At 36.1% G+C, this 72089-nt stretch overlaps 2 protein-coding genes across 2 annotated transcripts; both read left to right on the forward strand.

Moving 5' to 3' along the window:
- The first annotated feature begins 17077 nt into the window (after positions 1-17077).
- Positions 17078-17869, forward strand: LOC115632952. The gene is made up of 2 exons (XM_030530248.1): positions 17078-17346; positions 17406-17869. Exons 1-2 carry the CDS (start codon positions 17170-17172, stop codon positions 17754-17756), a joined length of 528 nt encoding a protein of 175 aa, XP_030386108.1. The 5' UTR covers positions 17078-17169; the 3' UTR covers positions 17757-17869.
- Positions 17870-21785: 3916 nt separating this feature from the next.
- On the forward strand, positions 21786-47617 carry LOC115632846 (probable E3 ubiquitin-protein ligase bre1). The gene is made up of 3 exons (XM_030530103.1): positions 21786-21792; positions 22123-22161; positions 47223-47617. The coding sequence occupies exons 1-3, from the start codon at positions 21786-21788 to the stop codon at positions 47615-47617; spliced, it is 441 nt and encodes a 146-aa protein (XP_030385963.1).
- Positions 47618-72089: the final 24472 nt, after the last annotated feature.

Below are 72089 nucleotides of genomic sequence, written 5' to 3' on the forward strand. Positions count from 1 at the left end.
TACCTCCCTCCAAAACTTTTATGGTCAGAAGCAGACTTCAGCCTGATATTTAGTAACCTTGGGAATATATTCATCATTGGAGGAGACTTCAATGCCAAAAGCAGACTCTGGGGAAATTTTAGAGCGGATAAGAGAGGCAAATGTTTGCAGAATGCAGTCCAAAACTCTTCTGCCCAAATTCTTGCAACTGGACAAGCAACACATTATCCTGCTATAGCAAGCCACACACCCAGCGCTATTGACTTTTTCGTCTTTAATGGATTGCGTCAAGACAGCCTCAAATTAAGAACAGAATTCCAGCTTTCTTCTGATCACCTGCCTTTAGTAGCCACCTATGACTGTATTCCGGTTTTAAAGGTACAGAAAGGACGCCTATTACCACGAGGGGCAGATATAGCTATATTTCGTCGAGAATTGGAACAAGCTCTTGACTTAAATCTGGAAATACTGGTGCCAGGAGACATCGAGGATGCGCATGCGATCTTTCTCAATAAGGTACATGTAGCTGCCCTATGCGCTGCTCCCAATACACTTTCGCATGGATTAAACTCTCAAAACAGACTCCCGCCAGCAATTGAAACTTTACTGCTCATTAAAAGAAGGCTCAGAAGACAATTCTGCCGCACTCGGGATCCAATAGTGGACAGGAATGACGAACTTCTTGCTAAAGCGACCACGGATGCAAGCTCAAAGCATTCACTGTGGACTTTGGTTAAACGGTACAAGCAGCAAGTGACTCCAAAGTTTCCAATAAAAAGGCCTGATGGATCCTGGGCTAGAACTCCAAAAGAAAGAGCAGAGGCTTGTATGATTTGTATGATCCATAAGACTGGCAAAAGCCCTTCTTCCATGGACTCATACAGACTAATCAGCTTACTGCCCACAATAGCCAAACTTTTCGAGCGGTGCCTGCTGAAACGACTTTTGTCCTTAAAAGAAGTGACAAATAAAATCCATCCCTTTCAATTTGGGTTCCGAAAATCCCACGGAACACCAGAACAATTGAATAGGGTAGCAAATTTCATCCTTGAGGCTAAGGAGTACGTGGTGGCGGCGTACTTGGGTATAAGGCAGGCCTTCGACAGAGTCTGGCACAATGGCCTACTAGCCAAAATTAAGCCAATGCTGCCTCCTCAACTGTTCTGGATACTACGGAGCTACCTCGCAGATAGGACCTTCACGGTGGTGCTGGGTGGATAGGAATCCAGTGTCAGGGGTATTAGAGCTGGAGTTCCGCAAGGCAGTGTCTTGGGGTCCACCCTCTATACCTTATTTACACATGATATGCCCACTGGCACTATGATTCCTATTGAAGACCCGAAGGACCTTCTAATAGCTACCTACGCAGATGACACGGCTATCCTGGCTAGAAACAAGAATATCTTTGAAGCCACAGATATTTTGCAGCAGTACCTAGAGAGCTTCGAAATGTGGGCAAATCGCTGGAATATTGGCATCAACGCAAGCAAGTGCGCCAATGTCACCTACGCACTGAGCAGGATGAGCTGTCCTGGCGCGTCCTTACAGAACCAGCTGTTGAATCACACCAAGAGCTACAGATATTTGGGCGTTTTGGACAGGCGCCTCACATTTCGAGAGCACATATGCTCTGTTGTAAAGACACTAAGTGTTAGAATAAACAATATGAGATGGCTCCTAACCAACAAAAAACTGTCACTAAAAAACAAAGTGACTGTTTATAAGTCCTGCATCGCTCCCTCTTGGCGATATGGCTTACAAGTTTATGGAATCGCTGCAAAGTCACACCTGCAGAAAATCCGGGTCCTGCAAGCGAAAACCCTTCGCCTCCTAACAGGTGCCCCCTGGTACATGAAAATATCACACATAGAAAGGGATCTAGGGGTGCAAAAAGTTGGAGACGTGCTAAATAAGCAGGCTGAGCAATACATGGAGCGTCTGCGAACCCATGTGAATGTATTTAATATAAGATTAAATAAATAATAATTAAATGATATAAATAATTAAATAAGACTGAACTCCTAGCTTAAGCTGTATTTGTATATTTCTATAAGTTTAATTTAAGTTGTTGTAAATAATAACAGTAAAATTAAAGTCATATATACATACAAAAAAAAAAAAAAAAAAAAAAATTGCTGTTATACTTGTAGTGATGTTTTTCTGTGACAATATCTGGCACATATATACGAGTACTTCCTATTGATATTAATATAGGAGTTGCATGTTCTATCAATATTGATTTTGGCAATAATAAAATGCCTTAAATAGTCAAACACATCAATGCCAACACTTTGTATTTTAATCCGTTACTTTTATATTTTACTTATACTTACTTTACTTATTACTTTTATAAGCAAAAGTTTACCAATTCATTTCTGAGGCTGAGAAGTTATTGTTAGAGTTCGTACTAGACACGCGCCTGGATACAAGACAGATTGATTTGTAAAAAATATTTAAATTGCGAAAGCGCAGTCTCCAAATCGTAAGTGGTACAAATGAATTAAGACAAAATTTAGTTTATGTTTTTTATTGAAAATATATATTTGGGACATCAGCACAAAATTTAGTCCTTTAGATGCAGCTTATCCGGCCATGCGTTAAAAATAGCAGATTCCACGAAGCCCACTCCTAGCAGAGCAACGGATACCAGAGCGAATAAGAAGTTCATTGTTGAATGTTTTCCTTTTGTTTAAAGACTAAAATGTGCTACCTAAAAAATAGCTATGGTAGAGCGAAAATAATCATAGGTTTTTAGTTGATTGCGGAAGTTTGGATTTATATAAGAAGTTCGTACCAGTCTCTGGCATGAACCTTTCGTTATGTATGGAAATTAGATTTATAATTTCATAGTGCTAGTTCCATGTATAATTACGGTAAAGGCGAACTATTTATGGCTTACTTAAAGAATGCGTAATATTCTTAAAAATTGTGTTATTATACCTTTGCTAGGGGCCTAGTAGTCATATTTTGAATATAAGATGGGCTTAAGGTCACCTTCTCTGTCATTTTGCTGACCCACTGCCAATTGATGTTTATGTTTATATAACAGCCAAAGTTTTCTTAGCAAATACAGTTAACAAAGCATACGTCCTTAGTCCGGCAGAGTCCGGTTCAATGCAGTTCAACATCCTCAGTTCGCTCTCACTTTTGATGCGTAACAAAATTTTATGAAATACTTGGGCAAATTTTATGTCAAATGCATAAAATTGAAGCACAAGGAAAAGTCCCTCGAGCCGAGCTGTTGGCGGTTTGTTGTTGAGACTCCCCACTAGTTACCAGGTTTTCATTTCGCTGACGTTCCCATTTTGCTTGTCTTTTGTATTATTAGCAGCATTTACACCTTTATGGCGCGTACTTAGAACGTTTATTTATGCTAATGGCCAGCTGGCGGAGGGGATGGGATGGGATGGGATGGGATAAAGCTTGATGTTATTGTTCTTGGCCTTGTTGGTCTTGGTATCTCGAAGTTAAGCAGCTAAAGTGGCGCCATGGCGTGCTTTACACTAATACCACCCCGAAGCGCTGTAAAAGCCAACAGTGGCAACAACAACAACAACAAATACAATAAAAACAACAATAGCAACAACAACAACTACTACACCTTAGTGTAGTGAAGATTTTTGCCCGCCAAGGTAAAACTTGTCTGGGATATTTCATCACAAGACAAAAGTTGAGGAGTATAGTAGAAGCTGAAGGAAAAGTCACCACCAGCTGTCCGTGTGTTCGCAGCTCTTGACCCCTATGGCATCCTTAGCTATATTACATACTCACTACGTCACTTCTACTTGTTCTTGTTGTTGTTGTTGTTGTTGTCTCGAATGTGTTTGTAATTTCCCTAGAGTGTGTTTGACTTTGACGACTTAAGTTGTAAAACTTTAACATTATCATTTTCACTACGACTCCGGCAGTGATGCTAAGGAAGAAGTTGCTGGCGCTACTTTTTGAGCAGCATGTGGGTCCATCTCTCAGACAACCATGTGTGTGTGTGTGTGTGTTGTATTTGTGTTTGGCCGCCAGACATTTTGATGATGTTGACCTTCGCTGCTACTTTTACTTTTCACAAAAGTTTCCTTCTTTAAATTTTTCTCGCCGAATCAGCGACTTTATTGACATATCGCATTACATTACATGTCGTGTGCTCCAAAAAAAAAAAAAAAAATCAGAAACATGTTGGCCACCACCTTTGGCAAAAGTTCTTCGGTTGTATGTTAAAGCAGTACTCTGTGTTTTTTTTTTCCAAACCGTTATAGACTCTTATTTCTCAAAAACATTTTTGGTTACATTTTTCAGCACATGTGTCAATTAGTTCAATCACAGGGGCGAGTGCGAAACATCAACCGTATATGCGACCACCAAAGGTAGCAACCTCACAACCACCACCACCACCCCAACCACAACTCAAGCCACCCTTGGCTGTCGTCAGCAGCGCATCGAATAACACTTTAAAGGCATTTCCCAGCGACTCGTGCATGCAGTTTTCCGACCAAAGATTTTCAATTTCAATGCAACCCCTATTGACTCTTTTTATTATTTCTTTTACAATTCCGTTTTGAAAAATTATATCAATTAATTAAAGAAAATTGTTACAATTGCCACATTGTAGAACTCCTTGTTGTTATTGTTGGCATTCTTTATTTTGTTATTATTTAACTATTGAGGGACAAATTTTAAGAAAAAAATATATTGTCCAGCATTTAGTATTGAAAAGAGTATTCAGATGCCAAGCAGAAAGTTAGAAAAACAATAGTGAATATAGTGAATTCTGTTATTGGGGTTTAAAATAATCTATAAGTGGAATACGGAACAATAATGTTCCTATTGGATTTATCTCAATCAATTCCTAAAAAGACTTCAACGGTCCAGGGTTGAAATTTTGTCGACTTATAGCAGAAATCGGTCTTGATGAGTTTTAAAACAAACACGTTAAAGTTTTGCAAGCACATTATTTAGCAAAGTCGGCTGAATTAGATTGACATTAATTGATTGGATAATTGACATTATTTGGAACTAATATTTTCTATACAAGTAGTTTCAAATAATGTCAATTAGGAAAATGAGTGGTCTGTGAACATAGGCAAAAATTTGTCAATGCTCATGACATAGGCATATGAAGCGATTAAAGGTTTAATAAAGTCGCATATAATCTTATGTAAATTTAAGAAATATTTGTAGAATAAAAATATGCTGGAAGGCTTTTTTAAGTTCTACCTAACAATGCGATATAGCAGCGGCTTCTCAGCATTTAAAAACCTCAATAGGTGGCCCCATGTCCCATATAAAATAACTCATTAAAATGCTCAAACGTTCTGTTTATGCACCGAAAATTACGATTGTCTTTGCCACCCAATACGAGACCTCCCCACACTCCCCAGTTGCCATTCATTTCATTGCTAAATGCAGAGCATTTATTCATTTCATGCCCACGTTTATTGTTTTCCAAGTCATTTTCAGCATCTTATCAATTTGACTCAAAGGCACAGGCGGCACAGAAGCTCGCTGGCAATAAAAGAGTAACCATTGTTTCCGCTCCCTGTCATTGATAATGAAGACACAAACAACATTGTCTTTGGGGACCAGACCAGGACCAAGTGCTCTGGCGTCGATGCCGAATACGCCCCCCCAAACACTTCAACCGTTTCCGTGGAACGTGACTCTCTTATCAATGCGACTTATATTCAAGACGAAGCAGCAACAACAACAACAAAACTTCTCGTCCTTCTACTCGACCTGCTATCGCAGCAGCAATTAAAATTTGTAGCTATTGGGAAAATCGGGCAGGCTGTTTGGCGTCTTGAAATGGAAGGCTGCCTCCAAACAAAACGAAACGAAACGAATCGAGTTCGAATTCGTTTGCGCATCGTTTGCAAATCATTTTGCAATTGCTTAGCACGCGGGAGGGTGGGGGCTCCAACTACTTCCATCCACCCACCCTCCCTCCTTCCATTTTGTTTTTTTCAACCACTCCAATTGCTTTGCCACCGCCTTTGCTCATTTTTCACAGTGACAGCGCAATGGGCGTTAATTGCATGGGTTCGGTTAAGATAAGCGCGCGTGATTTTTCTACGAAATTCGAGCCCCGCGGGCAAGACGCACAGTTGGCTGAGTAGTTGGGGAGTTGTTGTTGCCGAAGTTGCTTTTTTATTTCCAGCATATATATGTACGTACTATATGCCTGAGACACTCTTCAATTTTTTTTAACTTGCCCTCCAATTCAAATGGGTTTTCACGGGGCGTGCCGCTGGCCTATTTTGTGCAATTCTGTTGCAGGAGTGATAAGAAGGGCGCAAAGAAGTTTTTTGAATTGGCAAAACGTGCAGCAAATGGCATAATTACGTTTCAAATTGGGACTTTGATCTTGACTTTTGTGTGCCAGCTCGTGGGCAAAATGCATAAATAATTACCCCAACAGGCCAAGACATTCCAAATTGTACAAAGAAAAGTACTTGGGTAGCAACAAGAATTTGAATATGTGGTTAAAATATATGCTGAGATATACTTTTATTAATCCTCGCGCGGAAGTGCTCGAGGTGGGGTTATTTTATATTTGTAAAAATGTATTGTTAAGGAGCTAATCTGAATGCACGGCTTCAATGCTTTGATTGAACAGAAAAAAAAGAAGATATACTTTTCATAACTGGAACTGGAAACAATTAATAAACATTAGCATATATTTACATTAGTTTGCAACATTTGGTAACTAAGCCAGTCACTCGAATTGAAAAATGAAGTAAAAACGTGTGAGATTTGCATACTTGTACAAATTATATTTTTTACAGATTTATTTCGATTAAATGGACAGATTCAGGACTACTTGTAGGAGCTGCTATACCATACTATACTCAAGAAGAAAATGGACTTTTTCCTCTTTTAGTTATATTTCTTTAAAAGAATAATATGTAGTTAACATATTAAAGCAATAGCTCTGGCCCGAATGTTAGTCCTTTAAATGCAATTGCGCTGGAGCGTCAAAGGTTTTTTGTCCAGCCTCCACATAACCTACACCTAGTAGTGCAGCGAATAGTAAACCAAGTGCAACCTTCATTGTTACCAGTTCAATTGTCGTCTGACTGATAAAATACTTAAAACCAAGTATATTGCATTCGATGCCTCAGAAAATCAATTAGTCATGCAGCGAATTGCAAAACAATTGCGTAACATGTGATCCAAATACTATCGTACACAACTAAATTAAAGTGTCAAGACTCGAGTTTAAAAATAATCAAATTTTGTATATATCATTATTTACATACACTGTATGAGGTCTGTCACTCCTGCTTCTATGGGTAACATCTAGACTCGCACTGAACTGGTATGTCCTTTAACCCTTTGAGTATACGGGTATTCAGGATATATGTGGAATGCAGGAATTTGATTTTCATTTCTTTCCTTGTTGTTATACTCTGTACATGAAATGTACAGAAGTAGGCGTGGCAGACCCACAAAGTATATATATTCTGGATGAGCATGACGAGACGAGTCGATCTAGCCCTGTCTGTCTGTCTGTCCGTCTGTCTGTCCGCCTGTCTGTCCGTCTGTCCGTCCGTATGAACACCTGGATCTCAGAGACTATAAGAGCTAGAGACACCAAATTTTGCACAAACATTCCTTATGTGTGTACGCTATAGCGAGTTTGTTTTATTTTTTTGATTTTCCCCCCACTTCCCCCCTTTGGGGTTTTCCCGATTTTCCATTCGTATAATCGCCTATATCTCGGAGACTATAAGACCTAGGAACACCAAATTTTAGTCCAAGATGCCTTGTGTGAATACGCAGAAAATTTATATTTTGGAATTTCCCTCCCTCCCCCCTCTCCCATGCAAAATTTTTTTTTTTTAATTTTCTTATTTTTTGTTTCTATAATTTTTGTAAACATATGTACAGAGTATTTCAATGTGGAGACACCCGACTTTAGCCTTTTTACTTGTTATTTTTGCGTTAAAAAAGTTTACAAAATTGAATTAAATTTGTTTTACAGGTACACTCCAACAACCAACTCTATTTATATAATATTTATTTAAAGTTTAGAAATAGTAAAAAATTGATATTCCTACAATCTATAATATTTGTACATTTATTCTAAAATACAACAAATGATCGTATCGATGATGCATTCCCGAAGTACGAGAGCAACAAATCAGTAAATTGTTTTTTATTTGCCAATGTCTGCACATTCCTTCATGTGTATTTTTGTATGCTTGTACATAAGTGTACATGGACTCCCCGCTTCATTTAAATGTGCATATTTCACAGTAAACATGACTTGACAACATGCCTTTTTCGCTTGGTCTAAATATGTAAACAAATAGTTTTGGCAATTGCCAAGTGGGGCATGCCATGGGGTTGTGCCATGAGTGTTGCGAGTTAAGGGCTAGGCTGGGCCAGAGAAGGCCGGGCGACCCGCCAACCGACCTGCTGCATGTTGTGGCATGCGGTTGTGCAACGGCAACAACTTTTGCAACATGCAACCAACCAGACGATGACTGCCTGCCTGCCTGCCTGCCGACCTGCCTGGCAAAATAAACGAGGCTTTAAATCGAACTTTGTACACGGGTCGTAGTTGGGTGTCACCGGCGGACGGTCGGAGTCGAGGTTGTTGCTCGACGCTGCTGGGCATAGCATAAAAGCCAACACGGGCCAGGGTTATGTGTGTAGCTTTGACGGCAAGGCACGCTCAAATTATGTTAACCTCAAACGAGACGATGGCCAGCCGGCTGAAACAACGCACAGTGGTCGGCAGTTAAATAAAAAGTCAATGAAAATCTCGTTACTAATATGATTCCTCCCACACAATTTTGACAAATTACAGGCCATATTTCAATTAAGTTTACTGTAGAATCTTTTGTGCAGAATGATTTCATATCGAAGGAAGAGGGATTTGATTTCTAATAAATCTAAAAATCGAACTGCTAAGATTAATGTTTTGTAGAGTGTATAGTAAAGTTTCATTATTTAAAAAAAGTATAAATATTAATTTATATAAGCGTCATAACTTTCATGGTAGTAGCACGAACTAAAATAAAATTTAAAAAAATATATATTTATTCAGCATTAACTACAACAATTAAAAAGTAGTTTTATATGAATTCTTAATGAGAAAGATTTTTATCATAGATTAACACACAACGAAGTTTACGCATTTAAGAAAGTGCATAATTTTTTCAAACTGTATAGAAACGGAGAAATTTTCTTTTTGTATTGGCGTAGATTCTACCCATGGGAATGGTAAATATGTTCAAATGCAGCTTGGCTCTTTACAAAAAAGTGTTATTGAATAAGAGATTGGCATTTATTAATAGGAAATTGTAGTATTTCTCTAAAAAAAATTCTTTTATTAATAAAAAAAAAAACGACAATTCTAGAAAAATGCTATCACAAGTGATTAACAGAATTGTTTCTATTTTAGGCATTGAGCCAATATTCATTTCTGTTGAGGTAAATCTGATTGCATCTATAAATTAAATGTCAATCCTGCTTTAAGATCCACTTATGATTCATGAGATAACTGCCACGATCAAAACAAAAATGAAGCAACAAAAACTGTTTTTGTTTTGTTTTGTTCAGCTAAATCGCAGATCTGATCCCACTGTATGGCAGCGGCGAGAAGGATAAGCAAAGGGGCCGAGGCCAACTAACTGCCTGGCAGGAGTAACAACGACCATTTAACATGTTGCCAACATGCGTGGCAATTTTGCAAATTATAAATTTTCCACCTGCGCAATATGCTTCTCTGCCTGCTTTCCTTTCCAGTCTGCCATCCTCCCAGACTGCTTGCCTGGCTTTCATGCCAGCCGACACTACGCCCACATAACTGTAGTTTAAACTTTTAAGCGCACACGCTTCCTGCCTGCAACAACAACAGCAACAGCAACAACTGCAATCCGATAATTGATCGTTGTTTCCGGTTTTGTTTATGCGTAGCAGTTGTTGCCGCTTGCTTGGTTTCCCGTTGTTCCTTCTCTCTGAAATTAAGTCGACACTGGCACTATGTATGAGCAGATAGTGTCAGCGCCAGGCATATGCGTGTGCTCTTAATAGAGACCTACCACCTACCTTTCATATGCTATATTGTACAAATAGTTGACAACTCGTGGCTTGTACCACCCGGCGTATACTTGAGAAATTATTCTTTACGGCTTCGAGCCTGCTTGCTTGTTTGCTGCATTCATTGGCAGAAGTTGAAGGTGATGTTGGAGCCTTGTTTAATTTTGTTGTAGAAAGGTGTGTGATATTATTTGAATCATTTGTTCAATAATATCATAAATGTTCTCATTTCATATGTGCATATGTATTAGAGAATAAAGGAAACTAGTACACGCTTTCTTCGTATCTGGGTACAGGAAACATGCGGAATATTTAAATTTGTTTGCATCGATATTTGTAGTATCAAGAAATTTTAGTGTAATGAAATATAAATGAAGTATTTAATTGCATTAAGATTTGTGATAGCTTTAGATTTAATAAAATTTCTCTACACGCCAGAACTCATTTCGAAACATTTATTTTATTTCATTCTACGATCTACTAGTAATTTTTACTCGACTTGATATTAATTCCTTCTCATGTTAGGGATAAAAGCCACAATGAAAGAGCGAATATATATTGGATTTATATTTGTTAACATGCAGCATTTTATTTATTGCATTTTGTATGCACGAGAAACTGTTTATTGTTTCAAGCATTACGAGAAATACTCGTATAGAAGGTATATTTGATTTGATTTTAAAAGTGAAATCAATTGCGTTTGTACTTCTACAACACCTGATGTCAATCTATTACTTATCTCAAATATGAAGTATGTAGAGTCGACGGACCTATCTGCAGTTGCACTCAATGGTTCCATCAAATGTCTGCCACTCGACTCCATTTCAGTTGCATTGTTCAGCTAAATAAATAGAATTGATTTATGTGTATTGACTTAAATGCACAATTTTCAACAAATTTGCAAATATCAATAACAAAAAACACGTTCCAATAGTATGCCGCACAGCAGCTCCGATGGATGACCCCTCGATGGTGGAAGAAATTTGCATAGAACAAAATGAAAATGGCAACAATTTGCGTAAGAGCAAATTAAATATTGTAACTGTAAAATAAATTTGATATGCTATACATATCGAAGCAGTGCAAAGTGCAAAGGACAAGGCAGAAATGTCGACAATATTGCAGTACAAAAAACAAACAATATGCAAAACATGACGAAGGCAACCCAAGCACCATCACCAGCAAGCCATCCAGACTATCGACAGAGCCATAGCCCAGAACCGGAGAAAACATTGCTGCTGCAGCAGCAGCAGCTGTAACAAATATCAAGTATACGCACTGCAGGCAGCTGCCCAGGGCATCGTCTATACGGTGAAGGCGATGCCAGAGGCTTAAGGTCTGTAACGAGGTCAACTGACAAGGCAGAACATTTGCAAGCATGTTGCCATCAATTTAACATAAAATGCCCATAAATTTTGTTTTGCAGCATTTTATATTTTGAATAATGCAGTGATTTTCAAATAAAACTCGCAATATAAATATTTAATAAACATAAGCGAATACAAGCATCAATGAAAAACTGCACACTCATGAAGTCGCAAACAATAGAGATGTGCGCGTGAGTGGATTTAAGAAATCGACTGAAGTACATATTAAGAATTTAAAATATGAAAATACTGAGATATACAAGTTTAATTTCTAAAATGAAGTTTATAATAAATTAAAGTATAGAATATTTACTTTATATATAGTTGTTTTTGTAGGGAAAAGATATAAGACGTCCTAAACAAATTAAACAAAAATGAATGAGCTAAACTATAAACTGTAAGACTAAAATATAATTTAATTCTCTTAAATGTGCAAATGTACTTTCAAAATCGGTCTGAGCAAGGACAATTTTTTCAGAGAGTTTTATAATTAAACAAAATAAATCAATTACCAAATTGTTTTGAGGAAATGAAAATATTCTGAGAAATTGAATAATTACGACAATAAATTGAGCTGCCTCTTTTAAATGGATCTAGGAAAATCTGATATTGAAAAGAGAAGGCATCCTTCATTTATAATAAAGTATAGCATAACTGGCTTTAAATTATAAAGTTTTTCTCTAACTGTTCATAAAAGCATTACTTGAATGAACGAAGTTCCTGAGTATTTAATATTTATGTTTCCGGAGTTAAAATTAAAAAATTTTTGCTATAATCAAGAGAAAAGTATTATTATTATTTTTTTTTAAATTTATCACGCGCACTTAACTCACATCCATTGTGCCTTCATACACCACGATGGAGTGGGAGAAATGGGAACTCAGTCTCAATCGCACCGTCAATTTGCATTTGGTGAGCATTTCAAATAAGAAATTAGAACACAGCTGTCAGGAGGACTGTCTGCCTGCTTTTATTGATTGCCTGATTGACTGCTGCCAATGAGAACGCCAAAAGTCAACAAACAGTAAAATTATATACAGTCTATATATTTTATACTTAAAAGCTTTCGCCTGCTTGTACTTTTAAGTGGATTCTTTTTCTCTGTCTGTCAATTGTTTGACTTCATCCTCGTCTGTTTGTCTTTGCCAGCAGCTCAAAAGTAAAAATAAAAAATTATTGCATTGAAGTTGAATTCATTAAGAATCGCAACATTTATGCAAATGCTGTCATTTGAGCGTTGGGTGGTTAATGTCTCAATTTTATTAAAGCCGATGGTTCACTTTTAAACTTTAATTTTCTCTTTAACGTCCAAGCAATGCACTTGAAGAAGTCCATTTAAGAATTGTATTTTCACAATCGTCGAAATTGTAGAATGTAAATTGTTAAAGCAAGATTCCACTTGTGTCATTAAAAACTAATTTCCCAATAAAAAACTTCTAAATGGTTCATATTTTGAAAAATTATAGAAACAATACCGCATTCAGGCTGAACAGCCTCAACTGTTTCTAAAGAACGAAGATTTTTAAAAGAAGATAGAATGCTAATCTCAATTTAAGGTGGAAATTAAGTGGTTGAAGAACTTAAAATGTGAAAAGTTCTTGGTTTTCAGATTTATTATTAATATTGATTCAATATATTTTTGGTTATCTAAATCAAGTGTTAATATTTATTTCTTTTCATAATTTTATTTATACGTTGTTTTCATACAAATACTACGCCTTCCAAAAAAACTTCAAAAATTTAGATTTTTTTTTTTAATTACAAATTATTTAGTCAATTATTGGATATATTTTAAAAACATACTTGGCTTTTTTATAAGCAAATCCACTTTTAAAGTTGAACGATGCTTTCTTACACCATTGACTAAATCAATAATAGTATTAAATTATTAATATTATTTGTATGCATTTATTTGAACTAATTTTTCATTTATCTGTGTGTTTCAAAAATAGATTGAATTTCAATTTTACTTTTATTTATGTTGTTTTTCCTGCTTTTGCTTTTCGAACACCAAAGCTTATCTGCCAATCAAAACCTGTACGTCACATTTTGTAGATACTTGTATAGAGCAATTAATTAATATAACTTTACATTTTTATCCTGCAATGGCATTAGGTTTGTAAATAAAAAAACTCCGACAAATCGGTGGTGAAAAAATGTCTTTCGAAAAAACTTTTTATAAATCACGATTTATTAATAAAGAAGAAGAAATGACTAATTAAAATAGCGTCGTACGACTTATTTTTATTTGTTATTATTATTCTTTCCTAGTGCGACAAGAAAATTATAAATTATAAATTACTGCACCAGTCACAAAAACAAGAAATTTTTATAGAAAAACATTTAAGACGATTTGATTATCCTATTTAACCTATTTTATAAAATTTAGGGATTATTTAATGCATTATTTATTACTACGGACATTTTATATTGTTGGTTACTTATTTTTTAAGAACAAATTTAATTTATCCCTTAATTGCTATGCGCTACTAATTTTCTTTAGTGAAACAGTTTTGTGGGACCTGATAAATTGAATTTGGTTGTAACGGATTAAAAAAGGTTCAATTTTTGATAAATTGCTTCATGAATAAAACTTAAGTATACTTTTAATAACGGATGTTTTTATTAATGAACCATTTTCCCCATGGTTTAATATGTCATCCAGAATATAAGTTCATGTAACTAAAGCTTTAACACCTAGGCCCATGGTGGAAAACTCACCACCCAACTGACACTTAACCCCAATCCAATGTCAACCATTTTTTCGGGCATGCCGATGCCACTCAATCCGCATACTTAAAATATTTGCGCAATCAAAATTAATGCAACTGTCATGTTTCTGGTCTGGTCGATGTATTGGTGGAGAATCCGGGCGCATTTTGAAATGCATTTGGCGTTAAATGCAAACACACTTTGGAAATGCAGTCGAGACCACGACCACGACCATCAACCCTTCTCTAGCCTCCCTCCAGACAGCACTCGATTGATGCGTGTTTAAATTTAAACAGCAAAACCAAACTCATTACCAACAACAAGCGTGCGCGCTTAGAGTCGGCTCGGCTAGTTGCTTCCGCTAGAGCGTCGGGAGAAGAGTGGCACGGTGGGTGTGCAGAGGGGTCCTTGTGGGAGGTGTGGGGGAGTAAAACATTGCCAGCCTAGTTGTCAAATTACCAAAATGTCCTTTTGCGCAATTTTGTGGACATTGGAAATCGCTTTGATTGAACCGCATGCTATGCAGACAACAACAAGAACAACAACAGCAGCCCCACCGATGGACACAACAACAACAGAAATCGGAATAGCAGCTACAACCAGACACGGGGCACTACAATGGTCGCACATAAAACAAACAGCTCGCCACTTGGACAGCCGCATTCAGATCCACATTCTCATTCACATTCACAACCAAATCCACATGCAATTGCAACTGTAAATGCGCTTCGCTGCACTTCTGTACAAATTGTTGTTGATGTTGTGCGTGTGTGTGTGTGTGCACGTTCGATTGGGTCTAGAGATTCGAATTGGTTTTATTGTCGCTTGCGCCTGAGTGTACAGCACATTTTACTGCCCTGCTAATCTCTGCAGCATTTTTAAGTAAAAGCGAAAGCCTCGCCTCTGAATGATGTTGTCGTCCCACCTCAGCAGCAGTGGGACTGGGTGTGGGCCCGACCAAGTTGACTTTGAAAATCAATTAACAACATCAAACAAACGCTGGACGGTGACATGGACAGCTGTCGTTGTTGGGTGCCCGTCGCCATCGCCATCGTCATCGCCAACGCCATCTCCAACGCCATGGCATGGCAGGGAACGTGCGTAAATTGCAACTGTAAATCAAATATGACAACGCGCAGTGCTGGAAAATTTGCATGTGTGTCAGTCACATTAATTGTCGAGTCGCTCTATACGCAAATATACACTCAGAAAAACCAATTGTTATTTTAAAAGTGATTTTTCATTGAATATTTCGAAACTAGTATTAATCTTGAGGGTTTTTTCTGGTCTTTGGAAATTTGATGGGGGTACTATCTCAATTCCTTAGTACACTTAGAATATTGTATTCATGAGAATAGTTGGTCAGTTGAGTTGTAAATATTTATACCAGGCCTAAATGAAAAAAAAATTACAAAATGTTGATGTTCATAAGACTAGTAGTGCTTTCTGCAAAGAGTGAAATAATTTTAATACGTTATATAAGATGTAATATTGAGATATAAGAGGATTTTTGTTTATGCTGACCATGCACTGGTCAATGAGGTCCTATCAGCGGTTTAAAGATATTTGAAACCATACCTATTGATTCACTTACTAAAGCTGTGCTCTGTTTGGAGGACTTCTTGAATGAACTAGTCGTTGGACAAAACCTTTTTATTGGATTAAAATATGAAGACTTAGCCGGGCATACATCAGTTTTTAGCGACTATAGTCCCATTTTGGATCATTATGCTGATATAAAATGTTCATATTAGACTCATAGATATAGAGTTTTTAAGTAGAGAGTTTTGTGAACAATAGTACCATACATAATACAAAGTCCATTATAAGCTGTAGCGTGCTCACAATTCTTATTCAGGACATAAATTTATGAAAACCCGGCTAATTTCCAAAATAAAAATAAAAACAATCGTGTGACATTTTTAGACATTTTGTCAATCAAAGATTTGGTAGTAAAAATCCAGCTTAATCAGCAAATTAAAAGTATAATGTCTGTTAGAATTGTGATTAGAAATATTTATAAATAATATAATTTTTTTTTGAAGTAGAGAATTTTATTTAGTTTTAATTACATTTTCTAAAGTCTCGAAAATTATTTTCTCTAAGTGTATGCATATGCGAGTACATTGCACGAGCTGGGGGTGACGGTGGTGGGGGTGGCGTTGTGCAGGGGCGTATTTTATTGTTGTGTTAATGAGTGTGCATAGCCCAGAGAAGGCTCTTTGTAATGTGCACGCATATATACATATATATGTTAAAGTATATATATAAGGAATGATGAGCCTCATTGCAGTATGATCGGGGTGGCCATTGCAATCTGCTGATGTGACATAAAAATATGTTGCCATAGGCTGGTGGCAATTTTAATTAATTAAATACATTAAAAGTTGCTAAAATGACGAACATTAATTGCATATTAATTGCTGAAATTATGTTTATTTATGATTCGGAAGACAGGAGGACGATGTGACAGGGAAAGCGAAATATAATGCATACTGAATTTTCTTGATTGGGAAAATTGCATCTGAAAAAAACATTGCAAACATGCACATTACGCACATTTCAACATCACTGACTTCATATTCTATGAGAAAATATATCCAACGAATGCTTACATTAATATAAAATATCTCATTGATTCTCATTCTGTGAATTTCTTAAAACTCGAAATTGGTTAAATTTTAAAATAATTGTGCTTGTGTTCTTTCAAACTTTGGGGCTGACCTTCCGGCTGATTGAATTTCCACCAGAAAGGCTTGCTAAGCGCAAGAGATAGAGAACAAAGAAATATTTGAAAAAAAAAAGAAAAAAAGAAAAAGAATTTAAAAAATGCTTCATCTTTTTAAGCACTATTTCAATGTACTTTAAAAAAAACTATTATGCTAAAAAGAGTTATTGTGTTATATTTCACACGAAACTATGAAGTAGGCGCCCCTTTAAATCTTACAATGCAATATTCAGTCACATATTAATAAAATTAAAAATATCAGTACCTTTGAGTCCGTCCTACCAAGCACACCTAAAATATTTTTTATAAAAAGAACTCACGTTGCAATTGAAACTTATTGAAATGAACTCTGATATGAATATACGATTGCCAACCAAGAAAACCGAGGTGCCTTATTTGAACTTCTTGCGTGACTATCGGCATCGCTTTGGCCATCGCTTTCGCGGCTATAATCTGGTTAAGAATGCGGCACTTTTGTGGAACAGACTCAGCATAGAGGAGCGCGTACTTTTTAAGCAGGTATGCGAATGTGTTGTTATATAAAAGGAACCCCAGGATATTGAAAAACCCATCCACAGCCCAACATTAAATATGATCACAAAAGCAGGGTATTCAGCTCTGACAAACTCAGTGATAAAAAGGCTGATAGTGAGCTTAAAACTACTAGCAGCAATGGCAATGAACCGAATAAAGGTATGAAAATTTTTGAATCTTGGACCTCAAACCAGAGTGACGATGTGGACTTAATTTGCAAACTGAGGATGAAAAAAATTACAAGTTGTTGCGGCCACAAACTGAAGATGCGCCAACGTAAACCTATGCCACGGACCCGCCCCCGCCCTAACAAAACCAATAAACGCACTCGCAAGCAACATCCGAAGGCTAAGCCAAAAGCCAAGAAGCCAGCGAAGAAGCCAGCCAGATCGTAATTTGAAGAATATAGCATTCGCCTCATTTCTTTATTAGCTCCCAAATTTGTGGTATGCAATAAATTTTGGAAATTAGAATAAAAACTCTGAGGATCAGTGTAGGTTGGTGTTAATATGTTGTGATTTTATTTTGGTTTTCACGTTAACATTTGCACATTTCAGTAGTCAGGGAAGAAGTGATACAAAAACTAAAAACAAGGGCTGCAAAGGCACAAATTGCTTATCGATTACTCAATTATCGATATTTTGTGATCTCTCGTTGCTTAGCAAATGCTTAAAGTGTTCACAAATTACAAATGTTGCTGAGACTTCCAATGTCTGGCCTAGTTGAATGCAGTCCATAAAACCAAATCTAGTTTCTATTATTAACGACCATTTCCGGTATCCAAACCATCTCAGTAAACAACTTCTCCAGCCTTTCAGGTCAATGGCCACTCGGTAAACTTTTCTAATTAGGCGACCAACAACTTCCCTCAACAACTTAATCAACTCGAAGCGACACACAGTGAAACCTTTCCTCTCCCTGCCCCCCAAATAGACGCTGTGCATAAGGAAAACTAATAAAATTAGTTCCTTAAATTTTTCCAACAACTGCAGACAACTCCAACATGAATCGTATATAATGCAGAAAAGAAGAAAAAAAAACAAAATGTTGGGCAATTTATGAGCACGTCTCTCCCATAAAACCTCATGTTTCAGCCCCAACTTCAATCTTCACATCTCGTTGTATGATTTTATATTCAGCACATGACGTGATAATTTACTTAACTGCCGCCCACGCCGCTTCCCCCTCCCCCCACCCCCTCTATCCCATATTGTAATGCCATCACATAAAACTACTCCAAGTCACTCAAATCAGAGACAATTTACAAGCTTCAAACATCAAGTTTTATGATGTCTAGGCTATAATTATGCGCGATTTGTTCAGGATAGAGTTGAAGTTCGTTTGCCAGTGAGTCGGATAAGCGATTATGTGCAGCATTTTAATGGGAAATTTATGGCCTAGTTTACGGCCTTATGCAAAGCGCGGACAGCAAATACGAGCTCGTTAACTCATAATTGTTGCAATTTGTGGCATTTTATATATATATTCCAGTACTTTATTGTGGCGTAACTAACGAATGATTATCTAATTAGCTGAAGCTAACAAAACGGCTGATGCGTCGCATTATACCGCAACTTATTTTGACTCTTAATTGCTTCATATATATGTCTATTGTGTTATTAGAGGACTTTGTGTGATAAGAAAGTCTTTTAGTAATTTAAGTAAGTTGATTGCAGATCTTTAGCCAAGGTACTGATAAATAAATTAAAGATAACTATAGAAAACAATTTTTTAAGAAAAGAGTGAGATTTATTTCGAAAGTGAGTGAAAGATCATTATAATTAGAGCACAAAAATCTAAACCGATCAGTGAATAGAAAATACTTTCATGTTGGTCTACAAGAAACGAGAAATCTACATTAACAATAAGCAGTAACTACAAAAAACGGGAAATATAAAAATAATATAAATTAACTATTGAACTTAACAAGAATTTTCCATGTTTTCTTTAAAAGAGAATAGTTTTAGTTAATTTTTAATGTGAACCATATTTCGTTCACTTTCAAGAGATATAATACAAGTATATCCGAAAATTATAAGATATCATGAAATTGTAAGCACTATCCACATACAAATATTTACTCAGCATTAGCCTGTACGTTCTAGTATTCTTTTGTTTCTGCAGAGTAAAACAATCTACCACTACAACTAAACCAAACCGCATTATATGTCTCCCATTTTCATTTTAACACTTAGTTTATGTCACCCCACAGGGCTACTAAGCTGCTTCGACTCGCTGACCATACTCAAATGTCTGCGGTATGTGAACAATTTTCTCATAAGACCTTTGCAGCTGTATTTTTTTGTTTTTGAGCGGCTAGACGTCATTACATAATCGTGGGAATGGGCAACGAACAAAGAGCAACGGTTCGTTGCTTTGCGGTGATTGCTGGGAATTAATTAAATAGTGCGGAGCACCAAGTTAAAATAAATTAAAGTTCAGTTGACAGCCAAACTAGTATCAGCAATGCGATATTTTCAAACGCAGCTGCACTTATCCGTAGTATTAAAAATAGGCGGAATAAAGCGCTTATAATATGTACTCTTATTATAAATTAATCACTCAGCTATTGCAGTGCTGCACTTTTTGTGTATCGATAGGTCATCGATAGGCAGATCATTGGTTAGTCTCGCATTATCAAATTGCAAATAATATAATGCTAAGAAAGTGTAGCCAACTTTTCAATCAAACTGAGTAAAATTTTTCGTTCTCCAGCGCTGCAGATTGGGAAGTACTTTTATTGTGATGGACTACAAAAGGAGGTGATACTTCAGGATGGCCCACATTGGTTTTACCTCTAATTGCTATACAATTCCATATTTTTTATTGAACAACTAGGCAATTAAACTAGTTCTCCATTGACGTAAAAAGTGATGATAACGATTTATACTAGTATTGCAGTTTCAACTTTAAGTTCCTTTGTAATTGTGAATTGTGGCCATTGCACTCACTCAATGCAACCAAACCCAACCATTTATCCTGCCACTCAACATTTTGCCGCCGCGCTTTGGCAATTTCATGGCTTTGTGGTTCTGTGGCTGTGTGACTCTTTGGCTCCTCGGCTCTGTGACTCGCCCGACTTTTGACGGCAGTTGTTGTTTTAGTTGCTGCACTGTTTTTTACATTAATTGAAAAAAGCATAACAATAAATACGCTTGAGCGCCGGCCAAGGCAGAGCAGAGTAACAAAAGCCACTCAGCCAACTCGCTGGCTGGCTGTAGTGGAATAGAGAAGCCAAAGCCAAAGGGGCTAGCCGGAAGTGCAAAATGAAACAATTGCTGAATGCAACTGGCAGTGTGGGCTGCGACTTCCGCCCTGCACTAAAAGTTTAAATTCATTTCCGTTTAAGTTCAGATTTTTCCGAAAAATTAATTAGAAGTTGGTGTAACACGCGACTGACTATCGTTATCTTTGACATCAACTTCTGTTCTGTTTTCTATATTTGGCATAGCCCTTTTGTTTACTTCTTTATTCTCTTACTCATTTACTGCCATTATGCATTTTGTTTCCGGCTATTTATGTGCCAATTCGCTGCCCTGTTGTTTATAGCAGCACATATGTATGTTTATAGTATGTGTTACCAAGGATTTCACATGTGCAAGAAGGGCAAGAAGGGTTAAAAGGCGATAGGTGTGTGCCAATTCGCGTGTTTTCGCTTTACAGCGTCGAATGAATCTACGACAATTTGTTATATTTCCGCATTGCGCAGCAACTTGTTATTGTGGCACTTGTTTGTGCCAAAACAGGACAAAACTAAATCGACAAAAAAAAAGAACTGGAAAGTCATTAAATATCTATTTTCAAATGGTCGATATAAGTAGGTGTATAAATTAATATTATTATTAATATTTATGTTATTTTCTGTCAAACTAAAAATGGCCAAATGTATTTACATTTTATGTATTCAATAATTTTATATCTCCATTTATATGCCTTCAGTCTAAAAACTATACAGTCTTCTGTATTTTTATTAAGCTAGCAGGCTAAAATTATTGGTAGTATGAAGAGCCAACAAAAAGGCAGAGGCAATTAACAGCAAAATGTTTCACTATAATTCCAAAAACTCTGAAAATGTTGTGATTTGTGAAGAAAGAAAGCCGTTGATTTCATTTCCGAAGGCTCAAAAAAAAAAAAATATCAGCAATATAAGATGTATTTAAACTATATTTTATTAATAACAAAATATCAAAATTTGCATCCCAGATCACAGACTATTATTACATTAAAACACATACAAAATATGTATTTATTATATCATTTAATAAACAAAAAACTTAAATAAAAACTTATTAAGCATTTATTATTTTAAGGTCCCTTCAGGATCTGACATAAATGGAAAACAGTACAGACACAGTAACACGTCCCTTTCACCAACTTTGTTGTAATTAGTAGCAATTAATTAAGATTAACATTTGATAGTTCCCATGGCCTGTGAGCAATGCAATGTGTGCTGTTCAGTTCCTTCGCTCAATGTCGGCTAGACACACAAATTTCCTTTGGCTGCAATATGTGCATAGGTTGCCTTCAGCTGACAGAGATTAATTGCCGCATTAAACTTATGTATATACACACATTGGTAATGTAAGAAAAGGTAGCACGTTGGAATGTAATTAAATTTGGAAACCTTGATTAGTTCTAGTACATATATATATAAAAGAAAATGTTGATAATACTAGATAATACTACTACTAATAGAGTCATTTTATCCAGAATTTAATGTACTTGTATTAATCATTTATTTCATTGGCGTTTTCTTTGCAGGCCTGAAAGATCCAAATTTGGATAGGCATACTACTAAAGGTGAGCAATACTAACAATTAAAATACTTTTTTTAAATTCAAATTGAATAACATAAGAAACACTCTTGAATCAAAGCTCAATTGAAGTACAATAAATATTTTCATCACTGAACAAAGTCGTCGTCTTCAAGCATCTAAAGGCATTTTGTAATTTCCAACCCTTTTTTATGGCAAATCAAAATTTCTATGTTCGCACATAAAATGCCATCCGCAAATTAAAAATTAATTAAAATACCACTAAACACCTCAATGAATATTAAAACATGTATATACTTTGTATGTATGTATATACTTTATGCAATATTATCTGCCAACAACTTTTGAGCATTTCACAAAGCGACCAAACGAAATTTTCAAAGTCAAAGAGCAATGCTGGGAACGATGCCACACTTTTGCCACAATAACTATAAATTTAGAGGCGTACAGAACCACCAACCACCCACAAACCTAACCTCAACCCCTTCCCAGCAATTGCTCGGTTAAGGCATAAACCAAGAGCCGTTTCTTGCTGCTCTTTAAAACGCAATCAAGCTGAAAATTAATTAAAATTTTAAGCGGGATATGAAATTAATGCTCAGCCGAGAAAATGTTTAGTAAGGGCAGAGAAAAAGATAGAGAAAAGGCTGTAATTGTGCGTGGACGAATTTGTAGATACACTAAAAACTTATAAAATAAATAAAAATAAATAAATAAATAAAAAGAAAGAAATAAAACTAAATAAATAAAAATAAATTTAAAAAAAATAGTGAATTTGTTTTTGTGAAAAAACTATCCGAAACTAATAGGAATGATCCGTAATAAATATAAGAAAAAGCAGTCGAAGGATCGGTCCAAGTGTAAAAATACCATTTAACCATTTAGTTTGAGAAGCTATCGATCCCTACAAGAGGTATTCCCTTTCGAAATTGTTTTTCTTCAAAGCTTTGATTTATTTATTATTATTTACTATACAAACTAGAAACAAATAATTGATCAACACTTTTTCAAACCTACAACAATCACATGCAAGGTTTTATGCGAAGGGTCCGTTGCCCCCATAAAATAAAAAGTTCGCAATATGAATTTGACCACACAGTCATTTTTATGGCGCGATTGGTTGAACTTCTTTTATTGATCATATGCATAAATTATTATTTAAACGCATCTTGCATTATTTAATCAAAATTTAAAATTAAAACAGTTCGAGGTAATACAAATTTTAAATATTATGATCCTTGTAATAAATTAGAAATCTCTACATACACTTCATATATTTCAATCCATTGATTTGGAGCATATTTCTGTGGAATTTTTACCAGTTATATGCTTGAGGAGGCAACTGATATACTCCTGAGTCCAAGTTTCATTAGAGAAAGAGTATAAAAAGACGAGTTGAAAATGTACAAAGCGAGGCAAACACCTCAACGTGCAGTCACCCGCACAACACCTGCCCCTCGGCCCATAAACAATTGCTGGCAGCGTTTAATTTAAAACTCACTTGTTACATTTTTCGACGTCGTAGCTGTCGTCGAGGATGTTGTCGACGCTGTCGGTAGTCGTCTCGATTTCATTAAAAATGTTTTTATGTGCACATTATCCTTTTACTTTAGCGCCGCCTGGCGCTGTTTTAGTGTGCAATTTAATTTGACTATGAGACGTTGGTTGGGCGGGCCACATCCTTGACACTTTCACTTTTCCTACCCCTCGCCAATGGCTTGTTTTAAGCATCTTAAGCTTGTCGTTGATGTCGTTCCACCTGATTGTTGTTTTTGTTGTTGTTGCTGTTGCTGCCGCTCATAATTTCACGCTCAACGCACACACGCGTCCTCTATCCCGTCATCGTCCATGGCCCACCTGTGAATGCCTCTTGAATTTAGCCTTTAACTGAAGAGTTACCACTCTGTGTGTGAGTGTGTGTGTGTGTGTTTGTGTGTTTGTGTGTGCTATATGTGTACAGCCACAATTTTACACCAATATTTTTACTTACTTGGCTTTGAGTTTTCCGGCAGCAACAGAAGCAAGCACATCACTTGAAATCCAATAAACTTAAGTGCGCCACCACTGGTGGCTCTGGCCTGGCCTTGGCTTGTCGATGGCTCTGCCTCTTCTGCTGCCTCTGCCAGTGCCTTTGTCGTATTGACTTGTTGGTGTTGTCCTTGCTGCATGTGGCTTTTTTTTAGTTGTGTAAATCATTTTCCTTTGTTTAGGTAACGATGTAGCTCGCTCAGAGTTCAAGTTCTATTCGAAAAATAGTAAAGACATTTTAAATTTAGTTGTGTTTTAAGAATACCAGCAGCAGATAGAAAAAAAAAGATAGTTTAGAAAATTAAATAAAGTATATTTGGATTATGTGGATTAATATTGGGTTTCAATTTTCACAATTTAATTTTGCTTTTTTAATGTATTTTCTCTGTGTTTTGTATTTACGTATTCATTTTAATTTTTATAAATATTTATTTTTTTTATTTTTTGTTTGGTTTGTTGCAAGTTTATTTGGAAAATAAGTATGTTCCTTAACCTGAATGCAACAAATTGTCTGTAGCGCCATTTAATATATTTTTTATTGATGCCATGTTCGCGCTTTGTCTGCACTACAGCTGGCAAACGAAAACGTTGCCTGCTTTTAGGCTATTGAACTGCTAGCGTATCAGCACTCATATGAAGCCTTTTGTCCGATCTTTTAAATGGATTAGTCTGGCACACTAATGTGATACATTGATGTAAATAGACACTGAATAGTATAAAAAGTTGATAGAAACTAAAAAAAAAAACAAAAAAATTTAAATTTTTGTACGAACGAAAATGTTTAAATTTTGTTGGTGTTGGTTTTTAAAGTCAAATTAGAAATAAGGAGAAAGCCAATGTTATTCAGTAAAAAAAATAATTATAAATTAGTAGCAGTAATAAAAAGAGATAATAGTTCAATTTTTAGATGCTTTGTCAATATGTGATTCAATGAAATAAGCAGAAAGCCAATGTTATTCAGTAACAATATAATTATAAATTAGTATCAGTAATAAAAAGAGATAATAGTACAATATTTAGGTGCTTTGTCAATATGTGAATCAATGAAAAAATTTAGGTCAATAAATTAAAGAAACAAGATTTTTATGTAAAACTTGCCTTTGACTTTTTTTTGATTGCGTGTAATTCCTTTACTTAAAATATAAAACAAGGAATAAGGAAATGTTTTTAGAAAACAGCTGAAAATATAATTGAAAGTACTCTCGGTCTTTTAAAATTTCTTCACCTTGCTTAATTGTTGTATTACAATAAAAATTAACAATACAAATCTGTATTGCTTTTAATAAAACTAATTTCAAAGAAACAACCAAAAATAAGAATAAGAAATCGAAAATTTGTTGATAATTTAAGAAAATAAAACCAATTATCACATTTGCTTTCAAAATTTGTGTTCAAAGAGCATTCATTTGATAGCATGTAAAAAAAATACTAATTAAAATAAATATGAATCTCTCAACTAGACTTTCAGTGTACAGCTTTAAAACTTTTTCCCGACCTTAAGAGTTCAAATTTAAGTTATTTAAAAAAAAAAAACTTACCTAAACTTCCTTTCCCTTACTAAAGACAAACTCATTCAACTTTCTACACCTCCATATGGCCTCTATGGCAAGTCACGGCTTAGGCTAACACCAGACTCCCCTTCCCCGAAGCCATTAGCAATACGACCTTAATACATGCATCATAAATCATAAGCCAACAACAACGGGAACAACAATAACCAGCTAGCAACAGGGCGGCAGTCATATCATCCGCACATATCATAACATTTAACATATTTCACTTAAATAAACATTTAATCCAACAACTTGTCTGGCTTCTGGATACCGCCACATAGACATAGAAAACATTTCGCATCTCACATGCAGCCGCCACCGCCACCGCCACCGCCACATTTTCATTTTCATTTCCGGTGCCGTTTTATTTTCGTTCCTTATTATATGTTATCAAATAATGAATATCAAATGTAATGCTTATCATTTATTTGCCAAGCAAACCCAAAGTGGAATGAAGTGCCTGCCCCGGCCTGGCTATGTGAAGGGGGCGGGCAGGTGGCAACATATTATAATATTTACTTAATTTTCATTTCTAATTTTTTTTTGCGGCCACTGCTGCTTGTTTGTGAGGAGAGAGACGGGAAGGGGAGAGAGGGGCATATGAAATTGCTACCGAACCTTGGCCATGGAAATTTCTGCAGACGTCGGCATAAGGAAAGATGGAAAAAAAAATTCAAGCTGCATAATAAGCTCATAGCGAAAGTTGTTGCGGGTAAAAAGTCAAGTGGCAGACTGAGGGTGGCTGGTGGATCGGTCTCTGGCAGGTGGCGTGGCTCGTATGGCTTAAGCTGCGTCTAAAGCGATAAGCAAAGTATTTGAATTTTTAATAAAATGAAAAGCAGGCAGCCCCAACAACTACAGCCATCTCCACAACCACCATCCACCACCCACCAACTCATCTCATTGATTCATTTTCCACTTGCAGACGCCGCCGAAAAAATTTATTCAAATACGTTGTAGGACGTCGCCGCCATTCGCTGTCACTGGCTGTGAAAATTCACAGCTTCCCATTTCCATGGAACTTTTATGGTCGCGTCAGCGGCTAATCTTTGGTCAGCGAACGGCTGTCCCCTCGGTTTTGGTCTCAGTCTCAGTGCCCAGTGTCCCCATTCCCCCTCTCCCACATAGTTGTCTATTCGGTTTTTGAAATTCCAATTTGAATGCCTGGTGGTTCTGACAGCACCTTCTCCTGCTCCTGCTCCCTCTCGCTGTTGTTGCTGTCCCTAAAATCCAACCAATATTATTTTATTCATGCCGTCGTATTTGTCTTTTTTCTCACTGTTACATTTTGTTCGTCGCCTTCTTTATTGTACTTGAAAATCGTAATTAGAATTGGTAATGTATTCAAATTGACTTTCATTTCCGTTCGCTCGTTCGTTCGTTCGTTCGTTCGTTTGTCTTCCATCGGCATTTTTCATCAAGATTTTTGCGCTTTTCGCGTTTGTATTTCGTTCCATGTCATGGCATTTGCGGCTTTAAGTGTCGGATAAGATTTTGAGATATATTGTCTGGCAATCGATTATCAATGAGCAGCCATTGATATTTATATATACTTGTTAATGAACCACAACAGTTTATTGTAAAAGATTATACTTTTTAAAGAGCCGAAAAGAAAACTTTCTTAAATAAATTTTTATTATATATTTTTAATAGCAACAATTTAAAAAAAAAAGAATTAAAATATTAATTTATTATTTGTTTTGTTAATACAATTCGACAGCTTTACGATAAACTTATAAATAATATAACCACGTTTACGAAAACGAAACAAAATTCGATTTAAAAAGTGCAATCAGAAATAAATGTAGTTTTTTCTGAACCAAAGTAAAGGAACCAAAGGAAAGTAGTTTCATTAAAGTAAAAACACCTTCAGATGTTTAATTTATAGTCTATATATATATATTATATCGCTGCTATAGTTTGTTCTATTACCAAACTAATCAAATTAATCTGCTAATTAATTCTCTCAATTTAATTCTGTTCCCCACAAAACAAACTCTTATTGATTCATTTGTACTAAACTTAAGTGTATTTTACACTTTAAATACTGTCAAACAAATGTAAAATCATTTAATGTGAAATATTCGAAATGCAAGCATTTTCTTCAATTCTATTGTAAGAAATGGAAATTGATTTGTTTCTTAACCAACTTTATTTATAATGTAACCTAAAGCCCAAAGCCAAAATGATATAGTGCCAGCCACAAAAAAGCTAACAAAAAATCACAAAAAGGCGAAATACTATCTAACAGATACTTTACCAGCCACCATATTTCAAAATCTTTGTTTGCACTGCGAAAACTTTACAAAAAGTAACTCTACGTGCGGCGGCATTGAAAACAAACTGAAGGAAGACAACAACCGGCGAAATAGCAACAAAGAAAATAGGAGGGCGGACTAGCAAGGCAAAAACTTTCGCAACGAAAAGAATTCAACTAATAAAAATCAAGCACTCAAGTGCGAAAAAATCGCGAAAAGCATCATCAAATAATGTGCCACTCAAACAGAATGCCAAGCGTAACCAACGAAGAACCCACACCCCACCTCCCATTCTACCTCAAAGGCTCCACCCGGGCACAAAGACAAATAGAAAAGAAAAGTAAAATTTAGTGAAGTGTAGCAGGGCGGGCTAAAATAAAACTATGCTAGTTCGGCAAAAGTTGCCAAAGTTTGCCAAATGCAACCAGAAACTGAAAATAATCGAAAACTGTTAGGGAATGCAACCGTGCTTCATATGAAAAGCATCCAACAAAAACAGTATATGTAGTTAGGTTTCTTTTTATATATCCTGGGCATGTTTTTAAATAACTGATTTATTTTTCGGAACTAGATCATTTAGACAAATTTCGTTCGAACCATTTTAATAAAAAATAGTAACGAATAAAAATATTGGTAAATTATGCCCCACTAAGTTGGACAAATACTTGTATTTGCCTATATTCGAATTCTATTCTCTTTTTTATAAGTTCTGCTTACATTATTTATTTATAAAACCGATTCCATCTTTCCAACTGTTAACAATTTTGGAAAACATAGTCCAGCTCTCTTGATAATTTCCAAAATAATTTTGCAAAAAAACAAATTCAAATTTCTAAAATGTTCTTCATCTGACGGAACTAGTTCTAATCGACACAACTCTATAGCCAGCAATCTATGACTGGTTTGGCAAAACGTACAGCCGCCCTGAACGCCCAACCATCCTACGATGTGTCTCCATTTTACGGATGCGTTGGCCACATATTTCCGCTGCCACGAAGCGTGCGAGATATTTGCGGACTGTGTGCGTAGCGGAAAAGCAATTTTCCTTTGTGTCGTGCACAGGTTTCGTTTTTCATCCACAATATATACTTTTATTCTACATACTTGCCATTGCATTGAGCTAGCAAATTTGTTGTAACAGAAATAAACACTTTATTAAATGCATTGGAATAAATGCAGTATCTTCCTTTCTTGGCTCCTCTTCCTTTCTTCGCTTCACACATGAGAGCGTGTGAGGACATCGAGTAAGCTCTGGGGATAAAACTTCTTGAGCTGCTGGTTCAAGCGGATTTGGTGCTAAGCCCAAGTAAGATATACATATATGCATTGGTTGGAACTGCAGTTATAAAAAGTAAAAAAAAGTAAGGCTGACGCCAAAGTAAAATGAATTTACTTTCACCTTGCACTCATATTAAATTAAAAAAATCAAATAAATGTGGAAAATATGTATTGCATTTTTTTTATTTTTTAATTATTAAACCTGCACCCATGAAAAAATATGCGACATATAAATACAGGTTCTTTATAAAAATGTTTTATGATTTATTAATAAAAGTTTGCTTATTTAACCGTTAAATACAAAGAAGTCGAATAGGCATTTCAAATATTAAGTGTAATAAGTATTTTAAAATATTAGGAATTTTTTTCTCAGATATCTTACTTTGATTGTTTTTAAATATTATCATTTGTAGATTTGGCAAGAAAAACAATTTGTATCCAAAAACGTTGGCGAAATCTCGCATTTTAGGACATTTTCCAAAGAGCTTTGCAAACCTTTAATTATTTGGAAAGTCACTGAAGCTGAATTTTAATTGACAAAATATTTTTATTTTAACTTTAAATTGGATTTTTACATCTCATTGCATTGTGTTGATTGAATTTTAATGCAAACATAGTATTCTTAATATTAATGCTAGAAACTAGAAACGCTATCACAAGAACATCGTGCCAAATAATCAGAAATGAATCAAAGCTGTCAAATAAATTCCGGAATTTTCTGCATTCGTATAGAAGTTAACTCTATTGTGAATAAATTAATAGAACAAATTGTGCAGTTTATTTTTGTATTTTGAAATATTTTGCATATTTCCCTAAATCTTTTTTGCATTTCTTTTTGAAGAGCATAGCACATAAATCGTAATCTCCGCAATAAAAATTTGTATTTACTTCTACAAATTCTGTGACCTGGTGTTCTCTGAACCTTTGAACCTCATTTCCAAGCCAAAGCCCCAACTCTGCCTCTAACACACCTACACACACACATTGGTGTCCTATATATAATCAAAAGCAGGAATCAAATTATGCTAGAATTGAGATTGATTTTTTATTCAATTTTAATGCGACAAACGAAGGCAGATAAACAGACAACGACACCACCAGCACCAGGGCCAGGGCCAGCAGCACACATGGCTCCCACATACAGGGTGCATCAAATCAGGACCAAACACGTGGCTCCAGTTCATTGCTGAAGCTGGGTGAGGGATATGCCGAGGAGGGGACAGAAATTATAGCAACGATGGCACACGAGGGAGTGTCAGTGGATTAGGTCGTCGCTTGTAGCTTGGCGCTCGTTGTCGTCCTTATGGGAAACTTTTTGAATATTACAACATAAATCGATTAGCTTGCTGCAGACTATATCACATATACATACCTATGTAAGGGCGTGTGTGTATGTGTGTGTGTGGCTGCGTTGGCACTGATTGACACTTGAAGCGAAATCTTTTTTCTCTCTGCTCGTTGCTGTTTGCCATCGTCATCGTTGTCGTCCATTGATATGCGTCTGCCACTTGACTTGACTGCTTGCCACTGGAGGCGGCACATGCGGAGGCTTCATCTAATAAGCGGCGTTTTGGGTGAGCTCTTCAAATGAACTTGAATGCGTTCGCCTGCTCGTGTCTGTGTGGATGTGTGTGTAGCACACATAACTCCACTGTGCGGTGGCAGCTCACCAATACATCATTATCGTCTTCGTAGCCGTCCTCGCTGTCCTGCTGCTGGCAAATTGGCTTTTAGCTTTGGGCTCAATACTTCACTTTTGCATGCTGCCGCTCACTGTTATCAGCTCACGTCATATTATAGACGACGACGACCTCGATTTCTAGCATAAATTGATAGGAAATTAAACATTGAGTGGGAAAGTCTACTTGCTTGGGGGGAAATTGTTTTTTGATAATTATTTTTCAATTATACCTTGGCTTTTCGTTCTCAGCTGGGCAATTCCCATTCTGAAGCTTAGTAGGAATATGGGTCAGTAAAAGCTAGTTAATATATGAAAAGGTGATTAGGAAAACTAGCTGCTTAAAAGAAGACCCATTTAACATTAAGTTTTTAGATTTCCAAACCTAGTTAATGCCACTGCAATATATATTTTCAATTAGTTATCAATCGAATTATTTCTGAACTTAAATTTACAATTCTATGAATGAACCTTACTTTTTATTTGATTTATAATTCTATGACTACTTTATATTTCATTTTTCTCAAGTCTGTAAAAGCTTGTTAATATATGAAAAGGTGATTAAGAAAATTAGGTGCTTCAAAGAAAACCCATTTAATTTTAAGTTTCTAGATTTCCAAACCTAGTTGATGCCGGTGCAATATATATTTTCATTAAGATATCAGTCGAATTATTTCTGATTCTATAAATGAACCTTACTTTTTGTTTGTTTTTGCTCAAGTCCGTAAAAGCTAATTAATATACTTGTATGAAAAGGTGATTAAGAAAATTAGCTGCCTAAAATAAGCCCCATTTAAGTTCCTAGATTTCCAAACATAGTTAAAGCCAGTGCAATATATATTTTACTTAAGATATCAATCGAATTATTTCTGATTCTATAAATGAACCTTACTTTTTGTTTGATTTTTCTCAAATCAAAACGAGTACAATGAAGAGAAAAATATCCTTTTTGATAAACGAACATCTGTCTATTTGGATTCTAGTCTCTTCATTTGTCAATGCGTATGGCATATATAGTACGAGTATGCCCCTTTATTTGGACTATTGCAATATTACATTCCCATTTGGAATGCTCAACATGTACGCTGCACAAAAACGCGCCTGTCAACCAATCTGCTTAGCAAATATATGCTCAGGATCCTAAGCCCCGCAACAGACAATTGCAATTAGTGCACACACAAAGCGCAAACACGACAAATTTCGGTGGTTCGGCAATATTTAGGGGTGGGTAGCTCAGGGCTACAATTACAGGTCGATCGAAAGGTATAATTTGCCACAATTCTAAATCAATGCGTTGCGAACTCCAAAACGAAAATCAAAAGGTGATAACCGGGTCGTGTGTGAGCGTGTGTGTGTCTGTAGTTTTGTGTGTGTGTGTGTGTGTGTGTGAGTGTGTGTGTGTGCGTGGTGCGTGGTGCGCTAGACAGACAACGAACAGAGGGTTGCCCCGCGAGTGAAGTGTCTATGAAGCGGGTTGGAGGGAACAGATGCACGTTACAACCTAGACGACAGATGAAATCAATTGTCTTGACAACAGACCGAGTCCTATGCACCATTGTGCACTATGAAGGATAATTTTGTGGCTCTTTAAAGAGGTTAAGGCTTTACTCTTTGTTTTACGATTTAGGTCTACAGCAAACAATGTTCACGTTTGAAAATATATTTTGCGAATGAACATACACATTCAAGCAGTAAAATTAATCAGAAATTAAATATGTGCATTATATATTTGCCAAGTTATCTAATCAATTATTGTAGGAAAAATTTAATGACAATCAATATAGCCTAAAATATATTCGATTAATCTTTAAACAGAAAATATCCTTTTTAAATAAGTGACTTAAATAACTCAATGAAAAAAATATTATAATTGTAATTAATAAATGTATATAATAATGAATATAATTATGTATATGTTTATTATAACTATAATAACTATAATAGTTAGAAAATAACAAGAAAACATTTTGCAATTTTTCATTAATTTGTAATTTCTTTCGTTGCACCTATAATAATAATAATTTAATCTAATATAATTTGCATAAGCCACCTAAGATAATATAGACAATTTTCCTTAAACATTATATATGTAGGAGAGTAGCCTGCTTTTTAATAAATTACTGTAGCGTTGAATAAAAAGACGTAAATTTGTAGCTGAATTAAAAAGTATACATTATTATTAATACATTTAAATTTTAGAAGCACTTTGAATTTAAGAATACATATACATTATATACACTTAAGCTTCATTTCTCTCTTCCAATACAAAAATTGATCTTAAATACTTCATTAAGTCTTTCTGTCACAAATTATTTATTTGCTCACTTATGTGCTTTCTTTTTAGCTTCGATTAGTCACTTTCGCTTTCCACGTTTCCAACGTTGTCATGATTTTTGTCTTCATCATGACAAAGTATTTTAGCTTTTTCTGTTTTTTATTTATTTATTATTTTTTTGCAACGACGCGTGGGAAACTTTGTTCGTAAGCGTGTCTCTGGCTCTCATCAAATGGCGCGCGAGGCTCGTTGTCGTCCTTTTTCTGCTTGCTGGTTGTAATTATCACGCTAATGAATCAAGTGCATTCGCTTGTTACTAATTGATATGAGAAAGTGACATGGCTTTTTATATTGTTGATCTGAGGGTTGCTGCGATAACAAAGCTGAGGTGGCGTGGCCCTAGGCATGACTTGATTGTGCTGTTTATGGTACCGGACCGACACACATCTGTTTTAGATAGGGGTGTGTGGTTATTTTTTACACCAATTTGCATGTGAATTTACGTGATTAGTCAGTTCTGGTGTGCAATTTGATATAAACAGTGCCTCATTTTGCGAAAACTTTGGAATTAGCAGAGAAGTACGAAAGCCATGAAAAGGTTGGTAGCCAGTAGTTAGTGTAACACGTTTGAAAACTATTCGAAGCCCACATAATTGGGTCTGGTTTAGTCGACCCTCAGACAGGGTCTTACGAACAGCTTTACAATAAATTAAAATAGATTGTATAAACAAGATAGTATTGTAACTACCTGCAAAAGGGAATAATAATATACATGAGAAAGGCGGAAGTACTTGATTTTAAATTTTTTTCTTTGAGGCTCTTACATATGTATATTTGTACAAATGGCGTCTTTTTCTCATAATGCTTTCTAATTTACTTTTTGATACTAATTTATTGTTCTGTGAATATTATTTAATATACGAATAATTATAAAAACTTTACGCTTTTCTTGGAAATTTTACCATTTGATCTGTGTTTTCTTCATAAACACCACCATAAATGATTTTAATAAAACTCTTGTATTCACTTCATTGATATTTTTACATTTGAAGGTATAGTTGAAAGTATAACAATGAATGAAACCCCAATAAAAGATATAGAGGAACTTCTTTCGACATTGTTCGCTGGTTAGATAGGTTAGACCTGTGTGTCCTTCACCCCACAAGCTGATCAAACATACTGGAAGTCCTCGGGAATCCCCAGTTTTTATAGATTTGGTTACACTTTGTTTTATAGTTTGCAAAATCCAGACAAGAAAGCTCCAGAAAAAGTTATCCTATTAATGTTGCATCAAAATGGCGATCATTTTCCTTTTCATTCTCGATTTGTGTTTGCACGTATCTCGGTTGAGTCGAATAGCCCAACTGTAAGCAGGGATAAATATTTACTCAGTCAATTAACAACAATCAAACAACACACATAATTAACACATTTGTTGGCATCACAAGCCAGAAAGGCCAACATCCAATTTCTAAAAACAACAAACTCAATGACAAAACCAAAATCCAATTCAATCAAATGGCAATGTGAGTGAGTGGCTGTGGGGGTTGAGGGCCGATAGGCAGAGCAACCCTTAGTCGCCTTCAAACTTCATTACGAATGGAAGTAAAAATTTGTTAAGCATTCTAAATTTTCACGCGCATTGGCATTTTCCTGGCAACTTTTGTGTCTCCTGGAAAACTTTGCCTAAATGAATTTTCATGAATTGTGCGCCCTGAACTTTTTTCGCTTTATTTTTATTTCTGTAGCTTTTCTGGCATTTAGCCCAAGGGAGCTCTGAGCTTGTTAAGCGACTTTCCGCCAGGTGTTTTCTTCGTTTTCCTTCTTTTTTTTTCAAAGGGAGAGAGCAATGATGATGAGTTTGTTCTTATGCCCATGGTTGTTGTTTCTATGGCTGTTTGCCGCTGCTGATGACTTGATTCCCTGGAGTATTTTGTCAGTAATAAGTGTGATTGTTTTGCCAAAAGGCAACGTCGGATATTATATTTATATTTATTGTTATTTAGCATAAACAACTTGGCGAAAATTGCGCGAACTTTTCATAAACTTAATTAATCGTCGGATTACAGTGCTCGTCGCTGGACGTGGCCGGACCACGACCGAGCGGTTTACCCTCCGGCAGCATCATCGTCGACCATTCTCAGTAGCTTCCTCTCGTTCTATCTATGTCTGTCTGTCCGTCCGACTCACTCAGTTGTCCAATGGGGGTTTTTTGTTGTTGTTTTTTTCATTATCTGTGCTATTTTTCTATTTTTGTCGCACAACTCAACTAAACGAGCGACAAATTGCCGTTGCTGCATCCTGGTCGTCCTGCTCGATGAACCTTTATTGTCCCAAACGTCGTATTAAACCTGCCCGAGCGCCGCTTAATCCTTCCACGCTTTTTGTCATCATCGCTGCCATCGCCGTTGGCCGCACTTCTGATGGATTTGCCCGCATAGCTCGCATCTGGCCATATGGCCAAAAGTGCTCAACCGCCATGGCAACGATAGGGCTCTTGGAAAAAAATTGCATTCATTTCGATTTACTCGCACTGTGGTTTGGTGTTTTGTGCCGAAAATCTGTTTTGAAAACCAATAAATCTGATTTATTGGCCGCGCCGGTTCGGCCACGGAGCTCGTTTCCTCTGTCATTCTATATCGGCTTTTCATTGTGTTAATAGGAAGCATGTTTTATGTTTTGATTAAGTTTTGCTCTCATCTCACAATGCTCGTGTATGTCAATACGATATTTAGTAAATACCATATAAATATATATACATTCTATTGCCATACGATTTATTCAATAATTTGGTTATATTTGGAATTGATTTAGTTACTTCAATATTATTGGATTCTGTTTCAATTTTAGTTCCTTCAAAATAAAAAGAAAAAAGAGATAATATACTTATATATTTGCAAGAAAGGCTTTAGAGGAGTGGCTAAAGTCAATTAACTTTCAAGAATAAATGCTTTTGCTGAACTAGAGTTCACAAGTCGTGGGACAATGATTTGGATGAATAGCTGGGTAAAAGTAAACGTTCTCAAAAAAATGTTAGCTCGCCATTTTAAACAAAAACGGGATAAAGAATGATAAGATCTATTCCCATTCTATCAGTGCTCAAGAGACTTAAGCAGCTTCATTTGTAGGCGTAATAAATAAATTAAAACGAAGTTATATTTTGCATTCCAAAATCGTAACCTGTACCCTTGGAGATTTCATAACTCTATTAAACTATTTTACCTCACCTAACTTTTAAAAATTATAAATTTCACACATCATTTTCAATTGGCAGCGTTAGAAAATGTTGTAATCAGAACGCAGGAATAAACTTGGTGTTTTGAGGACACACGTTCAAATACAGTTTGAAATTCATATTATTAAATTAAATTAACAGAGAATTAGATTGAAAACGTGCACATAAATTCTTGTGTTTGTTTTTTCACAAACTAAAAAAAAATCAATATGAAATTTCATTGTGATTCAATTTTTAAAAATAACAATTTAGATTATAGAAAAATGCACATAAAATCTATAATTCAAAATATTTATAGGCAGACTTTTATATACATTTTTATGTAGTTTAAATCTTACTTTCTCCCGTTTTTCTTTAATTAAATTGCCATATCCTTAGCCGTAAAGCTAAGTCCATTTCCAACACATTTCCAACACCTGAAATCCTCTTTGGAGACCAGACAACAATTTAATGATGCGTATGCTCAACTACTTCAAATGCGTAGATGCCGTTCACCAAATATTTTGCGTAATTTTCAGTGCTAATGACCGCATTTCCGTGCCCGTGTCAGTCAAAAAGACACAAAAAAAATATAAAAATGTTATTTCCATGCCTTGTGCCAGGGGAGACATTTGACATATTCAACTCATTAAACTAACATTGAGGAGTGCCGAACAATGGAACAAAACAGCAGAAGCAGCAGCAGCAGCAGCACGAGATCGGCTGACTATATGGGCCTGTGAATGACGGCGGATGTGTTTGCCAGGCAGCCGGCTAATAATAAACACCCGAAAAAGCCTGAAATCAAAAGCAAATGATGACGGCGAGAACAATGAACAAACGAATGTAACAGGATCAAAAATCAGGCACAAGGGCTGCTATGCAAAAAATGGTAAAGAAAAGGACGACAAAGTCGGCATGGAGGGTTCATTAAAACGGCGTCGTCTGGCCGTGCGGCGGGGTGCAAAACTACGCAGCTCTGCCATTCACCACCACAAACGCTAACACTGAGGTCTGAGCGCGAGATCAAAGCAAAAATGCTCGTGTGCTATCAATACTACAAGTATATATATACAGTCCAACTATCCTATAAAGACATTTTCATAAACAGGCAGGCAATACTATTGTGATAAATAACTTCAAAAAATACATTCTTTAATGAATAGCGTACATTTTTTGAAAAATCCAAATTCTTACAAATTCAAGCCACAGTCTGTAGAATATAAAGAAAATATAAAACATAAAAGCGTATTAATAAATGTCCGCTTAACTAATTAAACTCTTAAATTACCGTTTTCGTAAAAGACGAACATCTAAAATGGAGTTTTTTTAAGATCCAAAGGCTCCAAAAAAATAAGTTATAATATGGAAACTGCAAAGTCCCAAATTTTTATATGCATATATAAAAAATAAAAAAAATATTAAAAGGTACAGTACTTATTATAAAAGGAAATACTTATTGCAGATCAGCCATAACTGAATAAATATAATACGTCGTTTTTTTTTGGTCCAAAAAATGCTTTTTAAAGCTCTAATGTAATAAAAAGGCAATATAATTATTTTATTTCCGGTAAAAAGCGATATTTATTGCAGTTAAACACTTGATCTGTCATAATTATAATAAAAAGGCAATACAATTATTTTATTTTTTGTAAAAGGCAATATATATTGCGGTTAAGTTTTTGAACAGCCATAAACTTGGAGAAGTAAATGCTTTAATTTTATGCAATTTTCATGATTTTACCATTTTACAGTTTAAGTTAATTTCGAGGAATCCAATTTTACCCAATCAATCATTTTTTTTTTTTTTTTTTTTTTGAATAATACATAGTAATTACATAATTCATAATAACAATCTTTTATTTCTATCTAACAAGTGCTCTTGAAAGTTTGTGTTTTTGTGCTGGAATTTAAATTTTAAAAACTTTTAACTTTTATGTATTTACATCGCATATGTTTAAAGTACAAGTCTGCCTAATATTTCGAACATGAGATCAATATTAAAATGGGAAATCATATGAATTTGCTGGAAAGGTATGTCAAAATGCCGCAACGTCTGAATTAGGTTTAATCCCTTTTTCTTTAATTTATGCCAAGTCGAAGAGTGCCATATAATGTGGCTTTACTGTACTCAATTTTTTATGTGAATCCGCTCGTCGCAAGCAAAACTTATTACAAAGTTGACATTGTGTCAAACACGAAATAACGAGGCGCACACGTCATTCGGCATACTCTCACACACATGCACGCTCTCTCACACTCGTTTACTATATATCTACGTATGCATGTGTGTATGTATGTACACCTTTTCAGTTGGCAGTCGCAATTATATTGCGTTTGAATTGTCAACACCCCGTTGAGCTGGTGAGCTGGTGAGCCGTTGAGCAGCGGGCTGTGGTCAAAACCAAAAACGCCAGGGGCCATGCACAGCAGCAAACCCAGAACGCCCAAGCACCCTATTCCATCCTCCCTGCATATGATTCAGCCTTTGTCTCTGGTCCTGGCAATCATTTCGTGTGTGTTTAACGCGTCGGGTGTCGATTGTTACAAAAACATCGCCCACAGCGCCTCTAAAGGCGCTGCCTCTAATGCTGATGCTGATGATGTTGATGACGATGTCGCTGCTGTTGGTGGAGAGGGCATTGGTTGGGATTGCGATGAGAAGTTGCCACTGCTGTCCATTGGACAGGGCTTTTATGTGCCGATTTCTCGATGATGACTCGAAATGACTGAACTGTGTCCATCCGCCTGCGGCGCTGCGTTGTGGGAAATGTGTCATTATTTTTATGGCCTGAGGAAAAAATTGTAACATTTTTGTATGTGGTTTTTAGCACCTTCTGTAATTTATGAGTTTTGCTTATGGCGCTCTTTGATAATTGGGGTTTGTCTCTAATCGCGGGGGGTGTGTTTAACGAAAGCTGTTGTTAATTAGTTGCCTACTGTAGGTGTGGCTGTGCAGTTTTTAACAAAAAATGCCACTTAAAGGACACTATCTTTCTGTTTCGCACACTTCAATAAAAACTAATTTAAAAGTGAATTAGAACTAAACAGAATATATTGATAATATTTATTTCTGTGTATATTCCTATAACCCAATAACAACTTAATATTAATTTCATTGATGATTAGGGTTACAAAATGTAAATGAAAAATTTAATGAAATACTTGTATTATGAAAGCTAGGACAAACTACAAAAAACATTAATAATTTATTGTAAGCTGTGAGCTGAATTATGTAGACTTTAGCGATTTATTATTAACTCTAAAAAAGTCATATCCTTGATAGATGAACTGCAAAACGTTCCTTTGATCAGCATGTCTTTTTTTACACGGTTTTTTTACACGACCTTTTCTGGAACCAATCTACCGTATAAAAACGAACAGAATTAGGTGTACTTTACTTTATAAGATAAAAATTTAATATAGGAAATGTAAATCAAATTTTTAATTGGCTATTTAATATTATAAAATGAATTAAATATAATATATATTAATAATCTGCAGTCAAATTATTGTCTCAACATATTAAAGCAGGCAACCAAATTAATTATTTGAATTTCTAGAACTTTGGCCTTACAAACTACTGATCTGCATGGCTCGTCACACGAAATCGCCTCTTGGGCATTGTCTTTGCGAACTTGTTGATAATGCCATGTGATTTCTTTAAGCCCCACTCACAGGTCCCTCCCACCTTCTAACTGATTCAAGTACCAGGGCATACAAAACGCATTAGCATCAGATACTCGAACAGATGTCCTCGCATTTGAAATTCACAAAACTAAAAGCAAAGCGCGTTGACTCATCCAAACAAATCCGCCAAGACAAACCGTAAAAGGCTGTGTGGGGTGTCCCAGCATCAACACCTTGCCGTGTGCTTCTAAACAGCCGGCTGAGTCGACAGAGCTGCCAATGACAGTTGGTTGTCACCCTCTAGGATGAAGCGTTGTCTAAAATTCGCACAGCTGAATGCTGTTAGCTGCCTGAATAATTCCATGGCATGCGGCATACGGCATACTACCGATGCGACAATGCCGAACGGCTTAGACTCGCAGTTCAGCTCAAGCTGAAGAGCAGAGTAGTAGTAGTAGTAGTAGTTGTTGTTGTTGTTTTTGCCAAATGGCAGTATCCCTGTGCTCATCTCTAATGCATGTTAGAAATTTACATTGACGCGGATATCGGGTTGAGGCCCAAACCACTTGACTTGAGGCAACCACCAGCCCATAACCAACACACAAATATCAATTACAATCACGCAATCTACAACAACGGATAGGACAACGGCCGGTAGAGCAATAACAACAGCATCAGAATCAGCATCAGCCTCAACAACAACAACAGCAACCTGGGGAAAATTAATTGAAATCAATGCAAATGTCGAGCTCTAGCCTTAAGGGTTGTAACTGCGGCTCGTTACGTTCGTTCTGGTTTTTCAGTTTCTATAGAAAATCGCATTTGTCAGCGGCTTAAGTCGACAGGCTCTCAGCATCCCAGCCTTTCAGCCTCTCGGCCCTCGGTCGCCGGTCGTCGGTCGCGAATGCCCATTGTTGTCAAACATGTCAAAGCAATTGCAAACATTTGGGCCGCTTTTAATTTATCAATGCGAGTTGATTTTTCTCTTCTCTCTTTTTTTTTTTTTTTTGATTTTTTTCTACTGCTGCGCTCGGTTGATCTATGGATTCCATTTCGCGGTTTGCTGAGCACATGTACGAGAGATAACACGCTGATAAGTGCAGCAGCGTGTCGCGGCTTTGTAAAGGACATCGTCCGGGCTCTCTTGCTTCCTCCTGTGTGCTGCTGTGTGTGATAAGTAACCCATTTTATCATTGGCTGTGTGGCTGCCGCAAGCTACTGCAGGCTTTTGTGCAGCATGTCACCATTTACAGGCTTCACTGCTGGACATATTGTTTCTCTACGCTTTTGGCACCACTCTTGAACATATGCCTGATATAGAGCCTGGGCGCTCAATCACAAGTGCATAGCGAAAGAAATTTGAAGAAAAGCTATCGAAATGGGTTCATTTACTGTCTATTCTATCTGTGAAATGGATAATTGATGTACCATTTTTTTGTTGCTTTTATTAAATAATTTATATATGATATATCAACTGATAAAAGTATTCCAACAAGATCGAAATAATGTTGTTAGAAACTCTAATTTTGTAAACCTTGTACCTGAAGGACAAAAAAAGTACTACTATGAAATCGTTCAGTTTTCATAACACGTCGACATTTAAGCAGTTGAAATATAGAAGAAGCTTTAAAAATTGTTCACGTAACTTAATTATGATGCATCAAATTATATATGCCAGAGAACCGGGCTACTTATATGAAAAACTACGTTTTGGTGCCTGCTCAAAAACTAATGTTGTAAACAATATATGGTATAAGCTGGGTTGTTCTTAACGGCAATTCTTTATTCATGCTATTCGACTCAACGTCAATATTTAAAGAAAATTAGTTGTGCATAGCAATTAAGGAAAAAACATAAAATATAAAAAAAAGTCTTTTATATTTAACTCCAATTTTATAAAATAGGTTAATCAAACCGTCTTAAATTTGTTTAATGAAAATTGTATGTTTCTTGTGACTAGTACATTAATTTTGTTAGATCAATTAAGTTCATTCAAATTTGTTCGGTTACTTTGGTTTATAATAATTAACAATGTTTCACAAATGTCCGCTTAATTTCAAATTTCACTAAGCGTCCTCCTGCTTTGGCTGGTCAATATCAATGGACCTCTAACTTCCCTGCTCTTCGTTACTATCGATTATCGATTACTTATCACTATTTCGCTATTCAATCACTGCTTGATTATTGTAAGTGATTAGGGGTGTTCCTACCAGCACCCATTCCTACAATTTATAAGCATTTTTTTCTTGACGCACTAGGAAATAATAATAATAAATAAACATAAGTCAAAAACTAAAAATATAATAATTAAAGCATGCAAGCATTCATGAAAGATAGATCCAAGCGACAAATTCAGTTTCTTCAATCGCAAAAATAAGTCTAAAATCCTTTCCTCTAAACAAGTGTACATTGACAAAAACCTGAAAATTACATCTTTTTTCAGAAAACAACAAGAATTGTTCAACTTATTGAGGTCATGCACAAAATAATCCTATGCCAGTAGTGGAGTGGGTATAAAAAGGCACAGTGGTCATTATTTAATTAACATAAAAAACGTTTAAATTTGTTTGAAGCAAAAAGGTACAAAGCGTTTAAATTTTGAAATTCGACTTAATTACATCAATTTAAATTTATAAAAAAATAATTACACTTGACCGCATGCCAGACATTATGCTATATATATACTGCATACAAGTATATATAAATCCACATATGCCCACTAAAGCAACACTTTATCAAGTGCTTGTAATTAGCCATTAGATGTGATTGTGTGCGTGTGAAAATCAAAATGTTGTATCACCTTATTTGAATGGCTAATGAGACAATATTGCCGTTGGGTTTTGTAAACATTACCTGCCATTGGCTTCATTACCGGCAACCGAGAGTTGAAACGCTGCGGACGCCAATCGATAGCGTGTGTTTGCTTTCTGTTTTATGGCCATCAATCGTCTGTCGTTTAATTAATGAAATTAAACAAATTATTAAAGTTGCACTTAAATTGTACATGTTATGAAGACTTTTCTATTGTGTGCACTTGTATTGCTTTATTGTGTAATCTGTTGTTATTCCCTGCCTGTTAATTGGGAATCGAGTTGGGTCGATTGCCGCTTTGAGTTGTAAAAGTTTCAACGACTTACGTCTGGTAAAAGTTTTTTTTTTTACCGAAAACAATGAAGACTTAATTGGCTCGTGTTATTAACATTCATCCATTTACAAAACGAATAATTCAGTATACGGAATTGATGTAATGATGCACAGTATACTTGATAAGCTATTTATTGCTCATATGGCAGTAGTTATTTTATAAAAGCAATATTACTTGTACATATTCTTTCATTAATTGTAATAGCTAAAGATCCTGGTAGTCATAGCTATTCAAACCCTGTTAGCTGTAAGTTTTAACTTTAAGCTAGCATTAAATAAATAAATAAAAAAATTATAAAAGCAATATTTTTGTAACCCAGTTATCTTACCCACAACAATTTCAAATTCAATTAATTGGTGTCCGGCCTTTTGTGATCTAATTGAATATCTTCGTTTAGGAATTATTTCAGCTCAGACTATTTCAGTCGACTAGTATGTAAATTATTATTCCAGTGAATGCATATATTCTAATAAGGAACTCAATCGTTCCTAATCAATTGATAAATATTCATTTTGTTTTTGTTTCTTTTTATACATTATTGTTGCATTTTATTTGCAGATTAGTTCTACTTCATTTGTATTTTATTTTTATTATTTATTTATTAATTTTTATTTTTATTTCAATGCGACCATTCCGAGCGCTCACTCTATTCCGCTCTTCTATCTACACCAATATCCGACAGATTGGCAAACGATTATTTTAAAAGTCAGAGCTTTAAATTGCATTAAATTGAATTAAATGGATTATTTTAAGAAAACTGTGGATCTGAATGAAAGTGGAGAATGTTGTCACCCTTTATTGTATTTCTCTGTATTTATAAGTATCTTCCCTTTTGCGAGACAGTGTTGAAAAAATGTACGTCTAAACATGTCAACATTTTGTTATTTCTTATTATTTATGCATTTTCAGTTGAGGGTTTTTTCTAGCTGTCTTTAACTTTTTACAACACATTAGAGCATACTCATGCTCATCGCCCATCTTATCTTGCCCAACGATAAAAGGTTCCCCAAAAGCCCCAACGCACTATCAGAAGCCATTTACAAATATAAATTATGCGCCATTTGTCCTTCAAAATGTGGCGCGTTGATAATTTAAAATAACGAAAGAGCAAAAGAAAATGGGCCCATTTAGTAGGGCTATTTTTATTTATTTTGCTTTCAACAAAATTTGCCAAATTTACACTTCACTAGCGGCAGCAGCAGCAACAACAACAACAACGATAACCCGAAGTATGCAAAAAAAAACCATAACAAGAACAACAAATTGCCAGGCATAACAAAAGGCAAGTGTGATTCATTTTTGGTTCCGGTTTCGGCAGCCCAAGTTGTCTGATTGTGGCGCCCCCAACCTAAAGTCACACACACACACACACACACACACACACACACGCACACACATTTCCTCACACATAAATAAGGGCAACATTCAATGCAAATTGGACTATTTACGCAAATTTTATTGCCAAAGCATTTTTATATTTATTTTGTTTTTGTTGCATAAAGTTAGCTTTCTCTTGTTTGTTTAACACATGTGTATGTGTGTGTGTGTGTGTATGCAACATAGTTGTATGCCCGAAAGCATGCTTTATGTTTTCTTCTTGCTAATTTGGTTGTTGTTGTTGCTGCTGCCCCCAAGCGTCTAGTAAATCAGGCAATTTGCCGTCGAACCGCTTTAAAAGTTATTGTTGATGCTGTTGTTGCGTAACCCCTTTTGGGTTTCCGTTTTGCTCTGATCTCTGACTCCAGCCGCCCAGCCGCCCCCGCATCACGAATTATGCGATTTGGCGCCATTATTTTGTCACTAAACGACGCGCGCCTCACTTGGCAATGCGCACAACAAATATATTTGAACTTCGTCCTGGCTCAAAAATGTGTTTTTTATTGACATTTAGACACTGAGCCTGTTTCCGCGTCGTCAACGAGTTCGTTGGTCGGTCGGTTGCTTGGCTGGTTGGCTGGCTAGCTGGCTGGCTTTTTGGCCTGCCTTGTCATAAAGCCATGTTCTGTGTATATGTAAGTGTGTGTGTGCTCATGGATTTGTCAATAGATTCATTCTAGTGAATATTTATTGACATTGGTTTTTAAATCGCGACGCGTGTGTCAGGCCAAATGATTTTATGGCCCATGATGTGCAAAGAAATTGACATTGATTTTCGAATCTTGCGCATAACTGACCTCAGAGGTTAAAAAAATGGGAAACGAATAGATAAAAGTATGTAATTTAGAAAAAGAAGAAAGGAACATACGTATTTTTGTATATACGAGTAAAAACCATGTAGTAAATCTTACGTATAGTATATACATCTTGTATGTATATACAAGTATATTTCGTTGGCACGTGGAGTCGAAAATTAAAGTAGAACGAATGGCGTTTGTAAGGTATCAATTAATTTTCTTTGTTTCCCTAGAATATTGCAAAAATGATGTGTTATGTACTTTATTTTGAGCTCATAACAATTTTTTACAAACTCTTTAGAAATAAAAAGAAAGAGAAAAGTTGTTCATTTGACATTTAGGTAATATACTTGTATAAAACCATAAATAATTATATTTACAGATTCTCCAAACAAATTAGTTATTCTAAACAGAAATTTCGTAAGGTCACGGCATATTCGAAGATATATTGAAGAGTATTATATAATTGTGGAATGAAAACATTTTAATAATTTGAGAAGAAAAAAAATTATCACGATCAAGAAAGCATTTAAATATCGAGCCTAACATTTTAAAATACATTTACAAATATTGGTTATCTCTTTATTATTTGCTGTAAAAAAAAAAAAACTAAAAATTTCTTCGAAAAGATATAGAAGCTTTTTATATAATTGTGGAATGAATAAATTTTAATAATTTGAAAAGAAAAAAAAATTATCACGGTCAAGAAAGCATTTAAATATCGAGCCTAACATTTTAAAATACATGTACAAATATTGGTTATCTTTTTATTATTCGGCAGGGTATAAGTTTCTATGGAAATTCTGAAACTTAACTCATTCACATTCAAGTTCATGAAGCATCCATGCACATAATGGCAACTTGTTTAACTAATGCTAATAAGCCAAATAACACGCGCACGCACACTAGCACAGGAAAACACCAGAAATTAACAGAGTTATTAGCTCGTTATCTTTCACACTTAATATTTACACAGTCGGCAGCCAACGTTGGTGCTCACAACTCAGCTGCCAGCCCAACAGTAAAGTCAACAGCAAAAAAGAGGGACAAAAAATGAGAGCAAGTCCTGAACGGCTGACTGGGAGGGAGGTTGGAAGGCAGGGTAGGGCGGCTGTTGCTTAAAATTCAAACAATGTGTTGATGCCTTCACACCAAAACATGCATAATTAATATGCAAAAGCAAGAACAACAACAGCTACTTGCCACACGCGCCTAACGCACACGCACACACACACATGCTTACTTACACTCAAAACAGAGGCAAATTGAAAGGGTTAGCATACTTTTTAGGGCAACAACACGTTAGAGACATTTTGCAGCTTCATTATCACAGCTTCCGCGTCAACATCATTTCCGCCAATGGAAGGAATATATATATACACACATATATGTTCATATATACAGTTGCCTTTTTCAACGTTAGCATTGTTGTTGTTGTTGTTGTTTCTGTCGCTGCTGTTATGCATAATTCATATGTGAACAGCAACAATAGGTGGCAAGTAACGAAGCAAAAGTACAAAACCTCAGACTCACACAAAAAACTTTCAGCGTGAATGACAGTGAAAATGCTTTAATTGAAGCCCACAAACACACAAACACACACACACACACTTACCCTTGCAATAAACATTTGCATATTTCAATGCATGCAATTAAGCAAGTGTGGAGTTGGGTTAGTGAGTGGGGGCTGTGTGGGGAGACGCCACACAGGCAGCTGTCATGACGTGACAAAAAGTTGAGCACAATTTTTATGGGAACTTTTTTTCCACCAATTTGTTTGTTTGTTTTCCCCCATAACTTTAAAGTAGCGACGGTCTCTCATGCGTTTCGTCTCCATTTTTCTACACTTGCAGCAAAATCACGCCATTTTCCGGTGAATGGTCTGAGCGGCAATAACACGCTTCAGCAGCAGCAGCAGCAATATAACCTACAGCAGCAGCAGCAGCAGCAGCAACAACAACCAACCACTGACACGCGCAACATATACAACAATCCCTATACACCGCCACAGGCATTACAGCAACAGCAACAGCAGCAGCAACAGCAGCAACAACAACAGCAACAGACACAACAACGCGCTGCACACCTTTATAAAGCATTGGCTGCCTCTGCCGCAGTAAGCAACAGTTTAACTCATCCATACGATTTTTCCACATCGTCATCATCGTCTAACGCCAATAACGAGCAACAGGGTTCATCGTCATCAGAAGCTGAGAATGCGTTTCTAACTCATAATAACGGTGAGTGAATAATATTTTTATGAAAAAGCAATGCAAATGCAAAAAAATATCAAAATTAAATAAAGAAATATTTCTGTGCTCGTCCAAAACTATTCTCCCGAAAAATACTTTAATTAACGATTGTAAACAAGTAAAAAAGCTAAAGTCGGGTGTCCCGACTTTGAAATACTCTGTACATATGCTTAGAATAAATATAGAAATTAAAAAAAATTAAGAAAATAAACAAAAAAAATTTGATCGATTTTACCTCTCTCGGTATTCGAACTCACGTAAAGGGTGTATAATTGAACATTTACATAGCAATTGCGTCTGTGTGAGTGTATGTATGCCTATGCGCATCTATTCGTGTCTGTATAAGCATTTTCGCAGTCAACCAAACAGCAACATCAACAACAGCCGCGGGCAGCGCTTGAGCAGCGCTGCAGCAGCGCTGCATCAGCAAATATATTTATGGCTATAACTTCTTGTTAAATCGGTCTATCATAATGGAATTTGGCATACGGACACATAATAACCAACTGGGGGTATTTGCAAAATTTTAGTTTGAAATTCCAAGAATTACGGGAGTTACGATTTGCATGGTAGAGGGGGGAGGGAGGGGAATTCCAAAATATACATTTTCTGCGTATTCACATAAGGCATCTGGGACTAAAATTTGGTGTTCCTATGTCTTATAGTCTCCGAGATATAGGCGATTATACGAATGGAAAATCGGGAAAACCCCCATAGGGGGGAAGTGGGGGGGAAAATCAAAAAAATAAAACAAACTCGTATAGAATATACACATAACGCATCTTTGTGCAAAATTTGGTGTCTCTATCTCTTATAGTCTCTGAGATCCAGGTGTTCATACGGACGGACAGACGGACAGACTGACAGACGGACAGACGGACAGGCAGACAGACAGGGCTAGATCGACTCGTCTCGTCATGCTGATCAAGAATATATATACTTTGTGGGGTCTGCCACGCCTCCTTCTGCCTGTTACATTTTTCAGCTCCCGCAAACCTAATATACTTCTGTACATTTCATGTACAGAGTATAAAAATGGGTAACAATTTACAGATCTTAAAACGTTTTTATCTAAAATTCGATAAATGCAAATCGGACAATTATATCCTTTATTTCTTCATCAATCTTAATTGCAAAAGAGTTGCGGCTCTGAGTGAATAATTCATCACCTGGTCTTTGAACCGGTATAGATCTAAGACTACAACCACACTTGATTTTCAAGTAGATATTCCTACCAAGAATATATTTATGCCACATATAAAGATAAATTCTTGTCGGTTGAGGCCAACGCTAACAAGATCAGTCATTTAATAATGAATAATTGCTTTTTACATTTTGAAAGAGTTTATAATTTAACTTCCTTTGATAAAACTGAAGTGTTGGGTCCTTCGGAGGCGACAACTCAGTCCTTCAGTGCTAGCTTCGCTTGATAATTGGATATCGTATTATCAGCGACTGCAGAGCCAACTCCTAGAAGTGCAAACAGTACGAGACCAAATTTAGTGTTCATTGTTAGCAGCGCAGCGGTTTCTGTGAAACTAAATGAATATTTCTCGCGTTGCCTTAATGATACTTTCAATTACGAAAGAAATTTGCATCACTTCGTACCAATCGCGAACCATAAACCATAACAACCCGGTAAATAAAACCTATTACCTGTTTTAAATTATAAGGTATGCCCGACTATAAATCGACTACGAGATTTGTAACTTACAACTAATTTTATATGAAAACGTCAACTTTTTAAAACTGGCTCCCAATTCATTATTCATTTTTATACTCTGTACATAAAATGTACAAGAGTATATTACGTTTGCGGGAGCTGAAAATGTAACAGGCAGAAGGAGGCGTGGCAGACCCCACAAAGTATATATATTCTTGAGCAGCATGACGAGACGAATCGATCTAGCCCTGCCTGTCTGTCCGTCTTTAAAACCTCCATTTAGTTATTATAAGTCCAAATGCCAAGTTTCATCATGAAAGGCCGATTTAACAGGAAGTTATAGCCATATATGTACATAAGACCAAGTAGTGCCCGCAGCTGTTGTTGTTGTTACTACTTTGATCCGGCACACGAGACATACACAGGCACACACAAATACACACATACACGCATAATCATTCCTCACATACTTATGGACAGAGTATTTCAAAGTCGGGATATCCGACTTTAGCTTCTCTACTTGTTTTAATTAAAGTATGCCCCACTATAAATCGACTACGAGATTTGTAACTTACAACTAATTTTATATGAAAACGTCAACTTTTTAAAACTGGCTCCCAATTCATTATTCTTTTTTTTTTCATGTCGCTTTAAAACTTATGAAATATTTTATCCTACCAAGAAGGCTAGTCTAGTGTATCAATAAATTTCGCTCACTTAAGAGCTTAGAGCTTGCGTACATTTCTGACAAAGCCGCGACTATGATTATACGTTTATAAAAGGATAGTTTCTATTCTACTAAAGATGTTCTCTTTAGTTTTAATTAAAACAAGTAAAAAAGCTAAAGTCGGGTGTCCCGACTTTGAAATACTCTGTACATATGTTTACAATAATTATAGAAAATAAAAAAATTAAGAAAATAAAAAAAAATTTGATCGATTTTACCTCTCTCGGTATTCGAACTCACGTAAAGGGTTTATAATTGCACATTTACATAGCAATTGCGCCTGTGTGAGTGTATGTATGCCTATGCGCATCTATTCGTGTCTGTGTAAGCATTTTCGCAGTCAACCAAACAGCAACATCAACAACAGCCCGGGGCAGCGCTTGAGCAGCGCTGCAGCAGCAAATATATTTATGGCTATAACTTCTTGTTAAATCGGTCTATCATAGTGAAACTTGGCATACGGACACATAATAACTAACTGGGGATATTTCCAAAATTTTAGTTCGAAATTCCAAGAATTACGGGAGTTACGATTTGCGGGGTAGAGGGGGGAGGGAGGGGAATTCCAAAATATACATTTTCTGCGTATTCACGTAAGGCATCTGGGACTAAAATTTGGTGTTCCTAGGTCTTATAGTCTCCGAGATATAGGCGATTATACGAATGGAAAATCGGGAAAACCCCCATAGGGGGGAAGTGGGGGGGAAAATCAAAAAAATAAAACAAACTCGTATAGAATATACACATAACGCATCTTTGTGCAAAATTTGGTGTCTCTATCTCTTATAGTCTCTGAGATCCAGGTGTTCATACGGACGGACAGACGGACAGACGGACAGACTGACAGACGGACAGACGGACAGACAGACAGACAGGGCTAGATCGACTCGTCTCGTCATGCTGATCAAGAATATATATACTTTGTGGGGTCTGCCACGCCTCCTTCTGCCTGTTACATTTTTCAGCTCCCGCAAACCTAATATACTTCTGTACATTTCATGTACAGAGTATAAAAACATCTAAATGTGCAGCCTTTACGCCAGACTTAAATTTATTTAAATAAAATTATATTGTGTCGCTTTCTCTATTTGGATAATTATTCCTTTAGATGTAATTTATCTGCCCATATGACATGAACGCTGCCACACTCCACGAAACTGATCCCCAAGAGAGCAGTCAATGCTAGGACGATATTGAACATCATTGTTACAAGTTTCGTTCTTTGGTTAAGACTAACAAAATGAGAATTCTGATTAATTATTGAACCTCAAAATTACGCAAGAAATATGTGCCACTTCGTACCAGTCTCGATCCAAATATTTATATCATTTCTATAACGAACGGACTGTGATGAATCAAAATTATTCAGAGGCTTAATGAAACTGTAAGTTACGCAAGATATTTGTGCCAACTGCGTGCTAAATATGTAACCGAGATAATTTTATTACATATATTTTCCTCTTTCATATAGTAAGTCTATCATTTGACATTCTATCCATAAATAGAAAAACAAGAGAGAACGCTACAGTCGAGCAAGCCCGACAGTGAAATACCCTGTACCCAGGTAAACTTCCGTCACTGAGTTATATGCGCCCATAGCAGCAGCAAAAAGAGGAAGAAGAAGAGCGAACTTGTTGCTGCAGTTTGGGGGGGTTGTACTGGCGAGAATTTGTTTCGCTAATAACTTTTCTTAGAATTGACCAAATAATAATAATAAAATTTTGAAGAACAGTAGAAAATTATATATAAATTATGTGTGCAAAGTTTGGTTTAGGTAGCATTCGAAATGTGGACGCTATTGACGAAATTCTGTAGCGTGGGAAGGGGGGGGGGGGGGGGGGGGGGGGGGGGGGGAATTCCAAAAAATAAAATAAACGTCCTTTCTCGGACCTAGGAGAATCTGGATGCCAACTTTGGTTATTCTAGCTTTTATAGTTTCTGAGATCCTCGCGTTCATCCAGACGGACGGACAGTCGGACAGACCGACGGACATGTCTAGATCGATTTCTCTCGTCATGCTGATTCAGAATATATATACTTTATGGGGTCGGAGGTGCTTCCTTCTGCATGTTACATACTTTGCACAAACCTAATATACCCTTTTTACCCTACGGGTACAGGGTATAACAAGACGTACAATTGCAATGCCGGATTTGAGTTTCTTTAAATGTTCGCGTTCTTCAATGTTGAATTATTACTAGAGAACTGAAATAAGGAGCTTTCTATTTAGCACGCCATAATAATAAGATATATTTTCTATATAAGTTATCTATAGTACATATACATATATGTATATTTATATTGTATATACAGTGTTTTCCAAAGTAAACAGGACTTAAAAAAAAAAAAGAGAACAAATGGTTTTTTGGCAAAATCAATTCATTTTAATGGTTAATGGTTAAAATGTGATTTTTGGTCAAATCATCGGTCACAATCGTCGATCGATGAGAGCAATTTTTGGTCGTCAGTCAATTTGCACGGAACAAACCGTGCACACTCCTTTCGTAAAATATTCGGTCAAAATGCGATAAATCGGTGTTTTGGAGATATTCAACTCCATTTCCACCAATTTCAATGATGATTTCGGTTGATTTTTGATGAATTCAAGCACAGTTTCGATGGATGATCGATTTTTGGTGATCACGAATTTTGATTGGCCCACATGTTGATCGTCATTTATGTCCTCACGACCACTTTGAAAACGTTGAAAGCACTCGTGCACTCTGCTACGGGATAGGCAATCATCGCCATAAACTTGTTCCATCAATTGAAACGTTTCGGCAAAAGTTTTACCAATTTTAAAACAAAATTTAATGTTGGCTCTTTGTTCGAAGCTCATTTTCGCACCGATAACACAAACATACTGACACTTAAAACGCAATAACTTCACTTCCAATCGATGAAATGTCAAGAAATTCTCACTGGACAATCGATAAAGATAGCAGATGGCGCGCTAGATTCAAAAAGTCCTGTTTACTTTGGAACGCACCTTGTATGTTTTAATACAAGTATATAGGGGTTTTTTGTGGTGTTTCTACTGAAAATTTTCATGTTTTTTTTTTTTTTTTTTTTTTTTTTGTTTATTTTTTCATGCTTGATAAGAAACAATTATTTTAAATGCATATTGATTTTAGTTTCTTAAGGGTACCAGCGCTGCGTGAATAATTCCCGCATTTACAAGTTGTGGTGCCAGTAGTGCAATTGGTAGTAATACAATTGGTCCTTTCATCTTGCGTTCAGAATGCCTATTACTTCTAAACTGAACAATTCATTGCCTTCTTTCAGTCGCAATTAGTTCAACACTAATTGTAATTCATTAGATTTGCAGGGAATTAGTAAACCATGAAGAAGTTGGCACCACTTAGTACCATTAGCTTGTTTCTAGCATTTTAATCTTGTTTACTGATTATATAATGTTGTATAATTATATAGAAAGACACAATTTATATTTAAACAAGTAAATACATATACAAATCGGGCAATCGTATCCCTCATTTCTTCACCAATCTTCATTTAAAACCTTTGGAAATGAAATAACCCAGTTATATAAGTATGAGAAATCAAATAATATTAATATTTATTTATTATTTTAGGAATTATATAGTAGAGCCTTGTGGCCACATAGTCTTTCAGACATACGCTGAAAATATTTTCTTTTAGATTTAGATTCCTGACCCATTGGAACCAGTTCCTTTCTTGTTTTAAGACTAGCAAAACATCTATATTATATGTTCTGGAGAATGCGAGTTCTGATTAATTATTAAAAATATAAGTTACGCAAGAAATTTGTACCATTACGTGCCAACCTCAATCAAAATATTTATCAGATTCTACAACAAACGGACTGTGGTGAATCAGAAAAAATGTATATCTCTATTTTTCAATCTTCCTGTAAGTCTAGCAGAATACATTCTATCCATCAATCGAACAAGACGTATAATTTGAAAACGCAGACTTTTTTATTTTCTTTCAATGTTCATGTTCTTAAATGTTAAATAGTAACTATATAATATTTCAAGCTTTGTTTTAAAGAATGTAATCATTACTACAACTATTCCTTAAGGTGGAGTTTCGCTGCCCAATCGGCTCCCACATTACTGGCTCCCACGAAACTAACTCCTAGGAGAGAAGTCAACACTAGAGCGACTTTGAAGTTCATTGTTAACAGTTTTCTTGTTGTTTTGAGACTGAAGAAATATATGTCACAGTTTCCAACTAATCAGGGACTTAGAGCTAATTACCGAAACGTGAAATTGCATAAGAAACTTGTGCCCTCTCGTGGCAAATACATTGGTATTACTTTAAATATTGGGAAAATTATAAAATATTTTATTCAAATATTTATATCAATTTATCAAACACCAAGATGTATAGTTTTCAACGCAGACTTCAGTTTTCAGTTTTCTCGGAAGTAATCCTTGAAATTATTCCTGTAGATGAAATGTCCGTTCAAGGCAGCTTCTGAGATACTAGCTCCCAGGACTGCTAAGGTTATGGAAAATAAAGCAAATGTGAAAATGGTTTATTCAGTCACATAATAAGTTCACATTTGCTTTATAGAAAGCCACTACGAACCGTAAATCTAATTACTAAAGCTGTTACATTCTGAGCATTTTGTACATTTTTGTACCACCTTGTAGCCACGAGCGTGACAGATTAAAAGAGTTTGTTAAATGCATTTTAGTTGCTCTTTTAGCCATTTACTTATGCAATTGTATAAGAGCTTAAAATGCACGACATTTACTAAAATAAAAGTAATTATAAATTAAAAATATTTCAATAATAAAAGCAGAGCAGTTGCTTAATTTAGTATATAAGCAGGTACATATTTGTATTTATTTGTTTATACAATAAATTAATAATATCGCTGCTTTCGGTGGAAAATATCTGCAAAAACATTGATAATGTTCACATAGCATCCCTAAAAATTATGGGATATCGTGGCGCATTTAATAATTGCGTCTATACATGTGTGTTTCCCCACTATCAATACATCATTTGTTCCTCAAAAGAAAGCATTTCCATTCGCCTTTATTTCACAAATTTGAGCTTACTTGGATAGATACTCATAAAGAAATTACCCAAAAGTCAATAATAATCAGCTGCACGATGATCACTAATATTTATAAAGTCTGCTGCAAAATTAAATTAAAATTCAAGCAATTAAAAGGCACAACTTGAACAAACTCGAAGCTAGTCTTGAGTAATATTTCCTGCTGCTGTTCCAACTCGCACAACAAATCACAAAAAACTTGCTCACCTGCCCGTTTTGCTGCCAGCTTGCCATAATTTGCACGCAATTTGCATATCAAGTGGTCGGCTGGCCACCAATCCCTCCTCATCGTCATCGAAGCTAAAGTTGGCCAGTAGCCTTTCTTGGCTCGCCTTCTAATTACAGGAGAAGACGGTGCTCAGAGCTCACAGCAACCGACCAAGCTTGCCGCCTTCCACCTTCGTGGTAAGTGAAATTTATGTGAGTGGTAATAATTTGTAAAAGCAAATGGGCGAGTCCTTCTGCAGCCCTTGGGTCCAGCTGTAGTTTGGGGTAAGTGGAGAGTTTGTTTTGGTAGCAGAAGAACAACAAATTACAGGGAAGAATGCTGCAGTCTGTGGCTCAGATTTATAGCATGCTGCTCAAGGCAAGTGCTACGTACGAAAGCATAAAGTAGAAAGGGGTTTCTTTGTAATTAAACTGAATTTACCTAAATGAAACTGTCAGCCCATTGTCCATTGATATCTTAACAATGCTAAATACATATAAGCTTCAACAGGCCCTGGTGTAACTAAGTGTCGCTTCAGTTAATTTTATTTAAGAGAACATATAGCTAATTAGGTTAAAAGATACGTTTTCTTGCTTATTCTGAGAACAATTTTAAATTATTATTATTTTCTCTGAACCGTTGTATTTGCTTGGTTTTTCACTTAGAAGCCGCTCTAGAAAGCTAAAAGCTTACCTCCGTGTAAGAAATTATTTCGGAACCTCAGCATTAATTTTTTATGCTTATCTCCACTTTCAATCACTTTGCTTCCTCAACAAACAATTTACAAACCAATAGAAATTGCTTAGAAATTTGACTAAATACCATTCCTGTTCTGCTTTTAGTTAAAATTTTACCCTGGACCTATAAACCAAAAGAACTAGAATAAAATTTCTATTTTTCTATATATTCGCATTTTACTTCTGATATGAATAGCAATTTGTAATTAAATTGATTAAAAAACTTTGTAGATGTGTAGACTTTAGACAAGGTTTTTATTTTTTTTAATACGATGCTTATTGAAAACTATTCCTTTAGAGGTAAATTCCCCGCAAATGGGACGAAACAGTGCCAGACTCTACAAAACTGATACCCAAAACAGCAATCAATGCTAGAGCGACTTGGAAGTCCATTGTTACCAGTTTTCTTATTGTTTTAAGACTAAAGAAATATATGAGTCACCGTTTCCAATAAATGGACTACGACGCTACATTAGAACTAATCGAGGATTTAAAGCTAATTACTGAAACGTGAAATTACATAAGAAATGCTCAATGCTAAGGCAATTTTAAAGTCTATTGTTGCTACTTTCTTTTTCTTTTGAGACTGAATAAACAATTTTTCATTTAAATAGAAGCTTCTGTGAGTTGGAAATAATGAGATTCGTAAATCTAATTATTAGAGCTGTAACAACAACGTAAAGAAGCGGTATTTGAAAACTGTTTATTAATGTTTCAGAGAAAAGGCGTTTAAATTTTGAAGCAAAAATGTTGATATGTGAAAGTGAAATTGAAAGTGTGGAATTGAATATTTTTTAAAATCGGTGGGGAACCGGTTTCAGGTTATTCAGAACTTGCTTAGAATGGCTTCAGAAAAGGGAATTTGAGGATTTTTAAATTCGTTTAATATTTCAATGAGTAACACCCATTTCCTATACTTTTTTTTAATTTACTTATATTATTCTTTGTTGTGAATACAATTCTATTTAATACTGTAAAAAATACTAAACCAATCACTTCAAGTGGTATGTCGAGAAAGAGCTTTAAGTCATTCAGTAGCCAGTCAAGCTGCATTCAACTTCCCACCCGAGCCGGCAGCGCCATAAGCAACAAATGTAGGACCTCTTGGAGGGTGCAGGAGTATGGACAACTATAAAATGTGGGCAAGTGCAATTGCCACTGAGGCCAGACAGGATGCACAGGCAACAGACTCTGTCGGTTATGTAATAAAAATCATTAAAAATATAAAAATGAAAGCGCAACTTAACAACCAAGCCACTGGGCTGCCTTTATCCTGATGAAGCCATAGCAAAAAAAAAAGAAAAAGGAAAATCTTGGCAATAGCAGCAACAACATGAACTGCAACAAGAACCCAAACGAGCGCCAAGCACTATAAACTTAAATCACGATTAAAAGTGTGATTATCCTTGTGGCGCTACAAATCGCCGCTGCTGCAGCTGACAATGGTCGGCAACGATGCCCTGCGGCTCTACAAGAGACTAGCGGGCTCCACACAAACACACACACTCATACATACATATACATGTGTATATATGGATGTAGTTGGCTGTTGCAGTTGTCTGATTTTATATCTTCGCAACAAGGCGCTCTTTCGCTGGCTGTTGGCTGCTGGCTGCTGGCTTCAAACTATCACTCGCATTGTTGTAGCTGCCTTTGTCTTGTTATGTTTTGTTTTGACTTGTGTTGCGCACTACACGAGTATGTTTGTCTATGGCCCAAGGATAAATGTCGGCTGGCTATCAGCGTATGTATGTGTGTGTTTGTGCTTCTGTATAATATGCAGCTAACTATGAGTTGGGCAAAGCAATTTGCTGGTGTGGCAAGAAGAGCAGACACTACTACGTCCAGGGGGTAGCTGTGAAAATGATTGTTGAAGCTTCGTCACTTTAAGGCTGATGTTTAGGCAGGATTTAAAAAAAATTAGAGCGTGCTGAGCACAAGGCAGGCTTAAAACTAAATGCTTTACTAAGTCGTACTTATGTAAACCCAATGAACAAATCGTCATTTCATTAACAATTATCTAATATGTACATATGTAGTAATCGGAAGTTATTCACTTTGACACTTTAATTATTATTTATTAATTATAGTTTGTTTGGTGACGATACGCTTATGATATTATGTTTATATTATATCGTTTAATGACGATAGTTAATGTTGTGGGTAATGGATATATTGGCTTAACTTAATTTACAAACGACGATGGTTCCACGATGCGATCGAAACGAGATTCTGTTCGCAACTGTCCAGTAGTATGGTGAAATGAAATAGCAAGAGAGCAAAGCTACAAATGAGAGCGACATTTAGTAGCGTCGGCCTCTTCTTGTTGCTCTCTCTATTTGAGGCGCAACTTGGATTCTCACATGTATTATTATTCAAACATTCCACACTAGCCAGAACCTCACTCATAACAATTGCTAATGTAATTTTCAATCCAATTTATACCTCTTTATATACACCTAATTCTGTTCTTACACGGTTTTGATTTAACATGGTTTGAAAATTAAAACTTGTATATATGGCTATACGACATTATTCCATTGAGCACGATTTAAAATAACATATGATCAATGTTTTTATACTCTGTACATAAAATATACAAGAGTATATTAGGTTTGCGGGAGCTGAAAATGTAACAGGCAGAAGGAGGCGTGGCAGACCCCACAAGGTATATATATTCTTGATCAGCATGACGAGACGAGTCAATCTAGCCCTGTCTGTCTATCCGTCTGTCCGTATGAACACCTGGATCTCAGAGACTATAAGAGCTAGAGACACTAAATTTCGCACAAAGATGCCTTATGTGTGTACGCTATCGCGAGTTTGTTTTATTTTTTTGATTTTCCCCCCACTTCCCCCCTATGGGGTTTTCCCGATTATCCGTTCGTATAATCACCTATATCTCGGAAACTATAAGACCTACGGACACCAAATTTTAGTCCCGGATGCCTTATGTGAATACGCAGAAAATGTGTATTTTGGGATTTCCCTCCCACGCAAATCGCGATTTCTCTAACTCCCGTAATTCTTAGAATTTTGAACTAAAATTTTGCAAATAGCCCCAGTTAGTAATTATGTGTCTGCGTTTCATCATGATAGACCGATTTAACAAGAAGTTATAGCCATAAATATATTTGCTGCTGCAGCGCTGCTCAAGCGCTGCCCGCGGCTGTTGTTGATGCTGGTGCTTTGGTTGACTGCGAACATGCTTACACAGACACGAATATACGAGCACATACATACATACACTCACATACAAGTAGACGCAATTGCTATGTAAATGTGCAATTATACACCAAAAACATCAACTTACTGGAACCCATATTTCTATCAGTATATCATATCATATTTTGCTTCTGACGGTGATGCAAATGATTATTGGGTGTTATACGAATATTTGGAGATCTTGCAAAGCACGAATAGGAAGCGAAATGAAGGAAAGGTGTATGCGATTAATGCCACACGAAAAGCTAGAAACACTTTTTCTTTTATAATCTAAACTCCTTATTTTCTCTTTACATCCTTAGGGCCTTCAGCTATTAAGTAAAGTCCTTGGTAAGGATTTCAAAAAAGTCATCTGTCGGTCATCTGTATTGGACTTGTGAAAATTAATTGATCATACCCTAGCTAATATTTGGCTGATTAATTTCTTGCTATATAAAAGAATCGAGAGCTTAAAATGTATGTACGCTTTTGAATGCACTTTCCGACTAATAGGCAGCATCATTAGTCCCTATTTTAAAAGCTTTGCTCTGCTCTTCCCTCATTCCTTACTCCAATGTTGGATGTCAATTGTCAATAACAACATCTCATACGAGTATTCTTGAAAAAGTGACCCGAGACCATCATGCAATATTGTATCGATTGGATTACCTCTTTTTTATACGTAAGTATATACGAACATTCATTGCATTGTTGAATGAAATGATCAATGAAATCTGTAATTTGGGCAAATAAATGGTAGCCATCAAATGAAAAAAAAAAAAAATAAACAAAAAAAAAACACAAAAAACAATGCGAAAAACTGAAATAAGGATTTTAAGCGATTTGAACCCTTTCATGTACAACTGCCACACCTCCTAACGAGCCAAACAAAAGCCGCTCGTCCAAATAGGAAAAAGGAAGTTGAAATCGTCAGCGAAGACCTTAAAAATAAAACTACAAATAAGCCGGAATTAAACCCTTTTTTGTTTTGGCTCTGCCATGGCTATAATATGGCATTATTTGAACTCGCTTTTTAAATAAAAACAAAGCACACACACACACATACATACATACATACATGCGAGTACAAGCGCAACACAGAAATCAAAGTTTTGTGCATATGTCCAGAATGTCCACCGATCCATTGTTTTTGGACAAGCGCCCCCTAAAACTGTCAATCGAGCCACACAGATTCGGCCAAGCGTTGTGTCTTTGCTTCGATTTCACTGCAAATACAAACAAACGAATGCAAATAAACAGTAACGGCAGTAACGAACGAGCCAATGCCTAGAACAAAGGAGCAATTGGGGTTGGCCAGCTTATCACAATTGACCCATCGCACGGCCGAACCGTCCGTCTGGCCCTTTGGTCTTAACCCCACCGAACCAATCGACCCGACTGCCCGACTGACAATTGACTCTCCTCATGTTTCACTGATGAACTTAACTTATGTCAAAACATGCGATAAGTAATCCTTTTTGCTTCGGCATTACTTCCTGTTTATCCTGCGCCAGTCGGGCATTTGATTTTAAGTCGGCTCTTGCTGTTGCACTTGTCGTTGGTCCGGCCTGTGCAAATATTTTGTTTTCAGTGATAATTTTTTCTTTTGGGGGGTTCGCCCATTCCGTACATTTGTCACGATATATAAAACAAAAACTATATACATATTTATGTTTTCTTTACCGCTCGAGCTCATAATGAATTGTGGCAGACGTGTGAGGGGTCAAGAAGTCTTTTGTTTACTTTCTTTGTCTGTGGGGCGGAGGCCAGATACTCTGGGTAGTGACACTGAAAAAAACTTAGTTCATTACTGATGCCAGGTTTTGTTCGGTTTTAATATTATGAATACATTTTATAAATGTTTTTAAAAGGTCTCTTATAACTTCGTAGACATTTCAAAGCAGACATTTACGCATAATTCCCATTCCTCTCAATCCAAACTGTGAAGCTCATATATTGCAAAAGAAGAAAACCTTAAATTTCCTTCTTTGAATCGTCAGAATGAATAGGCATTTAAATGATTTAAAATGCCGTAACAAAATAAGCCCAATTTCTCTACTTTATTTGTATTATTTAATTGCATTTTGCTTTTACCATAAGATCTGATCATTTATTATTTTAAGTTAGTTTTGCATTTTATTTATTAACAATTTCATAAAAGGAGTGAAGTTTAAAAAGCATAAATACAAGTATATATGTTGCAATAGAAGGCGAAGTTAATGAGCTGAGTGGAAGGTTGTATACTCCTTACTAAGCAGTTTTACTAAAGTTTCTTGATGTTGACAATACTACAAATTTCTTTTCTACCGAAAAATTAATCCCACTTTTTGAAAATGTATCTACATTGGGAAATTGGAATAGGAAAATAATTGTATACCATACATCATATTTCTTTGATTTTGCTAATCAGAATTATTCGGCAGAATGATCATACATAGACAAATTTTTTATTTTTATCAAAGTGTATTTTAAAAAAAACAGGATATATATGAATATCGTCAAATTATGCTCGTTTTTGAACATATCTAGTCATAATAGCGAAATATACTTAATTTATAAATTTACATTTTTAATGAAAATAAATTGTTGTTATCAAGTCGTAAAAGCAAAATATAATTCATTTATTAATTTACATTTTTAATGAAAATAAATTTTAATTGCGGATTTTTAATGCAATATTAATTGTTAGCAGGTTTTAGAATTTAAAATTCGCAGATTTTTCCAACACAACTGACAAACAAATAAAGAATACAACTGAGAAACAAATAATGAATACTCTCTCTCCTGATAGTTACAGCTCGACACTTGCTTTTGATACGCTTCTTTGCAGAAATTCTCGCAGTGTACTCTGTTTTTGATTACACCAATTTCATGGGTTCACCTCCCCACAATCACGCTGCCAACCAGCCACCCACTGTCTCAGGCAGGCAGCCATCCATACATACATCCTTCCAAGTATCTCTGCCCGTCTTATCGACAGATATCAGCCCCGTCATGCCTCCGCAGTTGGACGAGGCTGGAACCAACCCCTCACCAGTGGCCCCCTCTGGCGGATGTAACCCCATGGCTTTACGCCGAGATTCTCAATTAGGATAATCTTCAAATGACTACGCAAATATTGGCAAAATTCGAAAATTCGTTGCGGCCATTTGTGATTTTGGTCAATGCATTGGACATGAAGAAAGTCAGTGCAAGGATGGCAATGTTCTGGTCATTGCAGGGACCCAAATACCCTTCGATGCAGGGTTGTAACTGTTGTAAGTGTGTGATGTGTTTGTTGTTGTTCTTGTTGTTGTTGGTATTGTTGCTGTTTATTTGCACAGGCATTGCAAATGTTGTGCCCGGTTTTTGGTTTGGCTTGGTTTGGTTTGGTTTGGTTTGGTTTCGTTGCCTCGCACATAAAATTATCCATCCTGTCGCTTGAAATGCGTCTCTGGGGGACAGCCTGCATGATTGGGCGTATGTGCTGAGAGGGGCATGGGAGTGGGGGAGAGGGGGGTGTCGGCCTCTATTATATGCGCATAAAAGTAAATTCCAAGACTTTATTATGCGCATGTTCTTGTCATTGTCGATGTGTGTGCAATGGACTGTGCATAGTCCGGGTGAGGGGTCTCTGGGGCAGAGGTCGTGCAATTGCAATTTCTCTTCTTGTTGTTGTAGTTGTTGTAGTTGTTGGTACTTGTGATCAAGGCTGGGGGCGGCAGTTGTGAGGGCGCGTTTTGTATTTGTTTGTCCACTGAATACTGTGTTTAATTTTTATTTTGCAAATGTTCAATTGAATAACATTCTCACACTTCGATGCACTTGGAAAGCAATGACAATGATTTAGTAATCGACGGCTTTACCGGCAATCCAGAATGACTTTAATGTGCTCTATTATTAAAGTGAGTGTCCTCAGTATTCTCAGTCATCTGCGGGTAAATAGTAGGTTGTGTTTGTATCGGGCTAAAGCTGTTAGGAAAAAGAGGAAGAGCTTAAACGATACAAAATGAATTTGAAAGTGGATTAAAGCTGCATCATATTTATTTATCTGCACCAATATATATAAAAGCAAACTATTTCACAATAAAAACATTTAAACAACACATGTAGTCAGAGTTCCTATTTGATTAATGATTAAAGATTCCACTCCTTCAAGCTAATAATGATATTTCAATATCCATTTAATGGATACCCATTTATAATATGTGACTTAGATAATCGGAAGTTCTTTGTAATGTATTGGAAGCTTTGAGTTTGTTATTAAATTATATTTACTTAATCCACTATAATTCTAAAAAATAAATAAAGACAATATAATTAAGAAATATATGTTCTGTGTTCTTTAGTTTAAATGAAATGTGAATATTTAGTTTATTTATTCATCTATATTGTTTACATATTTTCAATATAAAACATACACTATTAACAAATATAAAGAAAATCAAAGCGCTCTTATGCTAACTAAAATGGCGACGTTCATACAGTCGGGCAAATAGACAGATTAAAATGATTTTGTTTCCTAACTAGTTGTTAGAAAATGTTGTCCCATATGTGGGTCAACAAAAGATATGCTAATGGGTCTAGCACTCTACAATAAACTTAAAGGGCTTACAGCAAATAAACTTCCATAGCATTTATTTAGTCTGATATCGGGGCATTTCAACTTTTACACGGATAAGTGGACTATAAGAAAAGCGCTACTTAATCGGTTCTGAAACTATTGTTATAATATTTTATTTTCAATTCAATTTCAATTTATTCACATTGCTTAAAGATAAAAATATCTTAATGTTAAGAGTACAGGCAGCTTAGCTTTTTCTACTTAATCAAACAAAATGGAGAAATAAAAATGGTAAACAGTAATCGACAGTTTAAAGTGGGAAAAATTATAAAAAAAAACACCCATAAATGTTATATTTAAGTTTAAAATAAAGATATATTTCAATTATATCGACTTAGCTTAAACTGTCTATCGATCATCAACAAATATCCTGAGCTACATAGGTTACTACACCTGGCTAGTCGGGTCTTCCCCAGATATCAGATCGTTGGCAGCGAAGTTCGGATAAGATGTTGGTGCCACAGCAAAATATTTAATGATTAGATATCTGACCACCATCAGCCATTTTTTCATTTCATTATTTTTATTCCTTTAATTTTTATATTTTATTTGATTCATTTAAAAATCATCGAGCTGTATTCGATTCGTATACCTCGTTTGTAATGTGAGGCATGTAATTCAATGGCAACATTTCGGTACGAGTTTTAAAGGTTAGGGATTTTTCTGCAACACTATTGAGACGTTCTTTTAATGTTTTATATTTATAATACCATTTGATTTGTTTTGGTTTTAGCGGCAATACTACTTATTTTGGATAATAGCAATACAAACTATTCTCTCTATTCTGCAAGCACATGCCATTTAAGAAAATTGCATTTATAAAGCACTCTTGCAATTCCGTACTATGTGTGTCATTTAGAATTTTTCCAAATGCAGCAAAAACAAACTTTACTCGAGCATAACCGCCCACACTGAGCAAACCAACAAAAGAACTCACTTAGCCAACAAATAAACCAACAGGCAACAGAAAAACACACAAAACTCTCACAAAGTCGAGGCTATATAGACCAAAAAAACGTGGCCGCCTTTTAGGCGCTGTGCAGAACTGCGATAAGTACCTACCTACAATTGATAGAGCGGGCAAAGTTCGTTGGCTAAGTTTCAGACGCGAAAAAACAAGTTAGTGAAGTGGGCCAGCCAGTTACTTAGGCGTCTAATGCCCAACGCCCATCATCTCTTGCCTATTGCCTCTGCCTATCGATATACATTTGCTTTAAGTGACTTTTGGGCATTGATGGTCGTAAGTGTACAAACGTGGGTGGAGAAGCCTTAAATGACATGCAATATGTAGTGGCTTGAGTTGCAACTCTAATTTCTAAGCTCAAGTGGCTCACAAAATGGCATTTAAGTCAAGTCGATGCAAAATGTTGCTCCTCGAGCCCATGCCAATGACAAAATTTTGCTTTTAAGCTCAAGCACTTGAGCATGTCTTTTGGCCGTTGTCAAGTGGGAAATTGTGGTCAGGCCATTATAACTTATAAACTTGCCACGACCAACGACCTCAACATGCTCTTGCTTTAGTTGTTGTTGTTGCTGTTGAGCTCAAGCATCGTTTTGGTAGATTTTTGCCGGCTCGACTGCCATTTCCAAATGAAATTTCTGCCCTGACATCGTATCAATTTAAATCAAATGAAGTGCGCTTTTTGTTAGACATTCTCGACTGGGCGGAGGTGGGTGGACAATGGGGGTAGTTGATATGCAAATGTGCACTCAAAGCCCACTAGAATATTGAGAGCGTAAAAGTCAGAGTTGCGAATCCAGGTGGCATCAAAGTAATGTGGCGTTAAGTCTATAAGTGCAAACCAAAAAGCAAGTACCATGAAATTTAGCATAGTCTTTGGAGCTACATTTTCTTCAATTCAAGCTAAGGGAGAGAGTGAGAGAGAGGCTTGACATAGTTTGGGAGGCACACGTGCAAATTACCGTTAGAGTTGCTCATTACGTGGTCAGCAATACAAATGTTTTCAAATTATAATTTTGCGCTAGAAATGCTTTAAGTGCGCCCCAAAAGTATGCAGAGTTAGACAATTGCATGAGACAGGCAGACAAATAAATGGGCAGCACACACCCACACATACGCGCACACGCACACAAGCAGACAGACAAACAGACAAACAGAGGGACAGACATATAGACACACCTGTCTAATTTGGCGCTCGAAAAACGGTGCCAGCTATTTAATGAGCTGCCATTTATAAAAGGAGCGAGCCAAGTGGCAAAGGTAGCCAAATATTTAGCAACGAGTCCGCATTCAGACAAACACAAACACCAAAGGGCTCTCACACACACACGCGCACACCTATACACACATGTGGCCAGACACTCACACTAGCTTACTATATGGATGTGTGTGAGTCGTGATTCATGCAATGCGCAGCAGCGCGCTCCCCATAAAAATGGCTTAAAATGATCATCATAAACGTTGAGTGAGCAAATATTGCAATAAAAATAAATGACTGAAGGACGTCGTAAAATATTTATACGTGATGTGCGCAGAGCACACGGCACAAGGCACACGGCATAGAGCACACGAGACACAACGCACAGCGCATGGCGAGCAAAAGTCATGAATATCATAAAAAGAAGAAAAGAAAAGAAAAGAGCACACTTTTTGGCGTTAGCAAATGAAGGCAACAATTGCGTTGGGGGGAAAAAACAAGCTAAAGTTAACTCAGAAAGTGCTAAGCATGCAAAAAATTCGCAACTTGGGGGGAGAAAAGAGCATAAAATTTGACCTAATGATGAGTTTCTGCAAGGTATACAAATGGGGATGAACTTGTAATAGGCAGTGCATTGCAAAGATGCTCAGAAATAGGTTTCCATGTGGGCGCATTTTCTAAATATTACGGAAGACATTCAGATCCGAACTTGCACGATACAAAAAATTATGTCTAAGTGTCTTATAGTTGCACAGAAAATACTTTAATTTTATTTTATTTTTTGTTCTATTTTATTTAAAAAATCATATTACTATAATATAATTTATATTACATATATTAAAATAAAGATATACAATAATATTATGTTATAATTTCAACATAAAGAAATAACAAAGGATCTTAACTAACTAAACAATCATGCCCCCGGCCCGTTGGGGGAATTTTAGTAGCCATTTTGCCAGCTATGGCCCGATTTACAGCCATATGAGACATTAAAGACCAAACAAATAAAAATAAAGTTAGTAGAGGAGCTGAAATATATATTTTTTTTAAGAACTAGCTATACAAATTTTATGTGGTCCTTAATAAACTATAATAACAGTTTATGGTATTATATGCGGTTCGTATCGGATGTAGAGTAGAGGTTAAACTAATATTTTAATAGTAATTTATATTGGCATAGTTATTTGGAGACTACAGCTATATGGCAGTGTTAGGCATTATTGTTTTTCATTGAAAAGTTAATATTTGTCAAACATTTTTAGACCTATATTCAGATTTTTAGAATTCATTTTTTAACTAGTTTTTATTTTAATGATATCTTCAATGAAAAATGTATATTATTAAAAAAAATTCTCTAAGACTGAAAATATATTCTTATCTTAATTTCTTTGATAAGAAGAAATGAAAATTAAATGTTTTAATTCAGTAAATAAATTATATAAATAGATGAAAAAACAAATTATTAAATAAATTTATTGTCTTCAAGCAATTTAATAATTGACGTCGTAGTCATCTAATGTGGATCGCTTATGACTCTTACCCTTAAAAGCAACTTATAGGAATGTACCTACAGCATCACAATAAATGTTATATATTTAGGCTGCTATTTTTAATTTTAAAAGACAATTCCTTTTTTGTTGATTAACTATGAATGTAAACTCTTTTTTAAATACAACCTCGCAGACACCAATAATAATATTAACTGCCAAACAAACTTATAATATACTCGTAGTTAACTATTGAATGGTTTCATTGCTTAATGTACTTGTTATATGATCGGACCTAGGAGTCTTAAAATTGGCAAACATTTTGTAGCATCTTTAGTTTTAACGGCTCACATTTTCATTATAGTGCAGTTTATAGTGCAACTTTTGTTATAAAGTGCGATTTTACGATAGTTGCAATCGTCCCACACTCCAAAGCTTTGCACTTGTTCTCTGTTCTCAGTAGTTGTTGAAAAGCTGAGCCATAAAACTGAAAGCATAGAATGCCATAAAAGTGTTTACAGGCTGGCGCCTAGAAGAGGGTCAGCAATGTCGAAGTCTTGAGAATATAAAGATTCTCAAATGACTCAAATATTATATTTTTATTCATAAGTGTAAAAACCCATTGATATCTTATTTCGCGAAACACATAAAAATAAGATACCGCTATTCGTTGAAGTAACTTTTAAATAGCAATTCCGTTTATAGTTGCAATTTAAAAAACATTAAAATTTGATTTCTGTTTCTTAAAATTCCTTTACTCCCGCGCCTGAGAAGTCGATTTGGCATTTCAAAATCGACACTTGACATTGCGAGCTGTTGAAAGTATTTGCTTGATGGGGTGACGAGTGCTCTCCCACTTTTCTATTTCTTCTCACGTTTACTACCCCTATTTCGTTGCCCATCCGCTCTCTCTGCAGAGGATTCGTTAAGTTTTTCTACCCCTCTCCGAGCAGGGGAAGTTAGATAAATGTTGCTGTTACTGTTAAAATGTAGCAGCCCCTGTTATAGTAATTCATTTACATTTTTATAATATTTCAACCCCTGTTAACAGTTAACAGTGTTATGCTTGCTGTTAATCTAACAGCTATGTTGGGTTGTAACAGATCAATGCAGTTAATTGTAGTGTTCAAACAATTTATCTTTGATTACATGAAATTTATTTATTTAAAAGCATTATAACCTTTTTACCAACCATTGTCGGCACCATATATATTTTTAGACAATTTATTAGACGTCCAGCAATATTCTTTAAAAAGTCTACAACTCTGAATATAAGCTGTAACAAGGAAAATTTATTTTTAGAAATATATCTTAGCTTAATTTTTTTCGAAAATAATTGTCAAAACTAAGAATATATATTATTTATGGACTGGTATTTGAATAATATTATATTTAAAAGAATAAAATGTTTCCATTACAGAGCCAGTAACTGCTAATGTTAAATTCAACAGCGCTTAGATCTTCGAAAGGATATAGTTTTTTTTGAAAATATATTCTTACCTTAATTTCTTTGAAAATAATTTTCAAAATTCAGAATAAATTTTAATTATTCATTCACATTCGAAAAAGCGAGTTTAAAATATAAAATAAATATTTAAAAGAATAAAATATTTAAGTTACAGTGCCAGTAACTGCTAATGTTAAATTTAACAGCGTTTAGAGCTTCGAAAGGTTATATTTTAAAAAATGTATTCTTAGCCTCATTCCTTCGAAAATAATTCTCAAAATTCAGAATTTTATTTATTGATTCATATTCAATAAAGCGTTTTTGCCATTTTTGTAAAATATATATTTAAAGAAATAAAATGTTTAAATTACAGAGCCAGTAACTGCTAAATTTATGGAGCCATAACAGTGTTTAAAGTTTCTGCTAATGTGCGCTGTTAAGCTCGCGACTGCACCTTAAAAGCTTTTCAACAATAACTTTTAAACTTTACTCCTACAGCCATAAAAGTGTAGGTGATGTGCCATAAGCTTTCTAGGGGCAGTAGTCAACATTTCACTTCTCCAGGCTCCCCCAACAGGGAGCTTTAATTGCAGCGTGCTGCATGTCCAGAGAGCCGTACACTAAATTACAAAGGCTGTTGCTCATTAATGACTGCAGCAGCGGCAGCAGCAGCAGCAGCAGCAGCAGCAGCGACGCAGAAGTGAGGCTGACGTCGACGCAGACGTTGACTTTAGCAGCATTACCATACAATGAATTTTTATGCGGCTGCTGCTGGTGGTGCTGCTGCTGTCGCTGTCGCTGTTGCTGTAACAAACGACTCGCTGCTGCATACTTTTAGGTGCTGGCGCTGCTATTTTGGCTTTTGCATAACTTTTATTGTGTGTAGCAGTAACAGCAACAGAAGCAACTGGCAATCGTCCTTTGGTAATTTTTGTTGTCGGTTTCATTTTTGTTGTTGTTGTGTTTTTGTTATATTTGAGAGCAACGACTGTGAGCATGCGGAAGTGAAATCTTTGCGCTGTTTGTCTCTGCCAGCGACGACGTTTACCGACGCCGACGACTGTTGCTCATCTGTATGGTGTATATGTACATTTATATGTGAGTGTGTGTGTGTGTGGCTGTATGTTTGTGTATGTGCTTGCGTTTGTGAGTGTGTGTGTGCGTGTGTGTCTGTTTGGCGAACGAGGCAACGACAAGCGAATTGTAGAAATGCGGCCGGTAGTCGCATCAGGCTAACGCCGCCATAACGCAACGCATTCAATGTGGCAAGCGCAACAATGAGCCTGTTTTCTGCCACCGCTGTGGTCGTCGCCAACACTATCATCATCATTACGGTTATTAACATCAACGTCGTCATCGCCATCGCCATCGCCATCGGTGACAGTAGCAGTGAAACCTACTCGACTGACTGACTGACTGGCTGGCTCATTGAGTGCAGCCTCAACTGAACGCAATTCTGTCGGCAGCGGCCAAAACGTTGACGCTGTCGTCGTCGTCGTCCTCGTCCTCGTCGCAGTCGTCGCCGTCGTTTTCGTTATCGTGTGGCCTCCGCTGCCGCCGCTCGCAGTTTTGTGTATGCAATTTGGCATTAACTTTTTGTTGTGCCCAAAACTTAACAGCAGTTTAGCGCACTTTGTCAAACAGTGCAGAAATTTGAGCGGGCGCGCGCGGTCTCCAAATGTTGCAAGTGTATGCACATCAAGTATACGCCGCCTGTTACCGAGTGCATTTTAAATATAAGTATTAAGACAATACAAACGCAGAAAAAACCCAACCCGAACTCCAAGATGTGCGGCACTTCTTAAGCGTTGCGGAGATTTGGCGCCAAAACGTATGCAAAAAAAAAGTAACGAAATTTTGAAGCTCTATAAAAAGTAAGCCAAAATGTTTGTCTACATGCATATCTACGTGTACGTGTTTGTGTGTGTGTGTGTGTGTGTGTGTGTGTGTGTGTGTCAGTGTGTGTGTAACAAGTTGTCCAAATGTGGCGCCAGGGGAGAAAACTTAATTTTGAACCTTCGTCGCTGACACTCCAGCCCCAAATACTGCTCCACCCGTCTAATTTTTCGCCGCCACCGTCTTCTGCTTATGGCTAAAACGTTTCTACGCCTGCATGTTTGTTTGTAGGTATGTCTGTGTATGGGTGTGCGTGTGTGTGTGTTTGTGTGTGTGCCATCATGTTTTTGTGCGCTCTGGCAACAAAAAACTTTTCACATTCATGCGGCATTTTTGACATTGAAGTGGCGGCGCGCCATTCCTCCTGTGCCGTTGCCTCCTCTGCCAACCCTCTAGTGATAGCCTCGTGTCGCTTTTTAACAATTCTCGCTTTTATTTTGTCCATGTGGCGTCGTTTTGTGGCCGTGTTTACTTTTCGTTTTTTCATTTGTTCCCCCGTAAAATGTGCAACACTGCGAATGCGTAATGTTAATGAATTTTTTATTCACAAAACTATAGAAGAACGTGCATAGGTTTGGGAATTTCTGTGTGCGTATGTAATTGGCTTTTTCCTATGTGCGGGCTAATGCAGATTAGCAGCTGTTGCTCCCATGTGCATGAAAATTGCGAGGATTCGAAAGTGACTCTCAGCTTACTCTTCATTTCCTTCAATTTGAATTTAGAGTTGCTGTCTTTGATATAAATGGTAATGGTGGTAATTGTAGTCTGATTACGTTCCAGTTCAACGAATTTTTGAATTAACTGGTCTCCAATTTAGAAACAAATTCTCTCCTACAAGCTAACAATCTTTGACTTTCCTAATTTTAAAAGAAGCAATTAGAAACATACCTACAAACATGCATACTTACATTGTTATTAGAATGCATTAGTTCACAACTGAAAGATAATAAAAGAAATGCAGGCGAGGGATTTTATTAAGATTTGTGCTTATGTTTGAAGAAATTAGGCTGTGGAACTCCTTAATGATCTCAGAGAAGGTGTTCTTTTTCTGTCGAATTTTGCCAAGCACAACCCTGGCGTGATTCTTATTAAATAAATCATTTTATTTCCAAAACATTTGATGTAAATCCAAACGAGTCTCAAACATAACCAATGACGTGTTATGATAACGAACTTACAGCTCCAGAAGCATGCTCAGCTTTAAATTATAGCTCCAGTTGCTCCACTGCCCGTTCCCTTTTCATCGCAGTGTCTGCCCAGACGCATCATTCGCATAATAGT

This window comes from Scaptodrosophila lebanonensis, unplaced genomic scaffold, assembly GCF_003285725.1.
Source record: "Scaptodrosophila lebanonensis strain 11010-0011.00,11010-0021.00 unplaced genomic scaffold, SlebRS2 tig00001415-arrow-pilon, whole genome shotgun sequence".
Lineage (NCBI taxonomy): Eukaryota > Metazoa > Arthropoda > Insecta > Diptera > Drosophilidae > Scaptodrosophila > Scaptodrosophila lebanonensis.

Bases quoted from the DNA above. Each gene is read 5' to 3' on its own strand.
- LOC115632846 (XM_030530103.1), top strand. The intron at 22,162-47,222 runs GTGAGCAATACT...CTACACTTGCAG, and splicing joins GGATAGGCATACTACTAAAG to CAAAATCACGCCATTTTCCG.
- LOC115632952 (XM_030530248.1), top strand. From the start codon at position 17,170: ATGAACTCTGATATGAATATACGATTGCCAACCAAGAAAACCGAGGTG. The intron at 17,347-17,405 runs GTATGCGAATGT...ACCCATCCACAG, and splicing joins AGCGCGTACTTTTTAAGCAG to CCCAACATTAAATATGATCA.